Source organism: Dendrobium catenatum, unplaced genomic scaffold (assembly GCF_001605985.2).
Source record: "Dendrobium catenatum unplaced genomic scaffold, ASM160598v2 fragScaff_scaffold_621, whole genome shotgun sequence".
Lineage (NCBI taxonomy): Eukaryota > Viridiplantae > Streptophyta > Magnoliopsida > Asparagales > Orchidaceae > Dendrobium > Dendrobium catenatum.
Genome location: NW_021319083.1, coordinates 26,576,544 through 26,634,128, shown reverse-complemented (window position 1 = coordinate 26,634,128; position 57,585 = coordinate 26,576,544). Strand labels below are relative to the sequence as shown.

Sequence of the window (57,585 nt, the reverse complement as noted above, 5' to 3'; positions counted from 1 at the left end):
GTGTCATTTACTTTACTATTTTTATTTTCCGCGTTTTATTTTTGGTTTAAAAAACTCTGTGGTTGAAAAACGTTTTCTATAAAAACTTAATAAAAATTTTCATTTCTGTTCAACACATTTTCAAAGAGGGTTTAAATTTTTAAAATACCAATTCACCCCCCTTTTGGTGGCCTTGGGACATTAACTTAGGTCTAACAACCTATTTACTAGACTCAACAATCAACCCATCCTACGCATTACTACCACGTCATCAATTCATCCTTCATGTCATTATCACATCATCAATCCATCCTATGTATCACTTCCATGTCATCAATGTATCATGTGTATCACTGCCACATTATCAATCTATCCTATGTGTTACTGCCACAACATTAATCCCTCTTGCATCTCACTACCACGTTGTCAAACTATCCTACATGGCACTATCATGTCATCAATCCATCCTGCTTTCTACGTCAGTAATTCATCCTTCATATCCCTATCACATCAGCTATCCATCTTGCGTGTCACTGTCACGTTAGCGCCAAACCTACATGATGGTTCCATGCTAGACTTGTTCCTACATGTCACTGCCATGTCATCTATGATCCTGCATGTCAGTGCCATGTCAGCACCACAATCTTGCTTGTCGTGTCCAGCCAACTTAAAAAAAAAAACTCTCATCTTCTGTGTGATTCGAACCCTGAACCTTGGGTAAGAAATCCAAAAACTTCTTAACTCACCCATTAAGGAAGAAGTGATAAAATTGTCACTATTTTTTATTTAAATTATAATTTTTATTCTCATGGATGACACACCAACGCCCTGTTAGCGACGATCCTACATGGCTGTGCCACATCCATCCCCCCATCATCCATGATCCTGTCTGTCATTTCCATGTTAGCTACGATCTCGTATGGCTATGCCACGTCAACATCAAATATGTTTTTGGGCCCAATTTTGGGTTCAAAAAGGCCAAATTGGACATTTTTGGGGTCTCTGGAACTACTTTTCTATATTTGTGACTCAATTTTTGAACTTTCAAAGCCTTTCGGGGTCTCTACGCACAAGTTTGGATTATTTTCAAGTTCCAAATCGTACATAATTTTTTCCCCAAGGACTATAATGCATATTTTGAAACTTTTGAAGCTTCGAGGACCAAAAATAAGGGAACAACTTATGCATCATAAAAAAATAATCATGATCGGGCATGAATCTCGAGACAGAATCATGTTGGAAAGTTCTAACATTAAAATTAGAACCATTTGAACTCTGATTTTAGCAAACTTGCAGTCAAATTTACTGTCTCAGAAATACGAACCTAATGACATTAAATTTAACTTATTTCGAGCCCAAATGAGTCCAAATCAAGTGCTTGAATTACAAATGATTTCCAAACATTACATGCTTAAAGTCAAATCCAACGGGTCGACATAATGAATCCAATGAGCCTAATATCACAGAAGTCCAACATCATTAGACCTTTAAATGTCTAATGAATGGTCCATGATCAAGGAATTCAACATGAGTCATCCATATAAACCACTCCCCATTTGCTCTTGATCTTCCACCTATTTACATGTCATGCCACTGCAAGAAATCTATAAATAGAGTCTCATTTGCTCTTTAAAAAGGACCCCTAAGCCAAAGGAGAAAAGAGAGAGATCGAAGATCACTCATGCCTCCTCGAACACCGTCTGAGCTCCATCGGACTACCGCTTGATGCCCTGAGCTCTACCAGACCACCACCTGACATCCTAAGATCTGTCGGACCACCACATGATGCCCTAAGCTTTATGGGACCACCACCTGATTCCCCGAGCTCTGTCGGATCACCGCTTGATGCCCTGAGCTCTGCTGGACCACCACCTAACTCCCTAAGCCAAAGGAGAAAAGAGAGAGAGATCGTAGATAACTCTTTCCTTTTCGATCACCGCTTGAGCTCCACCAGACCACCGCTTGACACCATGAGCTCTGCCAAACCTCCACCTAATGCCCTAAGCTCCGTCGGACCACCACCTGAAGCCCTATGCTATGGCGGAACACTAATTAATGCCCCAAGCTCCATCGGACCACCGCTTGACGCCCTGAGCTCCGTCAAACCACTATCTGACCCCCTAAGTCAAAGGAGAAAAAAGAGAGATCAGAGATCGCTCTTTCCTCGTCAACCTCCTCCTGAGCTCTGCTCGACCACCGCTTGACACCCTGAGCTCCGTTGGTCTACCAACTGATGCTCTAAGCTCCACCAAACCACCACCTGATGCCCTAATCTCCACTAGACCTCCACCTGACACCCCGAGCTCTACCAGACCACCGCTTGACGCCCTGAGCTCAACCAAACCACCACCTGACACCCTAAGCTTCGCCAAACCACCACCTGATGCCCTAAGCTCCATCGGAGCATCACCTAAAGCCTAAGCTCTGCCGGACCACCAAATGATGCCTTGAGCTCTACTTGACCACCAACTGATGCACTGAGCTCCATCGGACCACCACCTGATGCCTTAAGCTCTGTCGGACCACCGCTTAATGCCCCGAGCTCCGCCGAACTACCACATGACATCCTAAGCTACATCGGAGCACTACTTGACCCGCGATGTTCTATCGGACTACCACCTAATGCCCAGAGTTCTTTCAAGCCACCTATGGACACCAAGGTTCTACTAATTGACACGTGAACTTTCAAGTAACGTCGAAATTCTACCAGATCACCAGGTGACCCCGAAGCTCCACTAGACCATCAAGTGACGTCGAATTTTTATTTACCCTTGACTTCAACCATACAGTTGATATTTGTAATCTGATCACCCTTGGCGGCGAGTCAGCCCACTGTAACCTATTCAAATTCTAGTGGAATTATTTTCAACTTGGCCATGCCTCATGGCTTTTCCCCTTTCTAAGGTTTTCCACATAAAAAATCTTGTGTTCTCTCTGTGTGAGCTAGATATTCATGTAACGCTAAGACTTATGATCATAACTTTATCATCGCATATATTCTAGCCCACAATAACTCTGGTCCAAAGCAGGTCAGGTTTATGTCCAAGAAAGTGACCCATTTTTAAAAATGGGTCAAGTTCGGGCCTGGTCAACTTATGTCAAGTCAATTCTAGGTTGGACATGAACTCAACCCGTGACCTGATTTTGACAACTTTATTTGCTTTGTCACAAGAGTTTCTTTCAAAATTTTCTCAATAACACAAATTCTATGAAAAGTACGAGTTCTTTTTTTTTTTTTTAAAGCATTAGCTTTTTCCAATCTTTTCTTTCAAAATTTTCTCAATAACACAAATTCTATGAAAAGTACGAGTTCTTTTTTTTTTTTTTTTAAAGCATTAGCTTTTTCCAATCTTATGCACTATTGCAGCAGAATTTATTATGTGCCGAATCCTGATGCTTCTAAACTTTAATTAAAATTATCCACATCATATGTACACAAAATATTTATTATACACCCTATATATAGATGATATTACTTATTTTTATAAGAGTCTAAATGCAAGCTACATCAAAACTCCGCACTAAATAATTTTTTGGTCACCTTGAAGTTCCACTCACCAGTCCATAGCACAACTTGCATTCATTTTAAATATATATATATATAATTTTGATAACAATAATTATAATGTGCCATACATGTAGATGAATATACTTTTGCTAAACATGTTGCATATAATATATGCATCTCTTATTAAACAAAATAAAAAAATTTAACGGACATCCCTTTCTAAATAATAAAGTTTAAACTTAAAAATATTATATAAATAATTTAAGCAATCTCTTATTTTTTATTTTAAAATTTACTATGTAAATAACTTAATAACTATTTAACACAAATTTATTAAATCTAAAATTTTAATAATAATAATATAAAAGTTTTACACGGTAATAACCAATGGAAAGCACTGAATTTTATTGAACTATCAATTCGAAATAGAAATAGCATCCAAATGACCTACCTTCTTTACTCTGAACTATTTTATTACACACCATGAGATCTTGAACGAGAGAATTTCAGTACAGAATCATAAACTGATGTAGTGTTATAAAAGGCTGGAGGAACCATTGATCTATCCTTCCAGTATACATGCTTTGTATATGCAGAACCAAACTCCCATTTGTTCATCAAGGGAAAAAAAAAAAAGAATAAAAGCAAAGGAATGCATGTCCCGTATATGCCTTTGACCCATCCAACAACAAACAATAAAAGAAGCCCATAAATGTCTTCCGTTTTACTGGAAGAAAAGAATCGCATGTGATAGGAAAGCTAAGGATTGAAGAACCCTGTGCAAAATGGAAGGTACAAGCTAGAAACCAGTCCAGTTGCTTGGTTGTTTTGCGTTGAGTTTCTTCTCCAAGTCGCCACCAAATCTCTGGGAAGGACCGTTCCAAGCAGGTGCAGTTGTACTGGATACCTGAGAACTGAAAGGAGGAGCAGCATAGTTAACCTGGTTCAGTCTCCCATTGATTGGCCAAGACAATCCTGAAGTGTTGTTTGGCAAAGGCATTGGTTTGGGCCCATCATCAAAGGCTTGCCATGGCTTGGGCTCATGACTGGGTGCTGGAAGTGCTGCTACTGCTGTAGTGCTTGCAAGGATCGCTTGCTCGAGTTCCAGGAGGTTAGGATCCAATTTATCCTTTCGCTGCATTAAAAAAGCATAATTTAAATGGATAACATCGCCATCAATCGTAATCATTTACCTTGTCCAAACTAAGAAGTTTGGCTTTTAAGAACATTCATTTTATATTCATGAAACCAATAAAAAAATAAACTAGTAAAAATTGCTGGAAGCTGGAATTTATAGTGATGAGCAGGTATTAGATATTTTGAAAATACACCAAGAGAATAACCGTATTTTTCTCCTTTGTAAATAAGCAATAGCAAAATTCAGTTTAACCGACTTTATTATAGGTTTCTGATAGGAAATACTTGAGTTTGCAAGTAATCCTAAGGTAATACTTGAGTTCGCAAGCAAACCTAACCCAAATCGGTGAACAAACAGCAGCCAAATGGCTGTCCACAGCAGGAAAAACACAGCAAACGGCTGTGTACAGCAGTCAAGCAGCAGAAATTTAGAGGAAAACTGAAGGAAAACTCAAAGCACAACTTGTATTCCACTAAACGATGAATAAAATAGCAAGATACAATTGATCCTCAATTCGAGAGGAGGATCGATCTCTCCCAAATCTCTAGACGCCGCTAGAGCCCAAAGAAAACCTAAATCTAAGAGATCTCAAATTTCCGCCAAATTCAAGATACTCAAACCCTAGGAAAACCAACTATTTAATGCATACAAATCAAAAGGAAATCCCTAAACAGTCCCTACATTCAAATTTCCCTCTCAAAACCCTCAAAAAAGCTTCCTAAAATGCTCTAATGGGGCGGTCGGGCCGTTCGATCTCCGCAGGAAGCGGAGATCCCACGGTATTTGCGAAATGTCGGTCCCGTGCGGACCTGGCTGGACCGGTCTAACAGTTTCCTTACAGAATTTGTTGTCGGGATTTAGGAATTCATCATTCATGCTAATTCTTGTCAATGGATTCCTAGCAATCAATTCAAGGTGATCATGCGGTTTGAAGCAGAGATGTTCTCCAACAAATGCTGCAACGTGCAGCCAGCAAGGACTAAATTAACGTCGTTGGTCCTCCTTTAACTAGCATTTAATTTATGGATGACGCCCTTCCTTTTTTGTGATGCAGATGTCAAACAACTTCAGTGCCCAATTATCTAAAGAAGCTTTGGGTCTAAAATTCAATTATCTCTCTGATAGGAATAAGATCTCCACACAACCAAAAAACATCAATAAGAAAAAAAAAAAAAAAAAAAAAAAAAAAAAAAAAAAAAAAACGTAGCAAAAATCAAAGAAAAACAATGAGATTATGGGCTAATTTTATTGATATCGGCACTACAAATCAAGATACAAGTTAATATGCTATTCAAGAGGTAGATCGACTCTCCACAAATCCTAAGCGCCGCTAGGAACAACTCCAAACAAAATTACTGCAAAACAGAAAATCTCATCATGAAAATAAAATAACCCAATTAATCATAAATAAACCTTCTTAATTCCCCCAACATCTGAATTAAAATCAACTCACTTTCCCTAAATAAACTTTCCTAATTCCCTCCCAAATCTGAATTCAAATCTGTCATCTTTCCCTAAATAAACTACCCTAATTCCCTCCTAATTTTGGTTTTCTATGGTAAGTAAATAAAGGTTGAATTAATCACCTTTGAACCCCCTTTAGCCTTGCCGCCGCCGCCCACACTAGTAGGGCCTATAGGGTTCTTCCGTTCGCCAGCTAGACCGACACTACTTTCTAAGACCAGGTTGATTGGCTGGACCGGCTCAGTCGATCCATCAATACTCCCATTCCAAAAAGAGTCATCTTGTTCTCAAGGTGGAATGAAATAAATTGCTATTGAATCATCCGATATGGTTCCCATGTTGCTTCATAGTCAGTCAAATCCTTCCATTTGATCAGCACTTCTCTAGCTCCTTTGGTTGTCGAGCGAACTCCTCTCACTTCCATTGGCTCCAAAATACCTCCATTTTTTTTTTGTCAAGTTCATAGACAGCATCGTTGATAAACTATGGTCGCCAATAACTTCCCTAAGATGGGACAGAATACTGGGTGTATGGGGGAAGAAGAGGGTAGCTACAAATGATACGCCACGGCATCAATCCTCTCCACAACTCATAAGGCTCATAGTATTATGGAGATAACTTTGCATTTCTTGTTCGAGCTAAGATCTACTATCTGTAGGGTCCAATCTTAAAATACACCTTATCACCCTAGATTTCCCTCTAATAACTACCCTCCTACCCTCAACCTTGACTTCATCGTTAAAGCCTTCCAATCAATTTTGGTCTTCCCCAACTTTTGTAGTCACTTCATTCCCAGTATCACATCGTGCTCCCCAAATCTAATGGAAGAAAGTCTTCCAATACCTAAACCTTTGGAAGGATTAGAATCACCTCTTTGCAAATTTCTCTACTCCTCTCTACTTTTCCTATTCCCAGCAAAACCCCAAATCCCCCATGTCCACTAATTTCAATCCTAATTGATCCACCATCCTATTAGAAATGAAGTTGTGGGTAGATCCACTATCCACCAGTACTGCCATCTCATGATGCCCGATCTTCCCCTGAATATTCATGATTGTTGAGATAGTTGCTACTTAATTTTGCATGTTTGATATTCTTCCAATATGTTTTTAATGATTCAAAATATTATTGATTTAATTATTATTTCTCATAATATATTTTGGAAGAATTATTTTTGCTCTTATGTGTACTAATATTTTTGAAAATCATACTCCGGATTGTTGAAGACTTCGAATCAAGAACAGTTTAGAGTTTATAGTAATCGAAGTCTGTATTTTTCATTTTATTCAGTCTGAGAGAGTCTGATTGTAATTGAGTAACTGAGCACACACACACCGGGGGAGAGTTTTAAAATTCATATTTTTAAACTGATCGTACTGTATGATATCACTTTGTATGGGACGATCTGGTCAGTTATTTTCCCCAATGAGCATTTGAACGAACATGAATGAAAATATTTTTTCTAAGTATAGATCGTACGGACGATATTTAATTTCGTATAGGGACGAACGTCTCTGTTTTGACCTCAGACGAAGATTGTACGAACGATATTTAATTTCATCCCAGGACGAACGTCTCTGTTCTGACCTCGGATGAAGATCTTACGAACGATATTTAATTTCGTCCCAGGACGAACGTCTCTGTTCTGACCTTGGACGAAGATCGTACGGTCGATATTTAATTTCATCCTAGGACGAGCATCTCTGTTCTGACCTCGGATGAAGATCGTACGGACGATATTTTATTTCGTCCCAGGACGAATGTCTCTGTTCTATCCTCGGACGAAGATCATACGGACGATATTTAATTTCGTCCCAGGACGAACGTCTATGTTCTATTTTCGTACATTTCATCATGACGTTTCGTACAGACGAACTTTGAAATTTTTCTATTCAAACCGGACGATGATCGCGTACGAAATTAGTTAATACTGATTCACAACATGTTCATACGCAACAATATTTGAATTGTTCGTATGTACGAACATACAATCGTGTACGTTCAAATTTGAAAACTTCAATTTTCAGGACGATTTTTCGTGTCTTTTGTATAAAAATGTCCATCTTAAACTGACTGAAGACTTCTTCTACTTCTGTCTACGTGAATTTTCAAGAGCATTTAAAGGAGTGTATGTGAGAGAGTGTTTGAGAGAGATTTCTTGCTAGTGGAGTATAAAGGGTTCACAAGGTTACTCAAAGGTAAGGATCTTTGTGTGTGATTTATATTCTTCACTCTTCCTCTTGTCTATTTAGATTACTCGTGAGAAGATTCTTGAAGAAGATCTGGTTCTCTTTCGACACTTGGAAAGTGAGAACAGCTGACGGTACTTTGCCGACACTTGGAGGGTGTGAAAGGACGAAGGTACTTTGCTTACACTTAGAGGGTGTGAAAGGACGAAGGTACTCTGCCTACACTTTGAGGGTGTGAAAGGACGAAGGTTCTCTGCCTACACTTGAAGGGTATAAAAGGATGACAGTTCTCTACTGCACCGGGGATTGGTGGAAGAGAGTTTTGTAAAGGCTTATCTGCCTTGCTGTGAGGGCTAAAGGAGAGTCACTTTTGGTAATAGTGTAATGTATGAAGATGGAGTCTTCAGGGAGTGGATGTAGGTCGTGTTTGATCGAACTACTATAAATCTGTGTCATTTTTATTTCCACTGCTTTCTTGCTGCAAGTTAAGAATTTCGTGGTTGAAAATTTTCTTTCAAAATTTTAATTAACTTGCTACAAATCATTAATTGGTTTCTAATTTTTAAAATCCAAGAAGTAACTTTTAAAAGTACCAATTCACCCCCCCCCTCTTGGTTAGCTTTGGGACATTAGCTTAGGTTTAATAACTTATTCTAGTTTTAACAAGATTTAATAAGTGGTATCAGGGCGTTGATTCAAAATCATAAGTTTAGACTACTTTTTGATAAACAAGCATGGCTACTTTTGGAAACCGGAACACACCTGAAGGATATTTGATTACTAGACCTTCTTTATTTGATAACATCCCTTTCGATTTTTGGAAAACATGCATGTCTATATTTTTACAGTCTTTAGATTATCGTATATAGATCTTAGTACAAGAACGGTATACACAACCAACTAGATTAGTTGATGGCATTAGAGTTGAAACACCTTTTGCAAATTGAACTGTAGAAGAACGTGACTTGGCACAGTTAAATACAAAATGTTTAAACAGTTTCTTTTATGCACTTAAGTCAGAAGACTACATGCAGGTCTTCACTTGCAAAAGTGGAAAGAACATATGGGATAGATTTCATATCACTTATGACGTAACTAACGAAGTAAAGCAATCTAGCATAAAAAACTTAGAAAAATTATCCAAAAAGATTTGGTTAGAGGTATATCAAAACTAGACATTACTAAGGATCACCTTTGCGATGCATGTATATTAAGAAAACAAGTGAAGTTCTCTTTTCAATCCAATAAGGATCTTAGAACTAGTAAGTATTTAGAGATTTTATATATAGATCTTTTTGGACTAGTTGGAACTATAAGTCTAGGAGGGAAGGTATACGGATTTGTGATAATAAATGACTTTGCTATATTCACTTGAGTTAAATTCTTATATCATAAGAGTGAATCATTTGAGAAGTTTAGAGATTTTTCGACTTGGATTCAAAAAAATTAAGTTGTGAGATTTTAACAATCCAAAGTGATCACGACGGTAAATTTGAAAATGAAAAAAATTGAGAATTTTTGTAAAGAGAAAGGAATTGATCACAAGAATGTAATTTAAGGTGGTGAAGCAAGGAGTAACTCGCATGAAGGAACACTTCTCCGGCTCACACAAGAATGTAGCACTTTATGCGAATGTTCTAGATAACGTGAAGGAGGAAATTATAGCTTATATGAAAAAGAGTACGACGGTTAAACATTTACAACATGAGCAATTTTATGAAAGGGTCGAACATGGTTCTTACTTTGGGAACGAGAGTGGAAAGGGCTCTTCCTCCACTATACATAATAAAGGTGCACGGGGTCCTATGGACCAGTACATGACTACTCCAGGAGAGGATAAAGGACTAGCACAGATGATACCTGCGGCTGGTACTAGAGAGGGTCGATGGCAGGTTTGCATGGATATTGACAAAATTTTTTTAAAGAATGTTATACCATTTGATGTTGCGACATCGCCGGCCTGCTTCAATATGTTACGGTCTGTAGGGTTGTATGGGAGAGGGTTGGAGGCACCTTCTATGTACGGGTTGCGAACGTGAATTTTAAAAGAGCTGCAGAACACAGAGCATAACATTGATGAGATTAAACAGACATAGATTGAGACTGGTGTTACCATTATGTCAAATGGGTGGTCTGACATGAAGAGCAGGAGCTTGATTAATATCCTTGTCAACAATCCCTACGGCACTATGTTTTTACGATCAGTTGAAGCTTCAAATGAGGTTAAAAATGTTGAATTCATTTTCAATTTACTAGATAGAGTTGTTGAGGAGATTGAGGAGCAATTGATTGTTCAGGTGGTGACTGACAATGCCAGCGCATACAAAGCAGCTGGTCAGATGTTAATGAAGAAGAGGAAACACCTGTATTGAACCCCCTATGCAACACACTACATTGATCTTATATTGGAGAAACTTGGTGATTTACCTCAACATAAGAGTGATCTTTCAAGGGCGAAGAAGATCACAAAGTTCATATACAACCACTCATGAGTCTTAGCTTTAATGAGAAAGTTTCAAAGAAGGAAAGCATCCATCCTGCAACCACTAGGTTCATTATTACATTTGTTTACTTCAAATCATTTTCAATTCCTAATGCAAATTTATTCTACAGGTTTGCCACATCTTATTTGACACTATAGAGCCTGTTGGATGTGAGACAACCTCTTGAAGCAATATTTACATCAACACAATGGCTTAATTCTGCATGGGGGAAAAAAAACTGAGGGGAAGGAAATACGAAGGCTTATTTTAAATGATAAATTTTGGGCCATTGTGATCTATACCATATTGAGCACGAGACCCTTAGTACAAGTCCTACGTTTTGTGGATGCCAAGAAGAAACCAACCATGGGTTTTATTTATAATGTTATGGATGAGGTGAAGGAGTTGATTGCACATAACTTGGGAGGAGAGGAGGCAAGTTATAGAAAGATTTGGAATATATTGATGCTCGGTGGGAGATACAATTACACCGTCATCTACATGCAGCAGCGTATTATTTCAATCCTCAATTTCAATATTCAAAGAGGAAATCATCAAACCCGAAGGTGAAGCTTGGCTTGTATCATTGCATAGAATGACTAATACCGGAGCAGACAGATAGGGAGCTTGCAGATTTACAACTTATTCTATTTCGGAATAAGGAAGGATTTTTTGGTCTGCAAGCAGCAAAATCAACTATTGTCAAATGGTCTCCATGTATACTTATTTTTGTAAATGCAAAACACTTTATTATGTTCTGATTATCATTTTTCTTCTTGAAAATAGTTGAATGGTGGATCCAATTTGATGATTCAACCCCTGAGTTATAGAGTTTTGTTGTTAGAGTTTTGGGCCTCACTTGTTCTTCTTCTAGGTGTGAGCGAAACTGGAGTACATATAGTCAAGTGCAAACAAAGAGAAGAAATCGACTTTCAACACTCAGAATGAATTCTCTTGTGTATATTATGCACAACAAAAGGTTAAGAGATACGAGATTGAGGAATAAGGGGTTGAAGGAGGATGAGGACCCGTTGGTGTGTGATGATGTGGCATCTGATAATGAGTGATTCATAAATGATGAGACAGATTTGCCATTATCAGACTTGCAACTAGAGGATCTAAGTGTGGATGTCTTGAGGGGCGAAGCAGATCAAGTGGGCACATCCACTAGTACCACACCACACACATCCACTAGCTCTGCAGCACAACATCCAAATAAAAATATTCCATAACTTCTTATATGCTATTACATTATATTTATATCAAGTAACATGATAATGATCATTATTATTGAACAGGGAAGAGAAAAGTGAGTCATATTGAAGATGATAAAGATATGACATTCATAGGTACAATTGGAGAAAAAGATTCCCTAGAAGAACCATTTAGTGCTGGGACATGATTGGATTATATATATTCCTTCTTATTTGTACTTTGGAAGTTTGGATAGACTATAATTTTGTGGTTTTGTACTTTAGAACATAATTTTATTGCATCTCCTTTCTTAATTTTCACTAATTCCACTTGTCATTTAGATGTTTTTATTGTATGATAGAATATTGCTATTATTTACATACTAAAACCCTTAAATTCTCATTTACGCAATTCTGCATCCGTGAGGCTTACGCCTCACACTGCCTCGAGGCTTACGCCTCATCTCACGGACGAAAAACGCTTCGAGACTTATTTACGCAATTTTAAATCTTGTTCAAAAGCATATTATTGCACTCACTTCACCCTCCTTGTATACATGTCTATAAGGTGGCAGTCCACATTATCGTCAAGGGACTTTGTATGTTTACTTATGGAATTGGCACAAGTGTTACAACCAATCATCATTGTTCTTCCTTGCTTTTTAATGTTTACTTGCTTTAACTTGTCATTGGAGTGTATATCATAAACATTGGAGCCTATCTAACCTGAACTCCATTGTTCACATATTTGCATTATGACTTTAGTAATCAAAGTTACCACTTAACATTTATTATGGCTTCATGCTCATTTATTTGATATTTGATTGCTATTTGAATTTTGAATTATGTTCATTGTTGTCCCATTTGAGTTCAAATAAAGTCCTCAATTGTTGCTCGGTTAAGTTCGATTCGAATTCAATGTGCAAGTTCAAATTCACAAGTTTTGCTTGAGTCCAAATTAAGTCCACAAGTACGTTGTCAACTTGTCTAAGTCCTTGTTCAAATTCAATTGAAGTTCAAATTATCCTTAATTAGTATCCAAATTAAGTTCAAATTAGTGTTTAAATTTGATCTCAAGTTTATATTAATCAATTTAAGTTCTCTTCAAGTCCTTTGTTGTACAAAATCAAGTCTTCTGTTGGCCCAAAATTTGTTCAATTCCTCTGCATTTCAAATGAAATTTCGGCAGCCTCCCAATGTCTCCCCCATTTAGGAAAATTTTTGGGAGACTAGCCTTCCCCTCTACGCCACATGAGCACTTCAAGTAGATGTCCGTAGACACCACGGCTGCATTTTATTCAATCCCCAAGATGCTACATGAGTATTTAGGGTCTTCGGTACCTATTGAAAAGAGTACAGTCATTTTTCTACATATGGGTACTTATTTTTATCCCTTTCATGCTACATGAGCGTTCCGGGAATTACCCGCCTCGTCGCAAGCGTCGCACCGGTTTCCCTCCCCTCGTGCTACGTGAGAGCGTGGGGAGGTTTGCCGGCTCATCACAAGCCACGAGTGAGGGATTTTCAAGTTATAAATTATATCTTCATAAATGGATCAGCAGTGCTGGCTCGTTGATCGAGCCAAGAGGGTTAGGCACATTTCTCTTTTTTTTAAATTAATTATAATCAAAATTAATTAATCATAATTAATTAACAAATTATCTTTAATTAATTACTTATAATTAATTAAGATATTTAATTAAAATCATAAGTTATAACTAAATTTATTGGCAGATTATGGGTTTGGCCAAAGAAGTGCACGAAAGGATGAAAGTTACCTTCCAGCTAACGAGCTCCTGTATTGCTTTCGATTAAAATGTGCAACTTTCGATCCCTCAAGAAGGGAAGTCGTTGAATGGGTGAAGTTGGACAATGGCAAGGGAGCTGAAGAAGCGCGCGGGAAGCTAGAAAGTTACCTTCCAGCTAACGAGCTCTCGTCGTCGCTCCTGATCAAAATGTTGTAACTTCTGTTCCGAGAGGAAGGGAATGCCGTCGAAGGAGCGAAGTCCAGCAACAACAGAGGAGATGGAGAAGCACACGAACGGGAGTAAGTTACCTTGACTGAGAGCGAGCTCTCGTGGTCGCTTCCGATCCAAGATGTCGTTGTTGCGAATCTAGATTCAGGAATTATAATTTTGATGATAGCAAATATTTCTATTACTTCTATTTTTCTACGATTGTCTTACCTACTAACGTTTCAAGTTCACAAGATCAAATTGCAAATCAAATCAGCTCAAGATTGGGTAGATTATGACTAAGTCAGCTTGTAATGTACGTCAAGTGTCTTTTACCTTTTCTTGAGTCCATTATATCAATGTGGGTCATGATGCTAAGTAACTTTGCACACACACACTTGGAAAAAAACTCTGACTGTTTTAGAGTTTTCTGTTTTCAATCATATCATCCGGGACGATCGGTCAAAAATAAAAATCCTAATTAGGGCATTCTGGTTAAGGCAGCCGCAATTAAGCAAATCATCCTGGATGATATTATCATTGTCCGAGATGATAGGCTCAAATCAGAAAGAATCAATCGCCACAACCTTTTAGGCATGTTTTATTTTTGGACACCATCCAGGACATCGTCCTGGACGACGCACTACAATTATGCCTAAATTATTTTGGTAATTAAGTAAAGAAATTACGGTTTGATTGCTCGATCATATCGTTCTGGACGATCACAGGATCGTCTGGGATAATCAGTTAAACAAATCTTAGTTCTTCCTGGACGACATGAATGATGCTCTGGACGATATGTATTGATATGAACAAATCATCCAGAACGATCCATAATCGGCCTGGAAGATCGATTATCTTTTTCATCGTCCAGACATCCATTCAGGGCAATATTCTGGACGATATGTGACATTTTGAACTAATCGGCCCGGATGATCAAGTTACTTTTAAATCATCTAGACATCCATCTAGTGCAATGTTCTGAACGATATACGATGAGTTGAACTAATCGTACATGACGATATAATATCGTCTTGGACGATCTGAACGAAGGAACCTTCTAATTATCCAGACTCTCCCAAATCGTCCTGGCTGATTAAGCTATATTCGAACTGATCATACATGACGATCAGTCGATCGTCCTGGACGATAGTTGATGATTAATTGCAAATTAGGACAAATTTGAAGCCCTTCTTTAAAAGATCTCTTGTTTTCTCAAGTAAAGATCTTTTGCTATTGTCCTGACCTTAGAGAGCCAAGAGGAGAGGGAGAGCAAGGGAGAGAGAGAGAGAGGATCTTGTGAGGGGGAGTTCGAGAGAGGTCTACTTCAGCAACTTATCGAGGTTCTCTGCCTGCTTCAGGAGGAAGCAAAAGGAGTTGAATTATCTGCTTCACCTGGGTCGGTGGAAAAGAGTTTTCTGTACGGGCTTCTCCGCCTTGCTATAGGGGTAAAAGGAAAGATACTGAGTTTAGTGCAATACACGGAAGAGAGGCTCCGGGGAGTGGACGTAGGTTTTATAAAGCATTGACTTTTTTTAATGACTTGATCACCCAATGTTACAATCCCACTACTAGTTCTATTACCAACTAAAATTACACCCTATGTATTCAGCTTTATATCTACTCAAATGAATACCTTTGGACGCCAAGGTTGATCTCCATAATTCAAGTTTTCCTTCAAATCCCTCTCTAGTCTTATAAAAAAGAAGAATATCATTAACAAAAAACAAACAGGAGGGCACATCCTCTTGCAAATGTCTAGTAAGAACATCGATGACTAAAGCAAAAAAATAAAGTCTTAAAGATGATCCTTGATGTAATTCACTGAAATAAAAAAATATTTGGCCAAACCACCTTATGTTTGAACAAAAGTAACAGCTCCTATTTACATATCCTTACTCATTTTTTCTAGAATTCTTCAGAGCACTGTTGGCTTAAGAAAAATTACACGAATGGATGAATCCCGTTTTATAGCTCTAAGATTACATTTCCCTTAAGTCAGATTGAAGTTAACCAGATTTCCCCTGAGGATAGTGTCAGGGTTTAAAGATCTGGGATCCTTACTTCCTATGAGCGCAAGCACTCATGGTTAATTACCCCTCTTACTACATAAGAAAGAACTCTCGATTAAGGATGAATAAATTTTAGGTAATTTTAGTCTCAATAGTGAGTGAAATGGAGGTAAACCCGATCAAGAACCCATGGTTTCGTCGTCTCGGGTATACCGTAGTTTCAATCTACCAACACTAACAATCATTGATTGTAGTGTAAAGGGAATCTGATTAGCAGCCATGGGTTGCCTCCTCTCAGGGATCCCGAGTAGACTGAAGTGGTTAGATTTGAATTTTAATTTGATTAGGTGCTTTTAGATTTACATCTATTAGAATACCCAAAAAATTTATTTAGTTTGGAATTTATAACTTCATTAAGAAGTAACCCAGAAATTTGGTTTGGAGCGGGTCTTATGGCTTCTTTAGGAAGTAGCCCAAGGATTTAGATTTGGTTTGGGACTTACGGCTTTCGTTTAAAATAGCCTGGGGATTTAATTTAGATTTGGGGCTTATTACTCTGTTTATGAGTCGCCCAAGGATGGGTCTTACAACCTAACTCTATAGTAAGGCTGCCTAGAGGTTTTAAATTATTTGGGTTGGACTTATGGCTTCCCTTAGGAAGTTGCCTGAAAAGCGGGTCTTACAACTTAATCCTTTAGACTAAGATGTCTATAGGTTTAAATTTTGATTATTTGAGGTTTAGGATCATTGCTATTTTTTTAACAATTTTTCTAAAATGCAAGGGCTTACGACTTCAGTTAGAAGTTGCCCAATAGCGGGTATTACAACCTATTCCTATAGACTAGGATGCCCAAATGTTTTAATTTGGTTTAGATTGGATTTGGATTAGGTCTTAGTACTTCCTTAGAAGTTGTCTAATGATGGGTCTTACGACATAGCACTTTAAGCTAAGTGGCCTGAGTTGTGGGTCTTACAACCTAGTCCTTTTAAACTAGTTAGCCCAAATGTTTTAAATTTGATTTAGATTGGATTTGGATTAGGTCTTAGTACTTTCTTAAAAGTTGTCTAATGATGGGTCTTACGACATAGCACTTTAAACTAAGTGGCCCGAGTTGTGGGTCTTACAACCAAGTCATATAGACTAGAATGTCCAAGTTATGGGCTTAATTATTTAGAAATAGGGTCGTTCATTTAGAAGTTCTCTAACATGCGGGTCTTACTGCTTCTCTTAGAAGTAACCCAAATGGCGGGTCTTACAACTTACAACTTAGTCCTATATACTAAGATGCCCAAATGAGGGGTCTAGGATTGTATTATCACCTAAACACTTCCCTCAGATGTCGAACTTACGGCTTCTATTAGAAATGGCCAGTGTTTTAATTAGGAGTTAAGGGTTAGGTCAATTTTTTTACCTAAAACTTTCCCCTAAAGTCGGGCTTACGACTTTGCTTTGAAAGCTGCCGGGTAGTGGGTCTTACAACCAAATTCCTATAAACAAGGCAGCCCAAAGGTTTGAATTTGATTGTTTTGATTGGATTTGAGTTAGGTCTTATGACTTTTTTTAGAAAGTTGCCTATTTTTGTAGGATTGTTAGGGTTGTTATACTTTATTTTAAAAGTATCCCTAACACATGGGACTTACGACTTCACTTAGAATGGCCCGTTGGTGGGTCTTCCAACCTAACCCTATAGGCTAGGATGCCCAATGGTTTAAATTTGATTGTTTGAGTGGACAGTAGTTGTTTGAAACTAGACCACGGTGATTTTCAGTTGGTTGTTTACTAGCACTTGTACTTACTAGTTTGATCATTTGTCGTTGTAACACTAGTGTTCTTTTGCTACAGCATTTTCATTTCTTTTAGTAGATCACTTTTTTTGCATCATTGTACTAGTAGTTTACTGGAATATCCTACGCTTTAGCATTAAATTTAATGTTGATTTAATTGTAATGCTAAATGAATTTAATTTATTTGTTGCAGGAGTTCATACAGGAGAGACTTTTGGAGAGCTTGCATAATGTGTAGTGTAGAGTTATGTATTGTGGAGAGTTTGAGAGCTTTTATTTGAATTGAGAGTTGTGTTGAGTGTTTGAGAATTTGTTTGAGATGAATTTGAGTTTGAGTTATTTGAGTTTGTTTTGAGAGTTGATTGCTTTGTATACATGTCTATAAAAATGAAATTTACAAAGAAAATTTACCATAAAAAAGTAGGTTTATGTTTCCAACAATTCTAATATTTGAAAATATGCGTTGTAGATAACTTCAAGCTCTTTGGCTTATAAGGCAAAGAGGGCAACTCTTTCAATTTCCCACACTATTTAGCTCTAGCAGAAAATTTACTTTCAAGTCATTTTTCCTTTCGACATGCAAGAAAGTTTCAGAGACTTGTGGAAAGGAAGTTATCCAAAATGTGGAAGAGTTTTCCTTTTCATGCAATGTTTCAATTCAATTTTTCCTAGATTAGAAATCAGATTGACATTGCTCATTCATTAAAAAAAATGATTTGAAAATATAATTTATAAAAAAAAATTGATTTATAAAAAAAAAATCTAATTTGAATTAAACCATTCCAATTTATATAAAAATCTGATTTATATATGTTAAAAAAAATCTATTTATATAGAAATTGATTTATAAAAAAAAAATCTGAACATATGAAATTTAATTGATTCAATCGATAGATTAAATGCTTTTTTTTTAGAGATCTGCGTTTTCCAAAAATCCTCTAAAGTCCAGAATTGTCGAGGAAATTTCGGCTACCTCCCGGCATCACCTCCCCACCGAGGGAGAAATGGGTACGGCGCTTGCTGTATTTTCTTCCTATCCGGACCTAAGGTCAATAGCGTAGGGTCTTCAAATTAAAACCATCCTGGTCGGACCTAAGGTCGACGACACAAGATCTTCAATTTAAATTCTTCCTGACCAGATTTAAAATCGACGGTACGAGGTCTTCAATTTAAATTCTTCCCGACCGGATTTAAAATCGATGGTACGAGGTCATGCAACTCTCTTTTTTTTTTTTTTTTTTTTTTTTTTTTTTTTTTTTTTTTTTTTTTTTTTGTTCTTTCATTCATTTTGTTTTTTCTGTAGTCAACAAGCACTTCTCTTGAAACTTTATCATAGGCTTTCTTTAAATCAATAAAAATCATTTGTAGATCCTCCTTACTCTCTATATATTTATAAGAAAAATATTTTTTTATCTTCATCCTTAATGCACTTCAATTGAATTAAATACTTACTTCTCCTACCGCTTTGATTGGCTCACTTATACATACATCTTTCATCCCCTTGTTATCTAATCTGTAATATAAATCACTAAAAGCTAAATTCTTTACATCACATAATGCTTTCTTAAACTCCCTACAGGCTCCTATATATAATGTATGTTTTCAATATTGAATGTTGTTCATAACATGTTTTTAAATCCACAGTCCACAACAAACTAGTAGAAATTTGTTTATCCTGAATTTGTTGAAAATTTCGACAATGCTTTTGTGTAGCATCTAGTGAGGGGTATCGATGAATGCTATCAGAACCTCCTATAGATGTCAAGAAAGGGATTCAGGGGTGTTGAACAAAGCACTTAGTTTAAAAGGAGCCTTCCACCCATGCCAAGAAAATGGGTATCGATAGCATCATCAAACTAGACTCGTTAACTAAAAGGAAAAACCTATGAACTAAAGGATGAAAGCATTAGGATTCAAACATGTATAGGAAAGACATGGAAGTTTTCTCTTAAAATCCACAATTTCTATCTTTAGGAAGTCGTCATCTATCATAAGGTTTCTGACAATACTTAACGGATTTTGTTTGCAAACTCTCCTCTCTTCTCTAAGATCTTCACCACGTCCTTGTACTTACAGAGAATAGAAGAGAAGGTGGAGCCTGGTGGTTATTGCTTTGCTTTCGAGTGGTACCTACCAAGTGGGTCCCATTTAATAAATGGCTTTGCAAAGAATCTCGATTGGGCTTAAATCTAAAAAGTCTTACACATATCACATTAAATATACAAAATCTGATTGTCTCAATTATACATAAGCAAGTAATTACTAAATATAAACACATAATCTTGAATCCCTATGCTGGTGTTAAGTATGTCGAAGATTAATTTATTGGGCAGATTGACTTACATGAAGGGAGAGTTGACCCACTATTAACTCATTAACTCCTAGGGTGTCGACCCTCTTGGGGTTGCAAATTGGATCAACAAATAGAGTAACATGCAACTAATACTAATGTCATGGTTGTGGAACTTTGGAGATGCCGATAATAAATTAGCAGCTTTCTCAACCACAACATGGGAGGGTGATCGACTAAGTGAGGGAAGACAACACTAGCCAATAAAAAAAAAACCAAAATTAATTTAAAAACTAAAATGTGGGGTATGGAAATGGCCTCCACCGCCAATCACAATTATAATACAAATAAAATAAAAGTGATAGTAAGCATACCAAAGTCGTGGATGGCAAACTAGCAGGAGAGATCTGGCTCTTTGAGCTGTCTTTGCTAAGAGGGGATGTGGTGGCTGCCACAAGGGAACGTTTCAGCTCATGGATTTCCTTTCTTTGTGATTGACAAATAGCTATCAACTTCTCATACTTGGAAGCTATTTCAGCTTTCTCAATGTTTGTTTGCTTAAGCTGGTCCTTTAAGCTATTCACTTCGGAACTTTGCTCTTCCATCACTGACTTACTTTCACCAAGGATCCTGCTACTATTACCAGTACTTTGTTGACTGATATCAAGAATAGCAACAGACGCATCAAGATAGTTGCTCTGTGAGGCCGGTTGCCCCTTGTTATTCAATGGGTTAATTCTTTGGGAAGTATGCTTCTTCTCTACTTTGGAAACTATGATTTCAGGGTCCAAATCTTTTGGAGGGGCTTTATCATGTATGACTTGAGAGCCCTGAGAGCTGTTAGAACCCTGTGCATGCTGAGTGGACCAAAATGAACCAATATGAGCAGCATGCCTGCTAGCTTTTGCAGTAGACTGGGAAGGCTTAGCCTGCTGCATTTCCTTATTCCGTTGAGCATAGTCTTCAGATGACGGTGGAGGAGGGATTCTTTGAGGAATAGTATTAACCCCTTTAGTAACACCTAAAACCATGTTTGCAAATAAGCCAAAGAAAATGCTAGTTTATTTTGCACAGGAAAAAAACACAAAACTTCAAACATAACTTCTAGAATGTCATTTAATACAAAAAGTGCTTATCAGTCATCACAATTTCAACAAAAAACATTTCATTTAATACGGATGAAAAAAGGCCTAAATCTTAACAGTTTGCAAACTTGAGAAAGTAGTGCTTAAAGGGCAACAAATTGTGGTTTTCAAAATAGCAACATAAGAAGACATAATAATTGAAATGAAATTTTCTGCAATAATCAAACAAAGCTCTATGAATATATTTTACATTTGAAGTTTATTCGCCCTAAATTTAGGAACATTTCTTTAAATGTAACCTAAATAATCTGTCAAAATATGTTAAAATTAAGGAATTCAAATTAGCAAATCATCAGACTCAGAAATATGAATTTTGAGTATATTATATCTCATCGGGATAAGGCCTAACAGCTTTTGTGCATATACTAAAGGGATTGTTAATATGAATGAGATTATGATTGTTAATACGCATGAGATTATAAACTTTAGAAACTTAAGCACCTTCCTGATGTAGCTTTGCAGTAGGAGGGTGCATATCAATCGCTGATGAAGAGTTGTCAGGTAGATGCTTTTGCAACCCCAAAGGCAGAAGTTCATTGACACGAAACCATACCTGACATTAGAAAACTGCTTCACAATCCAGAACAGGTACTGCAAAACTGATGGACAAATAGTGTAGGTTTCTGCCAGTAAAAGCTTAATCAAACAAAAAACTTGCCTGTGTGATGTCTGGCCTGGCATCAGGAGAGCCCTGGATCATATCCTTGATAAGCCCTATCAAGGGTGCACTATATCTTGGCAATTCTGGAATCTGGTAGCTCACATTTATGATCTGCAGCTTAGATTCACCGTCAAATGCAGATTTTAGGTAGCAGATTCGATACAGAAGGCATCCTAGAGCCTGCAAAACCAAACATGATTATGCTACTAGCTTCCTCATACAATCACTACCACATCCAAGGTTTTTCTCAGGGTAGTGGGGCTTTATGGAGTGCAGTACTTTGAGAAGGCTCAAAAGTAGTGGAAGCTTTTAGTTGGCATCCCTCCTGCAGTACATCTGCATTACAATTAATAATCATTTTGATCCATTATTCATTCTAATTGATAGATTATTACTATATGTTTTATTAATATGATTATTTTAGTCTAACATTTGATCATTTTAATCCTAAAACCACCATGCAAGGGAAATTATACAAACATATAAGAAGATAAGTTGCTAATCATAGGAAAAGCATGGTTAAGTGTTAATGACTCACCCAAATGTCTACCTTCTCACTAATAACGTCCCTCCGATAAAGATCCCACATCTGCAATTAGCAAAGTAAAATTTCCCTTCCATGATGTCAGCAGGCATATAGGAAGATTAAATTAGGAGAAGCTAAGAAAATATAAGACCTCAGGCGCTCTGTAAGAAGGAGTAGTATGCTTTCTAATACTGTCCTCTTCAATACCCATTTCTTCAGGCCTCGTAAAGCATTTATGATTGCAAGAAGTGCTACCAAAATCACAGAGTTTCCAGGCTCCATCAGCTCCTAAAAGCACATTTTCAGCTTTTAGGTCTCTGCAAGATTTAGTGTTAAGGATGCTAAATCAACGATAATGTAGAAGTATGAGTGCAAAAACATGTAACTGTTAGTTTCAAAAAGAACCGAAGGTGACCAATTCATCAGCAGGCCCAAATACTACTGGAATAGTAAGACAAAAAACTAAACTAAAAGCATAAAGTTGCACTCACCTTCTCCTAGAATAACTAGCTAATATAAAGCATGGTTAATTTTTATATATTACATTAAAATCAATAGCTAGCATGGAGCATAGCTAAATTTTCATGTCAATTTCATAAACAGTGAAAATAAAAACATAGAATCAAAAGTTCATGCTAAAAACTGAGCAGATCGGTCATGCTCTCAAACATTAGCATGCCTAGAATGAGGATAGATCTCTATAAGAATAAATATACCTATGAGCAATGGGCGGATGTCGGCAGTGCATGGAAAACACTGCATTGCACACATCCCTGAAAATCAAAAGGATGTGTTTTTCTTCAAAAACATCAGCTCCGTTTTCAAGGAAAGTAGCCAAAGACCTTTCACAGAACTCCATTACAAGTATTGCTTCCTTCGTCCTTCCCATGTCTATTATGGTGTAGGACATAAGATTAGTGATATTTGGATGCCCTTTCAACAATTTCATTACTGATATTTCTTTCATAGCAAGTTCTAACGATTCTCCATCATTACAGATAATATGCTTCAGAGCATACTGCCTACTTGAATGTACGGCATCCCGAGCTAGATAAACACAAGAAAATCCTCCTGCTGCTATTGGATTTCTAACATGAACTTTCAAATTTCCTACATCAATTGATCGGCCTTCTAAGCTGGCTGATTCTCTATGGCTGAACGGCTTGAACCTCCACATGTCCGGAAATAACAATGATTAATAAACTCAATGATTAGATCTGCAAAGGAAAGAAAACAATTACCTATGTAGGTTAAATAAAAGAAAAAAACTAGACTTACTATTTCATTATGAACAAGATATATTGTTAACAATACCCTACAGCCATAGAAGGAAGAGAAAGCCAGTTCTGTTAAAGGAAATCCATTTGAAAAATAAAAGTAAATTTTTTGGCTTTCACAAAATATTTTGAAAAACCTTAAGTAAGAAAAAATACCATTTGCATGTGAAATAATTCTTGCCAGGAACCTAGGATGACATGATAGTTTGATGCACATGCAAAATTTATTTTTTCAAAAACAAAAGTTCAACAATATGACCTGACATCTAACATTTAAGGCTATACCAATGAGTTCCAACGTTGCACATTCATCAAAGGCGTAAATGTCAAAAACTTATTAAGCATGTATTCATTAAACAGCTAATAAACAGCTCACTTCCAAATCAATAAATGTTTTAACAAAACAAAAAGAGATTCACATAGAAGGATTTACCAATAGGTCATTTCATGAAATATAAATCTAAAATTTTAACATATTATGCTTCAACAATGGATGCTAATCGGTTGAAGAGACATATAGTTGGTAATGTTGATTTTATGGTGTTCCTTCCTTCCAAACTGTTAGCAATAAGCTTTATGAACTCTGCATTTTATAAAGACTTGCATCAACTGTTAATCCAAGTTTAGCTAAGCCACATGTCAGGTTCCTAATATCTACTTTGACTTTATTTAAGAAAATAGATATAGAAATGAACAAGCTAGAGCATCCACAAGCTTGTTCTTTTAATGTTAAAAACATACCTTTTTTTTATTTTTTTATTTTTTAATTTTTTTTATTTTTCATTTTTTTTATGTTAAAAACATACTTTCTTGTCACTTAAAAAAGTAAACCAACTAGAGCTCGATACATGCTTGTTTAGCAGGGTATTTAATGACTTATTTCATGCTCTTATCAAACTTGCTTTCATACTGTACACTTTAGTAGAGTATATTAATAGAGGCATAGATAAGGTTGAAGTCTATGTCCTTTACTTAAACAATTATTAAGTGAATTACATCAATTTGCATGACAAACAAAGAAGAAGTTTAAGTTTAATTATGAGGTTATATATTTAAATCATAGTGCCAAATATTGAATATGTTAGGCCTGATTAAACATTGTTTTGACTTCGCACAGAAATGAGTCATTAATCTAGTCCACCAAAATATATATTTTTATACTAATGATTTTAAAGACAAAAACTCATTATAGAACAAAAACCTTTTCATTGTTGTTCTTAAAAATTAATGCAATTCATTTGGTATGCTAAGGTCTTATGAAGTATCAATGTTAATTAGAAGTAAAAATTAAATTGAATCAAACAATCTAACGAATTGTTCAACATAACTTCCATCACACTATACCTCTATTAATATACTTCACTTAAATTGTACAAGACAAAAGAAGTTTGACATGAATGCTAAGGTCTTATGAAGTATCAATGCTAATTAGAAGTAAAAATTAAATTAAATCAAACAATCTAACGAATTGTTCAACATAACTTCCATCACACTATACCTCTATTAATATACTTCACTTAAATGGTACAAGAAAAAAGAAGTTTGACGTAACAATAGAAGCCGACATAAAAAAAGCTACTTGACTACTCGACAAGCATCAAAAGAGATTCTAATGAGCTCTTACTGAGCTAAATGTTAAAGAAAAATGACTTTGTTCACAATCTGATTTAATAAATGCACCATGTTCACTATTTAATTTTCTATGGTCAGCTTCAAAAAACTCATATAATTGTTTGACATTGGCATAAAAGCCACGATTTTAATTTTTATTTTTTTCAGAGAATATTGAGTAGAAGATCCACAATCATAGGTCTTCGAATCTATGCCCTACAAAGGAAACCTAAATCCTCAACCACTGGGGGCAATCAAGTGGCCATAAAAGCCATGATTTTGCAACTTGTTTTTACTATCCTCTTTCAAATTATATTTAAATTAATAATTCTTGTAGTCTGCTTTTAAAACTTTGTTTCGATTTAGTTTTTGTAGCAACTACAACAGTTTCTTCTTTCTTAACCATAATATCAACCACTCGCAATATTTCACATCATAGGATTGCACAGTGAGTGTTGAATCGAGTAGTAACAACTCTAAATAGTTCAACTTCAGAACTTATTGTCAGAAATTACATGATTATTTGGGAAGAATTCCATAATACATAAAAGGTCCGCTTACATGGTGAGTCGGTGGAGATATAAAAAGATTTATTGGAATTTAAACATTTTCATTTAATTGGCACCATTCAGTTGAGATTTTCTATGAAATTGGGTACCATTGATAAACTGCCTGGAAGACAATACCCACATCGAAATTTCACTTAGCGCTGAGAAATGATTTATGTATAAAAGCAGTATAAGACAATGAGGTCAACAATGCTTCCCTGACGATATCCAGAACTATGTCCTTTCACATCAATCGAAAGTATATTTTGGTAAATACTAGACCTAACATTCGTCCGCATATATGCTAAAATTTAATCACAAATTTGCAGAATTATCAAAACCCTTGCAATATTCTACTAGCTAAGGAATCCAACCGAGGAAGTAGGTGAAACATACATAAGTTCGTTACATATAATCTGGAAAAAAAATGCGACCGATCTGTGATTTGACTAGATCACGCGCATATGCAATAACTGAACAAAGCCTCGCGGAGTGGAAGAAAAAAGCACCACGGATCCCTCTTCTGAGCTTCCTTCAATAAGGGAAAAAAGAATAAAGCAATTATAAAGGAGAAAGATTTCTCGCCTATGGAAGGGGAACCAAGACAGGAAGCGACTGGTCTCCAATTCTCGCTTGGAGATTGGAAATGAATAGCATTCCCTTACTAAAAATTGGCAGCGAACTCTTCGCCGGAAAGGACAAAAGATAGTGCGGTAAAGAGTAAGAGCCAAACAGGCAAAATAGAGCTGGAACACAAAGCAGGCCGAGAGGGTTTCTAAAAAAAAAATTAAGAAGACGGTAGAGCTGAACGGTTCGCGACGGGCCCATCCTACAGCAACAACATGCAGATCCCAACCAGCTCAGCCCATTTCAAACATGTCTTCCTGGCCTTCTGTGGACTACAAAGATCATAAGCGTGCAGTTGGCTTCCACGGCACAAATGCATTTAATTCCTTCTGATTTTTTTTTTTTTTTTTTTTCCCCGGCCAAAAATGTTTTAATTCCTTTTTTTTTTTTTTTTTTTTTTTGACAGTTTTTGTGAATTCATAGTTGTATATCACTTTAAAAATGTAGAGAATATTTCTCCAATTATTGTTATACTTCTAAGAGTAAGTTTAATATGTTATTAATAGTATAACTTCTTATATATCATGTGTTAATATCTCATAATTTGATGTTATGAACTATCCATTATAATATAATAAAATAATATTTTGATCTTTGTTGTAAGATAATAGATTTGCAACAGTAGAGTGACATGGTTTTACGTCATAGGGATGCACAAATGCCTAGCACACAAATAGTTAAGCGAGAGAGCTTGAAAATACTAGAGATTTTTTATGTGGAGAACTAGAAAAGAGAAAAAGTATGGGGTCTAACCAAGGTGCTAGAGATTTCACTACGTATAAGTGAGAAAAGTTGCCTTGTCCCCTAACTTCAAGACAACCAAATTACAATAGTGTAGAGAATCAATCAAAGTTTGTATGGGTGCTAGAGAGTCCGAATAACAATAATCAGGTGATAGAGGGTTGGAAGGACTATAGTCAGGCAACAGTGGTCTAAAGATCCTAGTCGAGCGCCTGAGGTCGAAGGACTCTAGATGGATGATGCTAGATAGAACCAACGTCTGCTTGCTACAGAAGTCAGAAGTATGGTGGCAATAGCTGGGTAAAGGTATGACAGAGGTTTGATGATAGTGGCGGCATAGTGAAGGTTCGATAGAAATGGTGGCCAAGCCGAGATCTGGTAATAATGCGGTTGGGTAGAGGTTCAACAATGGTTGGTGGTCAGGCAGAGGCTCGATCACAAAAACTGGTTGGGTAGAGGTTCAACAATGGTTGGTGGTCAGGCAGAGGCTCGATCACAAAAACTAGGTGAAGGTTCGACAATCACCAGACATAGGTCAAGTGGTGGCTATCAGGCAAAAGTTGGTTGAGTAGAGGTCCAACAGAAATCAACTGCAAGGGAGAGGGATGGAATGCGGGGCAATATTTGTCGTCACTGAACTTTCACTCGACTAAGCTCCACTGCACCTCGATCTAGATGCCTATCATTAGACCACCGCGTGACCATCATCATTAGACCTTCATCTCTATATGGTCATCACAACCAAAGCTCTATCGAGCTCCGACTACCACCGGGCCTCCGTCTAATCTCCACCATCAAATTTCTACTCGGCCTACCACCGCCAAACCTCCTACCTCTACTGGACCCCTGCCTAATCACCTTCGTTGGGACTCTACCCAGCAACTAATCATCGAAAAGCCATCTGATCTCACTATCCCCTGATCTCTGCTCGATTGTCATTGTGTCGCCATTGTCATACCTCTATCACACCTTCAAATGATCACTACCACTAGACTTCTAACTTCTGCCTAATTCCAACCTCAGTCCAGTGTCACCCGAGCACTATCCTTCAATCTCAAGCACACAACAATAATCCTCAGACCACTGTCATCGAACTATTGTTCTTCCCACTCCTGTCGACCACGATCATTCCGACTCTGAGCACTCATACTAACATCTATCAATTCTCTATACTATTGTAATTTATTAGCTTCTAAATTAGGAAATGGGTCAACCTTTGTAACTTACTCATACATAGTATAATCTCTTCACTTGGGCGATGCCCTATAGTTTTCTCTTTCAATTTTTTTGCATAAAAAATCTTCGGTGTTTCCAAGATCTCCCGCTTATTAGTTTGTTTGATAAACTTTTGTGCATCACTAAGGCATAAAACTCACTCACTCTACCAGCCTGCCATAATAATAAGATGTAAAACTTACTTATGAGAAGAGGCATGAGAATATTAAACTTATGAGAAAAATGTTGTAGCTTATTCCATATTTTCTTGGTTCAAAGATTACAAAAGAAACACTCAAAAACAATAATTATAATGTATATGCAATGCTTCTAAAGTCTAGTCCAATGTTTGATGCACTTATCACCTTCACTTGGGCTTTCCGGGTTCTCAATTATCATATAACATGTTCTTAGAGTTTTGATAATTATAACCATACACCATTTGAGAACTTCCTAATTGCAATTCATTATACCTAAGGAGATGGATTATGAGGACTCCTTGAGCTTTTTGATAAAGCTTATATTCACTAGAGCCAAACTTCCATGCTTACGATAACTACTACTTATAATCGCTAGGTACTTAGGTTTGATAATCTTTAATGCACCTTGAAAAAAGAGGATTTAATCAACATTGCTTTGTAATCATATTAAGTTTTCTTTATGTTATAACTTATTGTTGAGGTGCCAATTTAATATATTACGAAGATAAAGCAAAGATTAAAATGCACTTGAGTATGATGCAGAAAAAAAAAAGGATGAACCTTTTCTTTATCTGTATGTTTTAGGGTTTAGGGTTGGCCCCATGAGCCCAAGAGTTTTCATGATTTTGATGATAAAAAATATTCTAAGAAAAGTCTATTAGATTTTAGCATTTAGTATAGAGAAAGAGAAGTGATTGCCATTTTCAAATAATTTCTTTAATGGTTTGTGTTGGAAGTTTTTGTCGTCGTCACTCACTAAATGACGCCATGTAAGACTACTTCTATTTATTATTTATTCTTACTTTAGTTATTTATTTCTCGATTGGTGCTAAGTATTCTAGAGAAGAACACCTAGAAGCAGTGCCATTGTCGAAGAATAGTGTAAAGGGAAGTTATCCCAAAAAGAAGGTTAGTGTAAAGGCTTCTCCACCTATTCAAGGAGAAATATTTTTAATATAAGCTATGTAGGAAATCCTAAGTTCGGTGTGCAATAATTTTTCAATATAGAATATTGCTCATTAACCACATAAAAATCAAAGTGTTTGAATAGCTATTTTCCTCTACACAGTTTCTTTATTATCTTTATTGATTATTTATTCACATATTTTTGCTGAAAAAAATTCATTAAAAAAAAAAAAAACCAATTTTATGTCCCCTCCTTCCATCTTTAGGTTGATGTAAAATTATAGTGCCCCACCAGTATCACCATGAAATGTTAATGCTATTGAGTACTTTTATTATGGAGATTACATTGTTTAAGTTAGTGAACAAGAACGTTATAGAGTCCATAGCGAAGGAAGTCCATGACCATATCACAGGAAATGACATGGATTTAGGGATTTACTAGTGCTTAACAAAGTCTTGAAAGACCCATGACTCTATATGACTCTTCAATCACCATGTACTTCCTGCATTACTGGTATGAGATGCACATGATGACTCCTTGACCACTATCAAACACTAAAAAAATTTTCATTTAGTTTTGAATAAATCTTGCAACATATTGAAGATTTGGAGGATTTCTTCAGCTCTTTGTTTTGATAAGATTCAATTGTACAAGTCACTATTGATTAGTTTATTAAGTTCTTAATTGCCAAAGTGAAAAACAATTGAGGCATAATTAATGTGATTTTCCTCTTACTAGTTTCAATTACTTTAAAACTTTGAGGTTTTTAAAGTACACGTTTACTCCACCATCAAAGAATTTGATATATTAAATGAAATGTTTAATTTCATGACGGCCTTCCATGTAATTATAAGAAGGATACTAGCAAATTAATAACTTTGAATGGCATAATAATTGTGGAGATTAATACAAAACATAATATAGTTTTAATTCATATATTATACTCATTTTAAATTAAATTAAAAGATTTTAAAACTCAATCAATAAATCATCATGATAATTATCCTATTTATTTATTCACTAAAGCCTGACTAAACAAATAAAAGGTATGTTATTACTTGAGACAATTAAAAATAAAAATAAAACATAAAAAAACTTTGGTTTACTGTATAAATTTTCTTAAGAAAAATATATTTTGGATTTGAATTGATTTGATTAAAATTTATAATTTATCCATAGAGTATAAAAAATAGCCGACATCACTCCAATTTTCACCTACAAATATTTGACCTTCATATAAAATGTATTAACTTTTATGATAGAGAGTCATAATGTATCTTGGTGGGCTATTAATTTTAAGAAAATGAATTTAATTCATAAAATTATTTGATTTTGTGAATTATTTGAACCATCTATAAATCAAAATTTATCAGGTCATAAGTAGTATTGAAGCGAATCTTCTCTAGTCACCTAAAGTTTTTGTTCTAATTTAGGCTTCATTTGGGACAGCTTGCTTATTGCTTTTTAAAGCAGGTTTTTTAGTAAAAAAAAATTGAATTAGAAAATTTTGTACTAGAAAGCTATTTTAGAATGTGATTAGAAAGTCATCCTAAATGAGGCTTTATTTGGGACGGCTTTTTTACTGCATTGTAAAGCTATTTTTTATAGAAAAATCTTTGGCGATGATCAAAGGCCGGGTGAAAGACAAATGATAGTCAGTGGTCAGGCAGAAGTTCGACAATGGCGGTGCTTATACCGAAGTTCGACGAAGGTTGGTGGCTGGAAAGAACTAAGGAGATGACTGTTGGAGACCTGGCAAAAATCCGACGATGGTTGGTGGTCGGGCATTGGTTGAAAGAGTTTGGTGGTAAGAGATCTCATATTTCTCTTCCTTCTTCCTCTTCTTTTATTTTTCCTTTCTTCTTTTTGTATAATGAGCGGTCTATTTATAGTTTTTTGAGAGTGGCATGACTAATAAATATGAGGAGGATCAAGGTTAAGTTGGGAGTGTTAAAATGGATGGCTGATATTGACTCCCTCGATCATTGACCATTTATCGAGCATCTAAGTGTCTTAATGATGCCAAAATTTGATTATCTTGGGCTCATTGGATTCAACTTGTCTATCCACTCGATTTAACTATAAACATGTTATATTTGGATATCATTTGATCATCAAATTTATGCTTTAAAGCTTCTAAATATGCTTTAGGCCCTCGATTTGGACCCATTTGGGTTTGAATTGGACTGATTTTGGTGTCGTTGGATTTGTCTCTTTGAGAATGTGAAGTCAACTATAACTTTGTTGAAATCTGAATTTGGATGACTCCAGATTTAATTTTGGAAGTTTTCAATTAGGATTTGCCTCAAAATTTGCGCCCTATCAGGATAATTTTTTGAAGATATATCAATTGTCCTCATATGTTACGACGTCAAAGTCTGCATAGTTCAAAGATACGTGTCGGAGTATATCTAATTGTTCCAATTGCAAGATTATGTTTTTTGAAAAATTATGAGGCACGACCACTCCCTCAACGTCAATGTGGACCTTCCATCGGGGCCATGAACCAAATAAAATACCCTTGATTATAAATTTGGCGTGTACTGAAGTTGTTGTGTTGATTGGAGTAAAAATATAAAATAAATGTGCTTCAAAATATTAGAAATTAATTGAAATCGGCTGTAGAGGCTCCGTTGAGCTATAAAAGTGCCAAAATTGAGTCTATTCTGTCGAGAAATAATTCTAACAACCCCCCAAAACATTTGAATCGAATTGTACGACCAAACATAGAGCTTTGGTTATGAGGCATGATATTTAATTAGTGCTTAACAAAGGCTAGAAAGACCCATGACTCTATATGACTTTTCAATCACTATGTATTTCCCACATTACTTACATGAGATGCAGATGGCGACTTGGATGACTATTAAACACTAAAAATAATTGATTTAGTTTTGAGTAACTATTCAATATAATGGAGATTTTGAGGACTTCTTGAGCTCTTTGTTTAGATAAGATCTAATTGTACAAGTCACAATTGATTAGTTTATTAAGTCCTTAGTTATCTAAGTGAAAGAAAAAGAGGCATAATTAATGTAATTTTCCTCTTATTAGTTCCAATTACATGATCAAACTACTCTACATTCTACTATAAGACTTTGAGGTTATTAAAGTCTTCATTTACTCCACCACCAATGAATTAGATATATAAAATGAGATATTTAGTTTTGTGATGGACCTTCCATGTAATGATAAAAAATGATAGTAGCAAATTAAGAGCTAATTGACTAATAACTATGAATGAAATAATCATTGAGGAGATTAGGCTCATTAGAAAATGGTAGGAAATGCTAATGTTATTGAATATCTTTATACGGATAGTACCATTAAGTTAGTGGTCAAGAAAGTTATAGAGGCCATGGTGAAGGAGATCCATGACCATACCATAGTCAACAACAAAGATTTAGGGATTTAATTGGTGCTTAATAAAGGCTAGGAAGACCCATGACTCTATATGACTCTTCAATCACCATGTATGTCCCACATTACTTGCATGAAATGAACATAATGTTTTCATCAAGGGTTCATGGTAATTGTTTCCCTTAATAAAATGGCACCTTGTTAGCTTCTATCATTATCTAATATTTTAATCATTAAAGCAATGGTATAAATGAGTACTTTGATCCACAAGCTAGGAATGCTAGGAAAGCAATAGAAAGCTTATAAATTAATATATTTTTGTTAAAATTATATTTGGATATTTTCTCTTATTACTTTATAAATAGGATTGAGCCTTAAGGATAATTAACTTTATATTTCTGACTTGGTCAATTCAAGCACTTGTTATAGGTGGAAGCTAATTTAAAATTAATCTTCTTATAAAAATCATTTTATATTTATTAGTTTTACTCTTGAGGCATTTCATAGACATGTTGAACAATCAACCAATATTAATTTTATTCATTAGTATGAACAAATCCTTTGGTCTAAATTTTATTCCTTAATTAGTATGCCCTCATCAATATATTTATTCCTTAATTAGTATGCCCACATCTAAATTTTATTCCTTAATTAGTATGCACTCATCTAAATTTTATTCCTTAATTAATATGTTAAGTAGGCATAAGTGATAGGTTTATGCTCAGCTCTAATTGAATATAACTAGGAAAAATGGTACATCCTCACTATATTTTTTAACCTTTAGGAACTTCTTTGTGTTTGGTCTAATTGGGACCAACTAACATAGTAGATAAATCATATTAAAATTTATTGGATTTAACTTGTACCAAGCCAAAAAAGAGGCTGACACTATCGAAAATATAGGTTGTAATGGCGGCCCAAATCCACCGAAAATTTCACCGTGTTTAGGTAAGCAGGTGGAATTTCTGTCAGAAATGTTGCCAGTAATTTTCGGCGTATTTTCCACCTGGCATTGCCATCGGTTTTACAAAAACGGATGGGCGTGCCGGCGGATTTTCTACCGGTAATTTTTTGGCAGTGTATCCGCCAAAAAATTTGCCATTAAGTTACCGGTAGAATATCTGACAATTACACTGCCGCTTTTATTGATGGATATAATTTCGCTGGAAATGCCATATGTAAACCAAGGCTTTCCTATAGTGTGATTAGATTAGGGGTGTCAATTTCGGGTCATGGGTCGGGTTCTGGTCAAACCCGAACTGACCCGAGTTCAAATGGGTCAACCCTAACCCGACCCGGGTAGACAAACGGGTCGAAAAACCGAACCCGGACCCGACCCGGCGGGTTGCCGGGTTGACACGACCCGACCCGGTTTGGGTGGCCGGCGCCGGAACCGCGGCGGCCGACGGCGGTGGACGCGAGCGCGACGGGCGGACGCGAGAGTTGTTGAAATGATTGGAGTTCGTTTGAGTTATGGTTAGTTATATCAGACAAATTGAAATCTATTCAAGATTAATTGTCTAACCTCATTAGTTAAGTGGCAGGCAATTTGAAATCAATTCAAGATTAATTGTCAAACTTTATTAAAAAGTAGGAACTTATATTATATGGCTGGGTCGATTTTAACGAACTAAGGTTTCATTTGGAATGACTTTTTTATGATTTTTTAAATAAGATTTCTAGAAATTTTTGCACTATTAAACTGATTTAGAAAACGTTAAAAAATCACCCCAGATAAAGCTTAAGTGTTAAGTGGCAGAAATTTTTGTTTATTTGTAGGAAATGATTAGTGAGCATGGAAAACCATTGCCAAGGTGTCTAATTTAAACCATAGATATCCTTATTAAGTCAAAAAAATAATTGGGATGAGTGGGGTCTATAAAGCCCAGAGGTTGAGCCATCAAATCTATCTCAGATAATTGACCATGGATAAAGGCATTGGATACATCCAACTGAAGAACATTTATATGGTTCGTAATCTAGCAGCTAGCATGACTAAATGTTTCAATAAAAATCTAAGCTGTATTCTTGTTTATAGCCTTGAGCTACAAATCTTGCCTTTTACTGAGTAATAGAGCCATCAATATTTAGCTTGGTTTTAAAGAGCCATTTACAGTCCAAAAAATGATGGGCTTTGGAGGAACCAATGTCCAAATTTCCTGAAGTTAAAGTTCTTGGAATTCAGCTGCATGACTTGGAATGCCGCCAATGCGAAATTTTAGAAGCAGAAGTATAACAGGTAGGGTCATTTGGTAGAGTGTTTGAATGAAGTAAATTAAGTATATAATATGGTTTAAGATTACCATATTTAAATATGGTAATCAGAGGATGAGTAGATGAAGCTAGCCACCTGTAGCAGAATATAAGGTTTGTGAGATTATCTAACACAGATGGGTAGGTAGATACATGGAGTTGGCTTTCTAAGTTGAGAAGAAATAGTGCAGGTTTGTGGGATTTGGGGTGGAGAAACATGCCTAGATGATATGGTCTTGAATGAGGAATTAGATGGAACTAAAGCTAAAGGAGGAATATACGAGGAAGAGATGTTGGTAGCTGAATCTTCAGATGGGGAAGACTAATTATGAAAAGGAAAAATATGTTCATGAAATAAAACATTAATAACAGTACAAACCTTGCCATTAGGAGGATTACAACATAAATATCCTTTGGAATATTTGGGATAGCCAATGAAGACAGCTTTGAGTGTATTTAGAGCAAGTTTATGTTTAGTATGAGCAGGTTGAAGAGGGTAGCACGGACCGCTAAAAATTTAAGGTTCTTGTAGTTTGGAGATGTGTCGAGAAGCAGCTCATAGGAAGATTTATAATGTGTGTTTTGAGAAGGTAATCAATTTATTAAATAAAATACAGAAAGAGCTGCATAAACCCAAAATTTGTATGGAGTATTTGCATCAAGAAGTAAAGTACACATTAAGTGTTGAATCATATGCATACATATACAACCATTTCATCTATCACTGTGAAACATGCATGCACACAAATATATATATATGATACATCGTCAAAAAATTATCTTGATCGGGCACAAATCTCAAAGCAAAATCAGGTTGAAAACTTCCGAAATTAAAACTAGGAGCATCTGAACTCCGATTTCAGCAAACTTACAGTCGAACTAAGCGTCGCGGAAATACAAACCCAACGACACCAAATTCGACCCAATCCGAGCCCAAATGGATCCAAATCAAGAACCCGAAGCGCTGTTGGAAGGTTCAAACCACAATTTGGATTACCAAACGGTTTCCAAACATAACAAGCTTATACTGGAATCGAGCAGCTTGACGAGACAAATCCAACGAGCCAAAGATCACTGAATTCCGACATCACTAAGATATTCAAATGTCCATCAAATGGTTCATGATCAAGGGATTCAACATCGGCCATCCATCCAACCACTCCCAACTTGCCCTTGATCCTCCACCGATTTACGGGTCAGGCCATTCCCAAAATCTATAAGTAGAGCTCCCTCTCCTCTTGAAAAAGGACTCCTAAGCCTAAGGAAAAAAGAGAGAGACCGGAGATCGCTCTTGCCTCCTCGACCACTGCCGAATATTCGCCGGACCACCGCCGGAGTTCTGCCGAACCATCGTCGGACCACCACTGGAGTTCCGTCAAACCACCACTGGTCCACCACCGCCGCACTTCCGCCGGTCCACCACCTGACGCCCTGTACTCCGCCAAACCACCACCTGAAGCCCTGTGCTCCGCCGGACCACCACCTGACACCCTGTGCTCCTCCACACCGCCACCTGACGCCCTGTGCTCCGCCGGACCACCACCTGACACCCAGCGCTCCGCCGCACCACCACCTGACACCCAGCGCTCCGCCGCACCACCACCTGACGCCCTGTGCTCCTCCGCACCACCACCTAAGGCCAGGTGCTCCGCCGGACCACCACATGACGCCCAGTGCTCCGCCGCACCACCACTTGACGCCCTATGCTCCTCCACACCATCACCTGACGTCTTGTGCTCCGCCACACCACCACCTGACGCCCTGTGCTCCGCCGGACCACCACCTGAGGTCCTCTCCTTCGCCGAACTGCCACTTGAGGCCCTCACCTTCGCCAGATCACCGCCGAAGGCCCTCACCTTCGCTAGATCACCACCTAAAGTCCTCTCTTGCATCAGACCTCCGCCAGGGACCCTCGCCTTCGTCGTATCATCACCTAAGGCTCTAAACTCTATCAGACAACTACTTGAAGCCTGAAGTTCTGTTGGTCCATGATCTAATACTCGAACTTCTATTATACAATTGTTATTTGTAATCTGATCGCCCTCAGAGGCGAGCCAGTCCATTGTAATAACCTCAAGTTCTGGTGAAATCTTTTTAACTGGGCTATGCCCAGTGGTTTTTTCTCATTCAAGGGTTTTCCACATAAAAAATCTTGTGTTCTCTGTGTGTGAGCTTGATATCCGTGCAACGCTAAGATGTAAAATTGAATCTCTATCGCTGCGTATATTCTAGCCCGCAACAGTTTGACACTGTCTATGGGAAATGCTAATCCCACTATCCTAAAGCATCACTGCCATGGCCAACAGGCGTAGTAATCGCATCCTAGGAGCCTCCCGCTCCAATTCACATCAATCTTGGAATAAGTCTTTGAATCAAGGATGCTAGGTATCTGCCTCTTTTTACCCTAGTGGTCAAAACCCTGCTGGAGAAGGGACCTAAGGACCATCCCTGGAAGATCGTATCAGAAAGATGGAGGAGTCTTAGAATGAGATCCTTCAACTCTTGCGAGAGACTTGAGGTCCGGCACTAGCACCCCAAGAAGATATTCTTCTCCCTCGAGATCCACCAAGATTAAAAAATGTTCTTCATGTCGAGGTTCCCCTTCCTCCGTCAAGGATGCACCCTCCGACACATTCGAAGAATGAGCTTGTTGATACGGCAAGCTCTACCCATCCTTCGCATACAGGTCGCCAGCATCACATTCCTTTGGATGTCCCCGAGGACTTAGCCCGACAGCACATCACTGAACTCCTCGTAATGCCCTACGGCATGAGTCCGAGAGGAGTTCCCCGTAGAGATATAAGACAATCTCTTTGTCAAATAGATTTTTAGAGTCGTCACCCCTGACTGAAGCCATCCTTCAACACCCCCATTCCGGCAAGGTTCAAAATACCGAACATCGATTCATACTATGGGACATCTCACCTGTATGAACATATCGATAACTGTAGGAACATAATACACATCCAACGAGCCTCTGACGCGCTCCTATGCCAAGTCTTCCCAGTCACCCTTAAAGGATAAGCTCGAATATGGTTCTATTCACTCCCCGCCGGATCTATTCCAATATTCGTCAAATTAGCCAAAATATTTATCGAATAATTTATTGACAATTTGAGGATGGTCAAAGACTCTTCCCACCTCTCAGGAATTCGCCAGAACAAAAATGAGTCCCTCAAGGAGTATTTTCGAAGATTTTCTACTAAGGCCCGGTAAATTCTAAGGGTAGATCCTGAGTTACTTAGAGGTATTCCTCGGAGAGCTTCGTCCTGGCCCCTTCTACTCGACACTAATGCGAGATACGGTCCATTTGTATGCATACTTGATCTATCATGTAGAAGCCCAAATCTCTGCCGACGAAGCCATTAATGCTCACAGGAAGCAGTTTGAACAAACAATAGGGAAGCACAAAAGTACACTAGGAATGGAGAATCCATCCTCACAGCGGAAGAAGCAAGGAAACTATAATCTTCCCCCTCGGCCCTCAAGGCCTCAACGAGAGCCTCGCTAAGAGAAGGAGTACACGCCGCTTAATGTATCCCGAACAAATGTATTGATGGTCATCTGAGACCAGGAGAGCGTAAAGTGGCCACACCCTTTGAAGCCAAACGTCGGAAACCAAGAGCAATATTGCCACTTCCACCGTAGTTGTGGGCATACCACCAAAGCATGCAGGCAGCTCAAGGAAGAAATTAAGAGACTGATCCAACAAGGATATCTCCGACAATTCATCAAGAACCCACCGGCCCGAGATGAGGGTAGTCCGACTGGGGGGCAGAATCAACCACAAAGGCAATCGACAAATAATCGACCAGTAGTTGGTGAAATTGAAACTATTGCCGGGGGTCCTATAATGCCAAGTCAAGTCCTGATTGCAGCCAGCAAAGAGCCAACGCCAAAGAAGTATCGTGCTGATCATTCCATTGCCTTAAATGATTCTGACTTAGAGAGAATAAAGATCCCTCGTCAAGGCCCACTCGTAATAAGTGCAGGGATCGATGACCCATGCTATAAAGTCAAAAGGAACTTGATCGACAATGGGAGCTCTATAGATGTCCTATTATACTCCACACTTCTCAACATGGGCCTCGCTCGAGAGAAGCTCCAACCTGCTGCAGGTCCGCTATATGGATTTGATAATCGACCTGTATGAGTATAATGTATGATAAGCCTTCCTATTGTGCTGGGAGAATTTCCTCGATAGGCCACACATTCCTTCTAGTTTATTGTTGTGAAATTAAAGTTAGTATACAATACTATCTTTGAAAGGCCATTGCAGTCAATCTTTAGGATTGTTGCCTCGATCCCACATTTTAAATTAAAAATTCTCACAACATCAGGGATTGACATAATACGAGGAGATCAACAAGAAGCACAATCCTTCTATCTTCGACAGGCTCAACCACGCCCATCAATTATCTTAAGCATCGAAGACTTTGATATGCGAAACGAGGACATTCCTCAAAAGGCCTCCCCCATCAAAGATCTTGCTTGTATCTCCCTATCCGATGAACATCCTTCAAGGACCAATACAGATTAGATCGTTAATCTTAGAGGAAGAGAAGACAAAATACGTAGAATTTCTATGAAGAAATTAAGATGTCTTTGCATGGAGTTCGGCAGACATGCTTGAAATCAGCCCTTAAGTAATCATACACTCCCTCAATATAAACCCAACGTACAAGCCGGTTATTCGAAAAAAGTAAAATTTTGCACCAGAGAGCCAACAAGTAATCTAGAAAGAAGTTGATAAGCTCCTAGAGGTTGGATTCATACGAGAAATGCACTATCCCACCTGGCTGGTGAATGTGGTTATGGTCAAGAAGACTAATAGAACTTGGAGGATGTGTGTAGATTATACAAACCTTAATCAGGCTTGTCCGAAAGACTTCTTTCCGCTCCCTCATATCGACCAACTTGTTGATACCACTTCTTGACATCAAATGCTGAGTTTCATGGATGCCTACTAAGGATAAAATCAAATAAGAATGAATCCCATAGACGAGGAGGCAACATATTTTCAAACAGACAGAGGATTGTACTGCTACCAAGTTATGCCCTTCAGACTAAAGAATATAGGAGCCACATATCAGCGCCTCATGAAGAAGGTGTTTAAAGACCTTATAGGGCATACAATAGAGATTTATGTAGATGATATGCTAGTAAAAAGTCTTGAAAAATCTCAGCATATTTCTGATTTGGAACAGTGCTTCTGTCTCTTTCAATCTTACAATATACATCTCAACCCCTTCAAATGTGCATTTGGAGTGGCCTCAGGAAAATTTTTGGGTTTCATGGTTACCCATCGAGGGATTGAGGCCAATCCTGAGAAGATCAAGGCTCTAAGGGATATGGTGCCTCTGAGAAACATCAAAGAAGTCCAGAGATTAAATTAAAGGATCGTAACACTCTCTCGCTTCTTAGCTCGCTCAGGATATAGATATCTACCCTTCTTCAAAATCCTTATGGGTGCTCATAGCTCAGTATTTCAATGGATTGATGAATGCAATGAGGCCTTCGAGCTGCTCCAAACCAATTTAGCCTCATCTCCACTACTCTTAAAACTAGTTCCGGGAGAAAGATTATATTTGTATTTGACTGTTTCCACCTATGCAATCAGTTCAGTATTGATCAGGGAGGATAATTCTATACAACGTCCTATATATTATGTCAGTAAGATCTTATTCGAAATAAAAGGACATTATCCCTCAGCGGATAAGACAACTTTGGCATTAGTATACTCAGCCAGAAAGCTACGCCCTTATTTTCAAGCCCATACAATCGGAGTCTACACGAATTTACCGCTAAGAAATATCCTACAAAAGCCAGAAGCCTCTGACAGACACATCAAGTGGTTTGTAGAATTGGGAGAGTTCGACATTCACTACCTGCCTAGACCCGATATCAAATCTCAAGCACTTGTAGATTTTGTGTTAGAGTGCACCATCTTGATATCTGACGATCAACCAAGTGCTTCTCCCTCTTCCCTGGGCTGGACGTTGTATGTTGATGGAGCCTCTAGAGTTTATGGTGCCGGGGCAAAAGTTCTGCTAATCTCTCCACAATAAGTTGCTCTTGAATACGGACTCCGATTCAAGTTCCCTGTAACGAATAATGCAATGGAATATGAGGCTCTTGTTGCAGGCTTAAGGCTAGCTATCGACTGTGAAGTTCAAAACTTGGTGGTCTACACTGATTCACAAGTAATTGCCTCACGGGTGGAAGGATAGTTTGACATCCAAAACCCTCAACTGGCCCTATATTTCTATGTAGTAAAGCTACTCTTAGCCAGCATAAACAAATATGAGATCGTCTATATTCTACGAGAGCAAAACGCACGAGCAGACGCCCTCTCCAAACTAGCTACCTCCACAACTTATGACACTTTCTTTCAAAAGAAAGTATATCGAATAGATTCATTTCCCAATTATTCCAGTCTCATGGATAATACAATCGATCGATGAGTCAAGAGAGACATCTTGGATCGATCCCATTCTAATTTTCTTACAATAAGGTGTTCTTCCTGAAGACCCGACGGTGGCAGCACGACTTCGGAGGCAGGTAGTAAACTTTATTATTATTAATGGAGAATTATAGAAACGAGTCTTCTCAGGACCCTACCTCAAGTGCCTTCCTCCTTCAGAGATAAATTATGTACTCCGAGAAGTACATTCAGGCATTTGCTGAAAACACCTGGGTGGAAGGGCGTTAGCCTAAAAAGTATTGAGATAGGGGTTTTAATGGCCAACGATGAAGAAGGACGCGCTAGAGCTCGTGCAAAAATGCAACAGTTGCCAGTTATATGCCAGCCTCACACATCTACATGCCATAGAAATCTCAACATTACAGAGTCCCTGGCCTTTCTCCCAGTAGGGGATTGCAATAATAGGACTCTTTCCTATAGCCACGAGACAACGAAAGTTCATCATCTTTGTTGTAGACTATTTTACAAAGTGGGTAGAAGCAGAACCTCTTGCAAAGATCACTGAAGTAAATGCCAAATAGTTCCTATGGAAGAACATAATATGTCATTTTGGCCTTCCCGCAAAAGTTATCACCGATAATGGAACACAGTCCACTGGAAGGGTCTTTACCATATTTTGCAAAGATCTCCACATCCAACTAGTGCACATAGCTGTTGCCCATCCTCAAACTAATGGACAAATCAAGGTTACTAATCAGACTATTCTTAGAGGATTGAAGACACGATTGGAGAAGGCTGGGGGAAAATGGGCTGACGAGCTACAAAATGTCCTATGGGCCTATCGTACCACGACAAGAACTCCTATAAGAGAAACCCCATACAACATCTGCTTTGGCATGAAAGCTGTTATTCCTGTTGACATTGGAGTCCCAAGTCATAGAGTTCAAACTTTTGACTTTGACGCCAATGACGAAAAGCTCAGGTACAGCTTAGACCTTCCAGAAGCAAGAGACGAGGTGATGCTCAAGGTTACTACCTATCACCAGAGAGTTGTCCGACATTATAATCAAAGGATGAAACCACGACGCATATCAATTGGAGATCTAGTTCTGCGCAGCATCGAGGCAGCAGGAAAAGGCCCTCAATACAATAAACTCTCCCCCCTCTAGGAGGGTCCATACTTAGTAATAGTTATGGTGAAGCCTAGTACTTTCAAATTGAAGGATGTTGAAGGAAAGATGCTTCCTCGGACCTAAAGTGTTGACAATATCCGCAAGTACTATCAGTAGAGCACAATAATGCTACTTGTTTTAAGTGTTATGTCTTAAGTATTGTATGTTTTCTATCTTCAATAGTGAGCGTCAATTGTTTCTTGTTTTTTATGGTGTTTGTAACTTCTTCATCCCTAAGTTATCTTAAGGAAGTATGTCTTTGTTTAATATAGTAAAACTTTGTTCCTTCGTTGAGTTACATTATTGTCTTCTTTTAGTAAAATCATATTGATAGATTCGCATAAGCTGTGAACTTCAATCTTGAAACCCTTGATTCGAGAAGTACATAATCTTTATTGCATCTCAATCACAAGATGATCGGTCCCAGGGGAATTCGATCCGACCTCTTCCACACAGGTTAATGCCATTGAAAAAATTCTAGCAAACAACCTCAGATAGGTCACACATCCTTGGTGGATTCTCTCGACCTCTTCCATATATGTTAACGCCATTGAAAAAATTAGGGCAAACAACCTCGGATAGGTCGCACATCCTTGGTGGATTCTTTCGACATCTTTCACACAGGTTAACGCCATTGATAAAATTCTAGCAAACAACCTCGGATAGGTCGCACATCCTTGGTGGATCCTCTCAATATTTTCTACACAGGTTAGCATCATCGAACAATGCTCTAATATATAACCTCAGATAGGTCATATATCCTTAGAGGATTCTTCTAACATCATTCACACAAGTTGGAACACATTTATTAAAAGCCTCAAACAAGTCGAGTACCTTAAATAAGCATAAATAAAATTCACTTGAGCTGAAATAAAAATACTGAAATAATTTTCACTAATAAATAGATCAACAGTCCACTACTCAGTTAAACAAGACATCACATATCAACATAAACATCTAATACAAATAAAAAAAGGCACTAAGAAAGATAAAGTAGTACAGCTGACAAAGATCTACTTTATCTCCACAATCTCGTTATCAGCCTCCAAGGCAAAGGCCTTTTGCAACTCGCTATCTATCTCATCGCCATTAGAATCTAGGGGAAAGTCATATGAGGCTTAGCTGAGTGTCAGTCCCTCAACCTCAACTCCGATTTTCCACTGCACCAGACCAACCCCCTTCAAGAAGCCTTAGATGAATCCCTCATCAATGTACTACTTCTCTAAAGCCTTAACCTCTATTTCATAAATATGATCACGGGCCTCCTATACGTGAACCTCGATGACAACCTTGAAGGCTATAGGCTTCTTGAAATCTTCGATAACTCTCGAAGATTCAAGTCTGGTCAGAGCGACCTCTTTATCAGCAATAATAATCTAGGACCTCTTATTCTTAGCTTCAAGCATCGCTATCTGGGTAATCGTCGATTATGCCTCCACCAGGTTGATCTGAAGCTGATCTATCTGATGATTATGAAGAGAAGCCGAGTGCACCATATTTGCCAGCTCAGTCCTGCACTCGCATAGTTCTTCCTCCAACACCTTCATCTCTTTGACCTTTTGATCTTACTTCCGCTTGAACTCCCCTTGAAGGTACTTGACCTTCACAAATTCGTTATTCCAATTTTTCAAAGCCTCGGTAAGTTCGACCTCAAGCTCCAAACATCGTGACAACTGAGATAAGGAAGAAAAATACATTAGAAGTTGTCATATAAGAAAATGGAAGAAGAAATATTATAAAAATATTGCATACCAAGTTATCAGCTTTACGATGTCCAATGCACTGGTGGATTAAAACATCCTCGGGAATACGAATCTTTGTAGGGGAAGAGACAGGTGGAGCCTTGCTCATCACAACCCCCTCCAACTTTTTCTTCTTCAACGAAGCCTGGGGTCTTCACATCTCGCCTGTCTTTTAGGGGCCACCTTTGAAGCTGTGACAGTAAGTTCAGGAATCTTGGAAGTTGGTTTCAGCATCCTTGCATCAGATCTCCCGGCATGAACTGACAGCCCAACCCTGAACAGGAACTCTTCTTCTATGTATTTATTTAAATAACAAACCTCGTATAGAAGATGCTCCATGTCAGGGGCCTTGAGGATCCTCATTATATCTTCTTGTCCAACTTGCAAAGGGGCAGGCAGATACCTCATCTTTCCCCACTTCTCTCTATCAGGCCCCAATCATTTTTCACAAAGAAAAATGCATTAGCCCAACTCTTTGTAGGATCCCATGTACGCATGTCCAACCATTTGGATCTGAAGGTAACATGCCCTTGTGCATCGCTGGTAAATCGACCCATCCGGGGAAGATACTCAGGTATCAGAACGGCCCCTTGATCCCTGAAAAGTGCAATCAGCCCAATCGTCATTGACATGGATCTGTATGAAAGTTGGGATAAAGACATCCCACACTGCACCGAAATCACGATCAGCTCAGCAGGAGGTGGAAAGCGCAGCCCTGATCGCAAATGGGTCTCACAGATGGCTAGGTACCTGGGAGGAGCAGCACCAGCCCGATCATACCTCTTAGGGACCACCGCCACCACATCATTTGGGAAGTGAAACTTCTTATGGAGAACGATTAGAGAATCGCTCGTAATGGTGGATGCCGGATCATCTGCCCTTGCTCCTTTATTAGGTCTCTGCCCACCGTCAGGTGGAACAGAAGGATTTTCCCTGACCGTAGGATCTCTCGAAGGAAGGTGGTCGCTCGACATTATTCCTGTATAGGGAGGGGCACTGCAGTTGGACAATGGATGCCAATTATCCAATGATAGGGGGAAATGATTGTGTATAGCAAGAGCTATGAAGGAAATAAGAGAGGAGACTCCTTCCTACAAAGAGGGGCCCTGGGCTTGGACGAGGGATGCCACCCGTACATAGCAAGGGGAAGGCCTCTAGTGAAAGAAGAGAGGAGGAGGAAAAGAAGGTGCAAGAATTAAGGCCCTAGGAGGGGTCTATTTATAGGGGAGTTAGGGGTGGTTTTGTCATTTAAAAAAAAAAATCGGGACCTTAACCGCTGGCAGTTAAGTAAACCGCTAGTCAAATTGTTGACCTCATTTTTGTATGAGGTCACTAAGACCCATCCAAAATCCAGATTTAATCCTAGACCCTAGGATCCACTCTAGACCTTAGGATCTTTCCTAGAACTAGACCTTAGAGCTTATTCTAGAGCCTAGGATTCCTTTAAATCCTAGATCTTAGAACTCTTCTAGATCTCAAAATCACTCCAATTTCAAATCAATCTCCACCCTTGATCAACCTCCCCCCCCCAACCCATTTTTGGGCCCAATGTTAGGCCCGAAAAGCTCAAATCATACATTTTTGGGATCCCCGGAACCATTTTTCAACGTTCCGGACTCAATTTTAGCACTTTTAAAGTGATTCGGAACCTCTACGACCACGATCGGACTACATTCGAGTTTTAACTAATACAAAAAAATTTCCACTGGCTACTACAATGCATATTTTTGAACTCTTGGAGCTTTGACGTCCGAAAATAGGGGAGCAATTGATACATCGTCAAAATTTATCTTGATCGGGCATGAATCTCAAAGCAAAATGAAGTTGGAAACTTCCAAAATTAAAATTAGGAGCATCTGACGATTTTAGCAAACTTATAGTCGAACTGAGCGTCTCAGAAATACGAACCCAACGACACCAAATTCGACCCAATCTGAGCCCAAATGGATCCAAATCAAGGACCCGAAGCACTGTTGGAAGGTTCAAACCACAATTTGGATTACCAAATGGTTTCCAAACATAACATGCTTATACTCAAATCGAGCTACTCGACGAGAAAAATCTAACGAGCTCAAGATCACGGAATTCCGACATCACTAAGACATTCAAATGTCTATCAAATGGTTCAAGATCAAGGGATTCAACATTGGCTGTCCATCAAACCATTACCATCTTGCCCTTGATCCTCCACCTAGTTACGGGCCATGCCATTCCCAAAATCTATAAATAGAGATCCATCTCCTCTTGAAAAAGGACCCCTAAGCCTAAGGAAAAAAGAGAGAGATCGGAGATCGCTTTTGCCTCTTTGCCTCCTCGACCACCGTCAGATTTTTGCCGGACCACCGACAGATTTTTGTCGGACCACCGCCGGAGTTCTGTCGAACCACTGTTGTACCACCACCAGAGTTCCGTCAAACCATCACTAGTCCATCACCACCGGACTTCCGCCGGACCACCACCTGACGCCCTGTGCTCCGCCGTACCACCACTTGGCGCCCTGTGCTCCGCCGCACCACCACCTGACGTCTTGTGCTCTGCCGCACCACCACCTGACGCCCTGTGCTCCGTCGGACCACCACTTGATGCCCAGTGCTCCGCCGCACCACCACCTGACGCCCTGTGCTCCCCCGCACCATCACCTGACGTCCTGTGCTCCGCCACACCACCACCTGACGCCATGTGCTCCGTCAGACCACCGCCTGAGGTCGTCGCCTTCATCGAACCACCACTTGAGGCCCTTACCTTTGCCAGACCACCGCCGAAGGCCCTCAACTTCTCCATATCACCACCTGAAGTCCTCTCTTTTGTCGAACCTCCGCTAGAGACCCTCGCCTTCATCGGATCATCACCTAAGGCTCTATACTCTATCAGATAAACTACCTGAAGCCCGAAGTTATGTCGATCCATCATCTGACACCTGAACTATCTCATACACTAAAGTCTCCTACTTGTGTGGCAGATTTATCTCCACTGAATATGTATCATTGCATACTTTATTTAACTGTTGATTTTTATCATGCTTCTTTTGCATAATCTCTTTTAATGTGCTTGAGTTAAATTTTAAAACTATAAATCTTGATTGCTTTAGATTAATTATTTTTTAGTTTCCTTTTTTAAATAGTGCCTACTCTCACCCCAGCTTTCTTTTTATTCTCTTATAATATAAATTGTGTCTTGTATACATTATTATTTAGCAGATCATTATCCTTTGAGCCTTATGAGAAGGATCATACATTTTGTCGGGGGTCTGCAAATATGCCCCTGCACTCCATGGTGAGGTATAATTTCTGCAACATGTTAAGACTTCCTCATTGTATGTTGAATGAAAATACATTAACACACATATGACAGCTTTTTACTTTATCACCCTATGCTATATGGTAGGATGTTTAGTCATTGGCCTTAGGTTAATGCATCTACGAAGTCCTGGCCTTATTGGCTGGGACTTACCCCATTCATAAATCTTAGAGACCTTCATGCTACCTTATAGTCCTTCATGCCACATAGGCCTGTAGTGTAGACCCATCTATTGTGCTATGTGTATCGATGTTTCCTCACACGAATTTGGCACCACTAGGATGATTTTCTACGGATTTTAAGATATTTAAATAATTCTAAAAATTTTATCTTTAATGATTTTGGGCTTTTAAACATTGTGACTTTTAACATAATGAAGAATGTGAACAATCATAAAATTAAAAATAAGGCTTTAGTATGTTAGGATAATCTGTTTATAGATTTTGTTGTATGTTTCCCGTGTAAGTAGTATGTTTTAGTTTGTTGCTTTAATCTAGTGTGTAATCTATGTTTAAAATTTAATTATTTGTAGGTGTAAAATAAGATAATATAGGTTGAGTAAAAAATAAACTTTTATTAGATAACAAGGTGATTATTGGGTAATTCAAGCCTACAAGGCTATTAATTTTGTCCCAATGATGATGAAATAAACCTCACGACCTTGGAATAAATAAATAATCACTACAAAATTTAAATAATGGATTGATAAATCCCTACTTAGGTGACCAAGTTAGTCTAAATCAATAAGTAAAACCAATTTATATTTAAAGATAACTACTGGGTAACCAAGGCTTATGAGGCTATTAAGTTAGCTCCAAGGAGGATGAAATAACCTCACGGCCCTAATGTAAAAAAATGCAGTTATCATGCAACATAAATAATTAGTGATGAATTAATATTTTACTAATTAATCCAACATAGATATAATATAGTTGTAAAAGTCTAAGTCTGGTAGGAGCCTAGTGCATTGTTAGGTAGTGAGCTCTTCTATTCATACGTCAGCTTTCTAAAATAAATCTACCTTAGAGATAGGAAGCCTAGATTTTTCTTTATGGTGGGCAATAGTCCCATATTAGTGTGTCACCCACTGGCCCCACTTCTAGTCCAAGATGATTAAGAAAGGGTTAACTGACCTTGCCACCTTATAACCCTTATAGACTTAGTTATGTGTAGGATTGAGGATTCTCAATTCTTTATAACTATAACATATATAGGTCAAGACCCATATATATATTTGGGTTCTATATAATCTAATAATCAAAACTATAACTTTAAAATCGAATAATAATTAATTCATCATAAATAACTAATAACTTAAAGAGAATTTAAGAGCTAATAAATTAAATAATACAAATTGGATCTTGCAACTTGAACCTCTTACCTAAACTAGGGTAGTTAGGTAAACTAATTTTTGCAAACACTTAGGTGTTGGATAAAACACTTATTCATAGGCATAACATTTTCTACTTTTTTTTTCTTTTACATTTTGCTTAAGTTCACATTCTGTAAATATGGAGAAGATTTAGGAAAAGTATGGAGTGCTCCATCAACGACTATACTGATTCTCTCGATCATAAAGCATTAATTCAATATTTAATTTCCTTAATGATGTCCAAATTAATTGATATTGGACTTGTTGGATTCGTCACGTCAAGTTGCTCGATTTGTCTATAAGTATGCCATATTTGGTTGCCATCTCGTCATCAGATTAATGCTTTGAACCTTTCATATACGCTTCAGACTCCTCGTTTGGACACCATTTGGGCCTAGATTAGACCTATTTTAGTGTTGTTGTGTTCTTCTCCTCTAGATGTTCAATTTGACGATAGGTTTGCTGAAAGGCAAAATTTTCGGAAGCAGCACGATGGAAATGAATTTTCGTGGAAGAAGCAGATTTGTGAAAAAATTTAAATTCGAGCTAATACGCAAAACCAACTAGCGCAGTGTAAATGCGCTAATTTGTTCGGCGAAGTCTGAAGAATGCACCGAATCATTAAGCGCATTCAAGAATGCGCTTAATGGTTCGGCGCATTCTTGAGAATGCGCCAACCAACTCGGCGCATTCTTCATGTTATCTGTTTGGTTGGCTGTCTGATTGGAATTTTTGGATTTTAGCGGATACCAGATCCGCGAATTCCACGGACCGGTGCGGAAATTAAAAAGCAAATAATTGCGGTTGGTTGGACGTTTAGGGAGTGGGTGAAGAAGATGCCATGCGGATTTCAATTATAAATAGGAGCAGAGGAGCTGAGCGAAAATCACAAGCTTCTTCAGTTGTTTGCTGTGTTTCTTGCTACCGCTGTGTTCATCCGGAGAGAGATCGGTGAGGTATGTTTAATTTTTTTTTCTTTTTAATTTATTTCATAGTTTATTTGGTTGTGATGTAAAACTTGTGTACATTTATTTAAAAAAATTATGTATTATGAAGTTGGTTTAAGCTCCGTAGTTTTTGTGGGATATATTTCTTTGTTGCAGATTTGTTATGTTACTTATTATTTAGCAGTGACTTGTATTAATTTTTATCAGCAAATTTGTAGTTTATTTAAAATAAATTTGGTGTATTGTATTTTTTTTAGCATTTTTTGTTGTTTGGTCTGGTTTGTAGAATGAAATTTATCAATGTTTTGTGGGTAGTTGGTTGTATTTTTATTTTCCAAAGATCCCCAATTATGTAACATATTTTTTCAAAAAATTTGTAGTACACACGCAAATTCACTAATTTTTAATTTTAATAGTAGCCTAAAAAAATAGATGTCGTAGCCTTTTTTTTCAGTAAGCTTAACTCCTAAATGACTTTCATGGAGGAATTTTTCAAAAAGAAGATTAGCAAGTAGGTCGGATCATCTTGTAAGTAAACTAATGAGCTTAACAAATTGAAAATCCTCTAAGGTTTATCTCATGATTATGAGATGAAATGAGATATTTATAATTAAATGAATTTCAAATGATGATCCTTATTATTATTGATTAATAATAATAATATATACGTAACGCTTGACTTAGGAATTTGCTAAATTCTCTCCTAAAAGAAGAAGAAATTTTATAAAAAAAAATTCCTGGATCTAATAGTTTTTCTCTAATTATTGTTCTAAATAATGTTTATTTTGAAGTACTCTTGCTGTTCCTTCACATTACAAAATTTGGACTCATATAAATCGGTAAAAAAGCAATCTCACAAAGTATCTTATATATAAAGCAAAAGCTAAGCTTATTTTAAAATTTCTATGAAGAGTAAAGTGAGGCAGCACGCGGACTGATAAGATGATTCCTCGGTTACATTGGATTAGTTAACAATAAGATGATTCCTCGGTTACATTGGATTAGTTAACAAGTGTTGGGCAATATTTTTATATATATATTTATATTTTTTTTATTAAGCATCTTACTATCCGTTAAACCTTTTAATCTATTAGCAACTTGTCCTTAGTGTGATAAATAGTTAATGTTGCAAGAGGATGGTTGATTTTTTATGCATTTCAACATTTGGTTAAGAGGACGGCGGTCTATAGACTAAGGGGTTATTTCTTTAGATGAAAAAAAATGCATAATAAAATGTTGAAGGGACAATATTTTTTGTTGTAATTTTGTAAGTTATATTATTATAATTATATTTAAAATATTTAAATGTGAGAACTGTTTGAGTTAAGGTAGTCACATTTGATTAGTTGTATGAAGTACATTTAAACTTGAATTTTTTTTAAAAAAATAATATTTTATAAACTTATTTATGTTTACAAATAAAATTTGTCATCTTGTATGTAATTATATTTTATTTATTAATTATTAAAATCGTTTAAGATAATTAGTAGAAGTGCCAAAAAATCTGATAAAATTATGTTTAGATTGCACTGAATCCTTATTTCTAGTACGTTAGAATTAATTTTAACTACTAATTTTGGAAGAGGCAACCTCAATTCATTTTCTTGTTAAAAAATATAGTAAGAAGTACATAAATAGTAGATTAACCTAAATCCTGCTATGTAGTACCTTAGAATAAATTTAACTATCAAATTGGGAAGAGAAAACATCTATATTTTTTGAAGTTTAAAAACCTAATGAATAATATTAAACTCACATCTCAATTGACCTATGTTTTAATGAAGGAATTTTGAATATTTTTTAAATTCAGAAGTAGATTAAAAATTTATTATTTATCCATAATGAATAAAAGGATTATTGAAGTATCAGTTCGATCCTGAAACTAAATTAATGAATTGAATTTCATAGAAAAACTAAATCGGGAATATTAAAATCATCCTAAGGAGATTAAATGTTTACATATAGGGTGGATATGTCATCCAAAAAGAAAATGTGAGAAAAGTTTCGTGCTATAAGCTGAATACATCATTGCGATTGAATTGAAGAATAAATTAATTTGACCTCATCGGTAGGAATAGAGTTAGTACATTGTTACGCGTTAAAATACATTTACTCTCGTTACATTATGACCATTTTGTTAAGTAAAAAAATTGTAGCGAAAAATAATATTCTTGGGATTAACCCTCAAATTTGTGTAATTTAGGACAGAATGTCACGCTTAATGTTATTTTACGGTGGGGAGCTTCGTATCGGGGATGATTTCACAGCGAGATATATCGGTGGACAGAATCGGCCAATAATCGTTGATTACGATATTTCTCTCACAATGCTAAAAGACAGAATTATGGGTGTGCTTAGGATTAATTATGCAACAAATAATGTCAACCTGACATGTCGACTTCGGAATCATGGTGGATACTGTACAACACATGTAGCTGATGATGAAGTTTGTGAGTTTATGTTATTAGAAGCAAGAATTGATCCTGTCGTTTTTTACGTTGAGGCAGAACAAATCAATCAATGTGACCTTGCTGGTCCGTCAACGGAGATACATATGTAAGTTTTTACAACTTCATTACATGTTGTTGTTGTGATTAAATTTGTTATCTAAAAATTAAGCATAACTTATTCTTTTTGAATTAGTCCAAATACATGGACTGCCCGCGGAAGTAATACGATTGAAATTCCACCAAACTTTTATGACCGATTGAGTTTGTCAGATCGAACAAACTTGGTGCAGGAACAACAACCTTCACGTACCAATGTGAGCGATCGTCCACGTTGGTTCAGACCACGTAGTAATATATGTGAAGAAAACATAGTCTCTTCCTCATTCATGCCTCAAACAGAGCAAAACGATAATGTTTTGTCACACGGAGATGATACCGATAACAATGACGTAGATTCATACGAAACTATGGATAGTGGTAGCACTGATTCAGGGGATAGTTCTAGTCATCCTGAAATTGAAACACATGAAGAAATGTACAATTGTACGAACGATGAAAATTTTGGTGTTGAGTTCATTGCTGATCATGCAAGACGAAATGTTGCTGGATTGGAATCCATTGATACAAATAATAATTTCAAGGAAACCATTCAAACAACCGAACAATGGGATGGTGATGATCAATGTGATCCTCATATCATCAATATTGTTAGCTCAACAGAAGCAAACATTCCATCGGAAGTGTATGAAGGTCAAATCTTTCATAACAAGGAAGACTTACAGGCTGCAATTAATGGTTGGTCGATTTCACAAAATGTTCAATACCTAAATTCAACTTCCAATAAAAGTCGTCTCACAATATTATGTGCACAACATAATAATGTTCATAGGCCTTGCTATTGGCGACTACATGCATCACGAAGTAAAAGATTATGCGTTCTTTGGAAAGTGTCATCCGTGGGTCCGCCACATACTTGCACTCAACCTGTTATACTGGGTGGGCATCACAATTGCACCTCAAAATTTATATGCAGGCATATCATGCCTATTATAAAACAACAAATCGACATGAAACCAAAAGAGATAATAGCAAGAATGGAGTCAAAATTTGAAATGAAGATCTCGTACATGAAAGCGTGGGATGTACGGAGGAAAGCCATCGAAGCAATATTTGGTTCATATGAGGATTCTTATTGTTCACTCCTACGTTTCATGGAAGTGATACGCTTGTCCCAACCAGACACAATATACAATGTCGAATTAGTTGGAGGTTCACGATTCAAGGCATTATTTTGGGCGTTTGGCCCATCAATATATGGGTGGCAGCACTGTCGCCCTGTCCTTAGCCTCGGTGGAACTTTTTTGCTAGGAAAATTTCGTGGGACCCTTCTTGTTGCTGATGGAATTGATGCGAACGGTGGACTGTTCCCCTTGGCTTTTGCAATAGTGAATCAGAGAGCAATTATTCATGGGTTTGGTTCCTTCGTAAACTACATGATCTGGTTGAAGTTGTTAAAGAGCGTCAAAATTTATGCATAATCTCAGATAAGCATCCAGGGCTTGTAAGAGGGTGCCGAGAAATATTTCCGCAAGTCGTTCATAGACACTGCCTTCGTCACTTGCGTGAAAACTTCAAAAAATATTTACGTCGCCAAGGTATTATTGATGTTGAAGGCCTTTGCAATAATATGTACTTGGATGGTAGTGCAGAAGACAGTGCGAGCTTACTCGTATGATGGAGCATATTAAAAATGCAAAGCAAGAAGCATATGATTGCTTGATACAACGTGATGTTAGTAAGTGGTCATTATTATTTGACAATGGATGTCGATATAGCATCATGACAACAAACGCATCAGAATGTTTTAACGGAGTTCTTAAATGTGCTCGTGGGCTGCCAATTCAAGGTCTAGTAATGTCTATATACTATAATCTCGTGTCTTTATTCATGCGGTGTTCTACAGAAGTTGAGAAGTGGAAGATGGCTGCCGAATCTGACCTTGTTCCTAGAATAATGGGTATGTTACAAAGAACTGAACGGGAAGCACGACGTTGCCCTGAACCAATTACCATTAATAGAGGAGAATTCGAAGTTGTGGATTCGGCTTGCAAAACACATAAAGTTGAAGTCCTTACACCTGAAAAGTGTGCTTGCACATGTAATAAACAACAATTACATCATTTGCCATTCGTTCATGTGATTTCAGTTGCAGGACATAGGCGATGGAATCACAATGCTTTCGTGTCTCAATACTACACACTAAACTCATATAAGGTAATATACTCCGGGCTATTCCATGTTGTCCCTCCTAACGATGTTTGGCCAAATTTTAATGAAGGAGCAGGAATCATACCTTTGCTTGCACCAGCTTTTAGGAGACGTGCAGGTAGACCAAGGACAACTAGATTTCGTAATACGATGGATGAGGCACAATCAAGCTCAAATAAACGGTGTGGACATTGTAAGAGAAATGGTCATAATAGGGAAACGTGTTCGTATAATCTGGCATCGTCGAGGTAATAAATATAATTCCTTTTTTTATTACATTAATTTGGGCTCCTTCTAAACTATACACTGAAAAGAACTCATTTACTTTTCTTCTTGAATTAAAGATACGGTCGATAGCTCAAGGCATATGGATTGTGATCGGAGATAAAGGGAAAATGTTCATTGCTCCAGCTAGTGATGAGTTAAGCTTGTGAGGCACTTTCAGAAGTTAGAGTTATAATATGTGTTAATGTTTGAAATTTCGCCGTCGTAATGTATGTTTCTTTTAAAAATATCGTACTTGTAGGTTGTGTTGTTTAATTCAGAACTGGTTAGATTTGTTCTTAGTTTTGACGAACTGTTATGTAACTTTTAATATAACATCTTGAATTAACTAATGCGCATCACATATTCAGTCATTGTTATTATTGAATTTAGGTGGACTACTTATTCGTTAGATTAGCCACAAATCTCTAAAATTTGTGAAATATAGCTATGGCTGAAAGATCTCGGCGGCGGCGTGGTGGGCGTCGTACCACCCAACAGGAGAACACGGAGGAACCGATTCGAGAAATGAGCATAGCATCGCTGGGGGCATCTCATAGGGTGCATGATCCTGATCAGGTATAAATGTAATTCAAGTGTATTTATGTATATTATGAAGTGCATTCATCTCTATCCTTCTTTTAATTGGTTCTTCTTATATCGTTGCCACAGGCATCTCCTTTGGTTGCTTCGACCCATTTACATACAGCACGTGAGTGGCCGGTTGAGTGCCCCCGCATGATTTATGTTCTATGAAACCTCGGACTACATAACATTCGACATCTACAGTTCATACGTTTGGATCACAATCTCATAATAGCACTTGTCGAGAGATGGTGTCCGCTTACGAACACTTTTCATTTCACGGTTGGAGAGATGACAATAACGCTGCAAGATGTGTAGGTTATACTGGGACTACGAATTGATGGGCCAGCCGTCGTAGGACCAAATGTTGTTGGATTAGGTCGTCATTGGGAGTCATGGCCAGAATGCTGTGATGAACTACTTGGTACACATCCAGGCAGAGAAACTGTGTACCATGCTCCAGGCGATGAAGAAGACACGGCCACTTTTAGGATGGGTAGTTCACAGTTCGAGTCAATGCTCCCCTTACGTTGGCTTTGCTGGACTTTCTACAAAGATTCATATGAACAGCTAGCTCCTGGTCCATTTCTTCAACATGTCTGGGCTTACATCTTGTTCATGATTGGGTGTTTTTTGATCCCAGACACATCCTGGCCACATGTCTCCTTGTAGTGGTTGCCCTTGCTTATGGATGTGGACTCATTCGGTCAAATGTCTATTGGAACTGCTGTTCTTGCACATCTATATAGAGAGCTATGTAATGCGACCAGGCCCACACGTACTTATATTGCTGGATGTGTTACATTACTACAAGTATGGTCGTGGGAGAGATTGTACATTGGCCGACCCACACTGCGTGTACCACAAATACATGATTTTTGTGGAAGACCTCTTGGTTGCAGGTATTTTTATTTATTTATAGCAAGAGTTTAAACCTATATTGCCGAATGTGTTGCATTACTTATGCTACAACCTATTTAATGTAGGTGGGCTGAAGATCGGATACGTGAGATCCCCTCTAGCAACACGTTGACATATCGTGATGATTTTGACGGTTTACGACTAACTCAGGTAAACGAAAATTTTGGATTATGGCCCTTATCAATTTTTCCTTTATATGGAACCAATAGAAATCCTTGACTTCTATAAATGTAAGTGAGCATGACTCCATACACGGAAGACATTCTAGAAACTTTGCCTGCCGAATGTTTGGAGGGGATGGACATATGGCGTGCTAGAGTGCCCCTCATTAGTTGGAAGCGTACCGAGTGGCATCTTCCTGATCGTGTTATGCGGCAATTCAGGGGAATACAATTCACTGATGTTCCACCGATGGAATTAAATTTTAGAAGGATTGATGGAAGAGGTAGAGCGGATCTGGATTGGACTATTCAGTATAGAGATTACCTAGAGCTATGGGAAGATAGGAGAGCATAAGTAGTGGAAGTAACTCGCCTAGAAGGAACAGGTAATCATGAGTTAGGTACTTACCTACGGTGGTATAGATCATGGGCTTCGATCTATTTTCTACAGCCTCAAATAGAGCCTCCTGAAACTTTCTTTCCTCGCTCGCCAGGCGAACAATTAGTGATACGTCTCAAAAATATATATTTTTACAAAGTTCATATAAAGCATATCTTGACAAAAAGTTTATATCGCTTAGGCTGACTATTACATACGTTCAAGTGCTATTCTTGAGCCGCTGGCTGGGGGTCAAGGACAAAATGCTAGTTCATTACAGTTAGCAGTTGACCAGGTTTCAGAGCTTTCCGCCAGAGTGTAGCGTTCAATTTATATCGGCTATACTACTTTTGACACCACACCACCTGAGATCAGTCAAGGCAGGGCAGAAGGAATAGGTTCTCATGGCTCTCAAGGACCAAGATGATCAACTTCTGATGCTCCATCTAGATCCAGGAGAAGTTGACGACAGCATAATACTGAACGAGAACCACCAAGACATTCAATGCACATTCCATCGAGCACCTATGACATGT

General features: G+C 37.7%; 2 protein-coding genes across 5 annotated transcripts; one reads left to right on the top strand and one right to left on the bottom strand.

Moving 5' to 3' along the window:
* Positions 1–3,868: 3,868 nt before the first annotated feature.
* LOC110111159 (AP2-associated protein kinase 1) lies at positions 3,869–26,606 on the bottom strand. 4 transcript variants are annotated; one of them, XM_028695281.1, is made up of 9 exons: positions 26,161–26,606; positions 23,045–23,545; positions 22,480–22,645; positions 22,341–22,391; positions 21,800–21,982; positions 21,583–21,694; positions 20,371–21,017; positions 20,050–20,252; positions 4,489–4,622 (listed from the first exon to the last, which is right to left on the bottom strand). In XM_028695281.1, the coding sequence occupies exons 2-8, from the start codon at positions 23,503–23,505 to the stop codon at positions 20,088–20,090; spliced, it is 1,785 nt and encodes a 594-aa protein (XP_028551114.1). In that variant the 5' UTR covers positions 23,506–23,545; positions 26,161–26,606; the 3' UTR covers positions 4,489–4,622; positions 20,050–20,087. The 4 variants fall into 4 exon arrangements, with proteins under 4 accessions (XP_020698569.1, XP_020698568.1, XP_020698570.1 ...); XM_020842910.2 differs by lacking the exon at positions 20,050–20,252 and having other exon boundaries at positions 3,869–4,622; positions 26,350–26,600; XM_020842909.2 differs by lacking the exon at positions 20,050–20,252 and having other exon boundaries at positions 3,869–4,622; positions 26,161–26,599.
* A 27,599-nt stretch (positions 26,607–54,205) lies between these two features.
* On the top strand, positions 54,206–54,991 carry LOC114579675. Its single transcript, XM_028695030.1, has one exon. The coding sequence runs from the start codon at positions 54,206–54,208 to the stop codon at positions 54,989–54,991; it is 786 nt and encodes a 261-aa protein (XP_028550863.1).
* Positions 54,992–57,585: the final 2,594 nt, after the last annotated feature.

What these genes read in the sequence shown, in the direction of transcription:
- LOC110111159 (XM_020842910.2), bottom strand. Translation starts at nt 23,505, where the DNA reads ATGTGGAGGTTCAAGCCGTTCAGCCATAGAGAATCAGCCAGCTTAGAA. An exon ending in TGCAAAGCTACATCAGGAAG is followed by an intron (nt 21,018 to 21,582) that starts GTGCTTAAGTTT and finishes ACATGGTTTTAG; the next exon opens with GTGTTACTAAAGGGGTTAAT. An exon ending in GTTTGCCATCCACGACTTTG is followed by an intron (nt 4,623 to 20,370) that starts GTATGCTTACTA and finishes TTTTTAATGCAG; the next exon opens with CGAAAGGATAAATTGGATCC.
- LOC114579675 (XM_028695030.1), top strand. Translation starts at nt 54,206, where the DNA reads ATGGAGCATATTAAAAATGCAAAGCAAGAAGCATATGATTGCTTGATA.